Source organism: Micrasema longulum, unplaced genomic scaffold (assembly GCF_059751315.1).
Source record: "Micrasema longulum isolate JH-2025_06_02 unplaced genomic scaffold, ASM5975131v1 h1tg001170l, whole genome shotgun sequence".
Classification (NCBI taxonomy): Eukaryota; Metazoa; Arthropoda; class Insecta; order Trichoptera; family Brachycentridae; genus Micrasema; species Micrasema longulum.
In genome coordinates, this window is record NW_028278357.1 from 202,236 (window position 1) to 274,324 (window position 72,089).

At 30.6% G+C, this 72,089-nt stretch overlaps 1 protein-coding gene across 1 annotated transcript; it reads right to left on the reverse strand.

Moving 5' to 3' along the window:
* Positions 1-31,898: 31,898 nt before the first annotated feature.
* On the reverse strand, positions 31,899-53,996 carry elB (zinc finger protein elbow B). Its single transcript, XM_088233980.1, has 2 exons — positions 53,605-53,996; positions 31,899-34,074 (listed from the first exon to the last, which is right to left on the reverse strand). The coding sequence occupies exons 1-2, from the start codon at positions 53,671-53,673 to the stop codon at positions 32,767-32,769; spliced, it is 1,377 nt and encodes a 458-aa protein (XP_088090106.1). The 5' UTR covers positions 53,674-53,996; the 3' UTR covers positions 31,899-32,766.
* Positions 53,997-72,089: the final 18,093 nt, after the last annotated feature.

Sequence of the window (72,089 nt, forward strand, 5' to 3'; positions counted from 1 at the left end):
AGTTGTTTTATTTATTTTATTATAATGGATAACCACAAAGTTAGTGCTTCAAATATAAAATTATGATTTTGACTTTATTGCTACTCTCAGGTAAAATTCCTAAAAAAAAATCGAGTAGAGATGAGTCCGTCTCATAGGTCTTAGGTTTAATTCCTGGCTTTATTTCACTAAGTACATGTTAAACAATATTATAATCGTTCTTAAAATGCAAGTCATGTCTGCTTCAAGTGAGCAACGAAAAATATATCTCCTTAGTTAAGAGAAGTGAAATCCAGTAAACAAAAATCGATATAATCAGTCTCAGTACCTAATACGCAGTTCTCGAGACTCGATAAAGCAACTTCCACACATCGCGTCCTATTTGCATCGCGCCGCCAACGAATCGGCTCAAACTAACCACAAATGTTTACCGCTCGTCGAAGACATTTTAACGATAATGCGTATTTACGAGCGGCTCGAAAGGCCGGCTGATTTAATTGTCGAATAAAATTTAATTTACTATCGTCGATCGTTCGCCAACAGTCGGTAGCGAAAACTGGTCGACAAGCATCGATACTTCGATGTGGAGGAAGAGATGTGAGTTTGGGACGAACGTATTGGCTCGTTAGCTGCTTCAATAATAATTAGCACCGTGGGTTCTTATCGACACTAAAATAAAATATTCAAAGTTTTAATTCATAACCGACAAATTATACATAAATTGAATTTTTAATTTAAGTTTAGTTATGACGAAATGAAATTTTGCTTCGAAAAACGATCGGCAATCGTTTATTGCGAGTTTATTTTCAATTCATTAACTCCTTTGAAAAAAAAAAATTCTTCCATCGTGTAGTGGTTACACGCTTGACTCACGCATGGAGGGTTCTGTGTTCAATTACCGGTGAGAACACAAAAACTTAATGTATTTTTTCTCAGTCCTGGTTTTCTATGCAATAATTCGACACTGATCTTTTGGGCTGTTGTGTTGCAAAAAAAATCAACGCCTTGATTATTAATCTGTTCTGTCTCCGAGCGGATAAAGAACAAAGTCCTGTGTGTGAAAAAGAATCTGAGCCTGCACGAGTATTTTTGACTCGATGACAGCTCTCAGCTAAAATCTTGGATAAGAAAATCGAGTGGAGATAAATTCACCTCGTTGCGTATTGGTTGGCGTGTTCGTCTACCATGCTTGAGATCTTAGGTTCAATTCCTAAGAAAGTGGACGAAATTTGAGTTTTAAAAGTATTTGGTTGTTCCTGGACTGCCATCTGAAGTAAAGAACTGATCACCTTGACTTTTAAAAAATGATTTATGTTTTGTTTAATCATCATCATCATTTCCTTTCCGCACCTAATGGCGCAAAAAGGACTGCATTGGTACACCAATCGTAGGGTATCTTGATCATTGTTGTTACATGAAGGTAAGATGATCAGTCTTACGCTTCAAGTAAATATTTCACATCCATCATGTCGAGAATCAAATCAGAGACCTCTTGACCTCTCTACCTATAAATATGACTTATTTTCTCAACTAAAACGGTTTAGGTAGGTAGGAAGAAATTGCCTTTAGGCAATATGCCCGCTTTCATATGTATACTTTTAACATAATAATATGTATAAAAAGATAAAATGAATAAATCAATATTTTCTACTATGTTTGAGTATGTCTACCAGTTTCGGGATGTAAAGTTAATGCTTTAAACATACAATTAAGAATAGTCCAGAAACCGCATACGCACATCAAACAGAAGGCGACTAAACTACTCATAAATAAGTAAGTTTACGTTTCGACCCATTAGTTTTTTTAGACTTCGCTCAGTACGCAACTCCTGATTTGAATTCAACTATGCCGTGTTGTGTCATTTTAAAGAGTAAAAATACTGCTAAGATCTTAAAAAAACAGGGTGCGATCACATTTCATGTGTAATAAGCAAATGAATGTGTGTGTAACAAATGCAATACTTAATTATTTTTTTTCCCATCTGTCAGATTGTCAAAGAAACAAAATGAACATTTTGTAAGTGTTGCCAGGGTAGAATTTTTTTTTACCCTACTTTGCTCATATAATGAGAGAACTAATGGAAATTGGATCTCGAATTAAACAACTCTATCGTGGACATTTGACCGACATTATCTTTAAGTTCATTGATTCAATTACTCTTATTAAATGACCCTTTACTTATCTATTCTATTGTGTCAATCAATATTTCCGCGTGCACAATAACATTTTAGAGAAGTCAACAGATTGCTTTTCTTTTACTTAACATTTGTGTTATAATTATATTTTTTCCCATCGTGCAATATTACGCGGCGGCATCACGAAAGCGCGCGGTGAAAGTGAGGCATAGTGGAGGAATTATTAGACACAGTGCGATGTATTCAAATATGATTCTACGCTCCTTCTGGGCTATTATCAATTCTTTGGCTTTAAATATTAATTATAGCAATTCCTATATTTTACCATATAAATAAAGAAATATTTTTTTAACTTTAAAAGTCTGGTACACTTCACCTACAACCGTGAGAAATTTTTACAGAAATTTTATTAACATAACACATTCTTCAAATAATTGTAAATGTCAGTTTTAATAAAAAAGAGGAAGAATGATTAGACTAAAAAATTGATAATATTTATAAACAATTATTGAATTTCAATATTATGTATCTTTTTTGGGTGATACCGTGTATGTTGGATTTGATCCAACGTTTCGGCTACCATTGCAGGAGCCATCTTCAGGGAAAACTGTTTTCCCGCGCATAAAAAAAGCAAAAAAAAGTTAATAAACTCTTCTGTAAAGTTGCTATATGTCGCTAAGTAAAGTTTTTTTTCCGGCGCCGATATATGAATGCAGTCTAACTTTTACAGTAGTTTCGCTCGCGTGGTATTAGGGAGAAATTAGTTAATTAATTAGTTTTGTCGTTTAAAAATAAGAATTTTTCTGATGGAATTACGTGTTTTTTCGAGATGAAAAGCAGCCTGTATCGATTGCTGGTCGTCAACTGTATCTATGCAAAAAAACGACTATTCGTTATTCTTTAGCGGCGTAGCATCGTTATTCTGTATTGTAATTAATTCTTCCCGGGATGAAAAGTAGCTTCAAAAATGAGGCAGTTCTTTGATTATCCTTATGCAAAAAAAATCACGTCAATCAGTTGCTCCGTTACGTCGTGAAGGGAACACAATCAACGGGCAAACACACTTTCGAATTGATAATATTATGCATTTTTATGTTTATACATTTGTATAAACTATTTTAATTTTGAGTTACACTTCAACCGGTTTCGAGGTTACTACCTCATCGTCAAGAATGAAACTAACTTATATTGAATCATTTAAAATTTACTATAACTTGAATAATTAATAATTAATCAAAAACTTAAAATAATAAAGAATGAATTAAATTTAAGATTAACAAATTACAACAGGGATGGAGAATACCTTAAATAAGGGAATATGGAAGTCTAGGCATTTACAGGGCTTATGACCTGTCATTGGCTGGTTTAAGTGGCCACTTTACACACTGTGTGACATTCACCATTTTGCCTATGTTTAAACATCCATATTTCTTCAATTCTTCCATAATTGACAATTGACAGGTCATGAACCCTGTAAATTGTCAATTATGGAAGAATTAAACCCTTATTTAAGGTATTCTCCATCCCTGTTGTAATTTGTTAATCTTAATGACTCCCGAGGTGGTGAAATCCAGTCTTTTGCCAGCGAACATTTGGACAAATTTAAATATTGTAATTAAATTTAACTTCGAGTCCTATTTAAAAAATATTTCCGTAATGATTCATTTTATCTTCTTTCTTTATCTCTCTTTCATTCATTTTTTTGTCTCTTTCATAAAATATTTTTAAAATATAAATAGCAATGCGCTTACAAATTTATAAACATATAAGTGTTAAATGTCATACCACAAAGTGAAACATATTTTTGATAACAATAATATCATAATATTATATTAGTATGGAAGTTCATCTTCTTTTCTGATTCACATTTTTGATAAAAATGGTAGTTACGGCTCTTTTCGTATAATGAAAATATTGTGTAAATATATATAACAGTCATTTTTTACATTAAAAAAAAAAAATATTTGCGTTCTCATGATTTACCCAAATATTTAATTTTGATGGTTATTTTCTACGAGTTGTAAATAACTCACTATTAGAAAATGGGAATCAAGTTTGGGTGGAGTGGGATTCAAATCACAGACTTTTGATCTGTGAGTCCGAGACACTAGCAACAGGACTACAACTCGACTCATTAAATGGTAACATTTGGAAAAATATTAAAATGTAAAAATATCGTCATTTCGTTTCATGCGATTGTCTTGAGGAAATATCGGACAAGTATTATAAAACTCAATCGTTTTTATCAGTTCCCGATCATTGCCGTGTTGTTAACATTACTATTAAAAACACTAAAAAAGAGCGATATAAAAGCCATGTTTCTCATGCGGACATATATCTAGGTAGGTAATATACTGTCCTAGCATAATTTTGCTACACAATCTTTATGGTGCAAAGCACACGATACTCGGGAGATTATAAACGCTGATAAGTTACGCCCGCGCCGACCTGTGATGCTGGTGCGAGAAGTATTTTATTACGCATCTCATGGGAAGATTATTATCAAATTTATTATCAAAAACACTCGAGAATACAGTTCCAGGAGGCGGTAAGATGATGTTATAGATAGGGAAGGAGTTACTCATACCAGTGGCGGTACTTCCATGAAAACCCACGGGCCCTGCCCCACTTACTTGCCTAACAAACCTCAAATAAAAATGACGAATCTTGGACCAAAAGATGGAGTGTTTGTCTCATTGTTCAACCAGCTACAAAAACGTTTCATACATAGGTGATACGATAATATGTATTTCACCTTGCTTGTTTCTGGGGGTTCAAAGTCTTTCACATAATAAATGAAAAATCGTTTTGGATGGTTACTAATTATAAAGATGTAAATAAAGTCTATGGCACTCCATTTTAGTAAAATGATCTGTGGAAGAATGACACTGACAGAAAGGTTAGAAGTTGGGTTGTCAGATGAGTACAAAAAAAAAACGTTTATATATTGTAAGCAAAGAAATTTGTGAAATAATCGCTTTAAATGTTGTTTCTGTTATCTGGTAAGACTTGTTATTACATTTAAACGTACTAAATGTATTAGTGAAATAGGTTAAGCTAAATAAAGTTTAAAAAAAAATAAAAAATTCAGAGCAACTTAATTTAGTGTTTGTTTCGCAAAACCACATTATAAAGATACGTACGTTCAAAATAATTACAAGCAAGTAAAATGATTCACTTTTTAAAAATATAAACAAGAAACCGTTTTTTTATTTAATAACAAGATTGTAAGAAATTTACCATTAATTTTATTATCGATTATTATTTTATTAATGATAATCAAACAGATAATCTCAATTTTTTCACACGAATTTTTTGCAATTTCATCAGTAATTTGATTTATATTGAGAAGCGTTTACAAACAAAGCAACTGTAATTTTATTTATTGATATTTGAATTTTTAGACGAATGTAAATTTACGTCAACTAAAATTGATGAAAATCGGCAAATCTCTTACATTTTCGTAATAATTTAAGGCCAGAATTGGGCGAGAAGTAAAGTTAATACGAGTGAGTTATATAAGCACAATACAACCTCGCGTATTTAAAAAAGTAATTTTGCTTCTATGATTGCAACGATCAATACAATTACATCGCTTCTTAATAATTATTTACACATCCTTTAAAATGGGGCGGCTTTCCTCACGAGGCACGCCACTGGGTATGCATAATATAATATTATAGGGTGTGATGGTTGATGTGTTAAGAGAAGCTTGACGACCATGAGCTACTGTTCGGAAGGTATCTTTATTGATTTTGCTATAAATGATTATTTATTGCTGTCTCCATCGTACATAAATAATGGCTGTCAAATAAATCAATACGTTCATGGCCATATTAAAACTCGTTTACCTAGAGTCAGTTATACTAAATTTTTAATGCGTTATTTACAAGCGTCAGTTATAAAAACATTACTACCGGTAGATTTCTGGTACCTAACGTTAAATATTTATAAAACGCTTATCGTGCCTGCATAATAAAACACTCCCATTAAAATACGAATTAAAACTTTCTTGTTACCGCCATATTTGAGATAATCGCTTGAAATGTCTTAAATAGTGTTGTCGCTTTAAGATCGATTTTGAATTTGGTATAATTAATTACATTTTGGAAATGTATTTCGGGAGACGTTTACTTTTATCGCTTCAGATTAAGAATCATTATCAGATCTATTTACTCGATATTTGACTTTAAGCTCCTAGCCCCGAGGGATATTGGTAGTTCCATAGTCGTTCAGTGGCATATTATAAGTTGTAGATTTTCAATAGACAGATAGCGTGAAATATATCTATACCCGATTACATAATGACTCGAGACTCAGCCTGTAAATCTGTATTTAACTCAAGGTGCGAGTATTGAGCAACTTTTTATGGTATTTTATGATTCTAGCTTTGTTGTGATATGTTTATGGGATTCGTGTATCGGTGTACTGGAGTTATAGCAATACGTTGCCATCTACACCATAGAATCGGTCGGGTTTAAAAGGAAACTATTGCAAAAAGTCACATTGTAGTTTGGATTTATGTTATGGATTAGTTATTGTAATCTTTGGCAAGAAAAGTAATACAAAGTAAGGATAACAGTTTACTTTCAATACTCTTACAATGTTGGTTAAACCAAATCAAATCAATATTTTACTATTCCTTAAAAGTTTGCACGTTTTTCAAGCCTCATTTGTTCTTTGTCAAAAAAATTTAGAGAATTCCCGTTGACAAAAAAAATAAATTAATAAAAGCAATTGGTTTTCTCGGTAAATGAATAGTTGCTAGACTAATATTATTTCCTTTATTTGATTTATTTCGAATACAAACAGATGTACAGGTTAAATGAATATTAAAAAAAAAAACTTTTTAAAATGTATGCACAGTAGGGCCTGCCATCCAATTACAGGTAATTACTAAATAATACTGTAATAAAGCGACGACGGCTTAAAGTTTAAACTATATAAATAATAAATATACCATATTTTAAAATAAGATAAATATGGACAAAACAAGGAGACGGTGGAAAGCAAAAGAAGGAAATTGATAAGAAGTGGTAAAGGATGATTGAAGGAACGTAAGAGTGGAAAATCTTACTCCCTTAATAATTAATATCATACAAAGCCACAGCGAAGCGCGGCCGGATATAAAAAATTATTGTTGCTTTTATGAACCTGCGTGTACTTTTATTATTTTCTAGTAAAACGTAGAGTAAATACACGAATAAAAAAATTAAATAAGGTATTTTATCTAAAATTTATTATATAAAAATGTAGATAAACTAATATTAATGATATTTAGAGGATCCGTTAGAATAGTTTGACTACGAAGCCCCTGTTCTAAATAAAAAAATCCGTGTCATAATGTATGAACCACCGTCTACTGCTAAGTTTACCTGATAGAAATATCGGCTTGATCGGATTATTAGATGGACATAATTTACAACAACTTTACAGCCCCACAAATTATAGAGCACTAATCTTATTTTCCGTCGTTAGTTTTTATCCAAATTGCCCTAAGGTCGTAAACAAGGTTATATTATTATGTGTATGTCTGTGCGGATGGGACGCGTAGTAAAATGCTATTTGTATGCAGAATGGCAGGTAAGTAAATCGACATGCTATTAAAATACAAATAGGACAAAAAAAACACGTTTAATGGCCCTCAAATGTCGGGTTACTGGCGGTGTTTATGTTATCTTCCCAGCCCTAAAATAAAATGCTTAATATATAAAATTAAGCAGCTATTACTGTACCTTTTTCCTTTTCGATCCAGTAAGCACATCAAAAATATTGCGTGACTAACGTTTATTGGATGATAAAATATGTAATTGGATAACTAACACGGCGCCATTTTGGTGAGAACAAATCAAACGCACACCGAGTGCTGTTAACGACAAAAAATAGTGTACCGTGTTACACCAAATGCAGTGAATCTCGAGCATCTGCTACAGGAAGGTAAAGTGATCAGTATTTCGCTTCAGGTACCAGTCCAGGGACAGTAAAATACTTCAGTGAAAACCACCCTTGAAAACAAATATTTCATGTCAATATTTTGGAGAATTGAACTTATGATCTCAAGCGAGGTAAGCAAACGCATGTTTCTTCACTCGATTTCCTTTTTCAGAATTTTTACGTAAAAGCTGCCATCGAGTTAAAAACACTCGCCAAAGATTCTGGTTCCTTTTCAAACAACTAACTGTATTCTTCACCCGCCTGGACACAGACCGAATTCTCGTTAATGGCACCAAATAAAAATAAAAGAGATACATACGAGTTCATTTTATTTACTAACATATTAAAATTTTTAAAATGTTTTCTTAAAGTCGTAAATAATGTGCTGGAATAATGGAAATTGAGTCAGTGGGATTTGAACCTAGATTAGACCTTTGGTCCGTTAGTCCATAATGCCACCATGGGACCACAAAACAGTTTTATAAATAAATAAAATGATTTATTCATTGGCAATCTATAATTTTTTTGCTTTTAATGATTTAAAATTCGCACTGAAATTGAAATTGAATAAATTTGATTCATTTAACATCAAATATATCCTGTTGTCTTAACTATTTAAATACCTCTCCGGAAGAAGAATCCGTTTGTAGTCAAATACCAAAGAGTGATTTTTGGACGGAATAACAATCTGTTTTTAAAAAAATCTAAATAAGGTTGAATTATATGGGTTTGTAATTATCTATTGAAGGATTTATAACTGTCATCCTTGGCTATTAATAAATTATTGAAAGGAAAAATACAGATACAGATACCAAAATAATGTGACAACTCCTAAATTTCCCTCAAGTCATGGTCGAATAGTTTTGTTTACAAAGTTATAAAAAAATATAATTATCTCACCAATGAACAAAAAACTATTTAAAAAAATATATTATTAAATAAAGTAAATTTAAGGAAATTTTTGAGCCCGAGTAAAAACTGTATTCTATTTAAATTAGTATTACAGTAGTATTATTTTCTGATTTTCTGTTTATTTCGTTTTTTTTCTAATGTATATTTCAAAATCCTATAATTTGAAATTATTAAATAACTATAACAGTGCAATTCACTCTCCAAGCACAAAAAAAGTTTATTTTTAAAAAAGTTACAGTTATAAGATTAACTAAATATAAAAAAGGGCGATTCCATTATGGAGGAAGCAACACTTATACGCAGGTAAAGCTTTCTTAATAATAAAGCACAAACAATTTCAATAAAATTATTATTTTAATTTGTTTTTTTTTTTATTTGTATAAAATAATTAGAATGAATTATACAAATAGTCACAAGGGAGGATTAAAGTGCTATCGCGGGTGCAACAAAATCAACCCTACCTTTCCAGATCAAGATACAAAAACATAAAAGTCGGTTAACTATGAAATATTTATGTTATTATTACATATTTAAAAGATGATTAATAAATACTGTAAAATAATTTGAAATGTTAAAGAAATGTTAAACAGTTAGTTAGTTGTCCTTTTGAATTTATCGCGGGTGCAACATCAAAATATCGCTGTGCAACGCGTCTAACATTCAATGAAAAATCAAATAATGTTTCTTTCTAATAAGTGAACTTCTTCTTTCATTCAAGTTAATTATTATTTAATCATTACATAGATGTATATACTATTAAGCGTGTTGTCCAGATGCCCTTTGAAATATATGCATGTTTATGTAATAATATTTATTTTTTATTATTTTTATTATTAAATTATGTTCGTGCTTCCACTTTTCATTATGTTGCATCCTAACTCAATACCCTTGGCCTCGTAGAGTTTGGGATACGTTGTTATTGTATTTTTTTCTAAAAAGTGTGTATTTGAATAAATGAATAAAATAAGAAGCAGGACCCTTCTACTCTGGAAGGATCGTTATTTGAGTGAGACAACCGGCAGTGTAACTAAAATCTTTTTCCCTACCATTTTCTATGCGTAGGGTTTCAAAAAAATGCAAAATGCTGGCTACGAGCTCACCCAGATGCTTACGGGTCATGGTGGGTTCATGAGCTACCTGCATCGCTTCAAGCTCTCTGAGATCGACAGCTGCCCATGCGACGATGAAACTACTCAAGATGTCCCTCACCTGCTGATGCATTGCCCCCTTTTCAGCTTTCAAAGACAACAACTGGAGACGCAATGCAGAAGCTTGGGTGAAGATTTATACGACATCCCATCGGTAGTAAATAATAAAGAACTCACACGAGAGGTAGTATCATACATGATCGATGATAGTGCAGGCAATTGGTAAAATAAACCAAAGTAAGGAACAAAATGCCGAACACTCCTCTAGTGGAACGGAAGGCCTGTTGACTACTGCCAACAGGCCGGCATCTCTTGAAGAGTTTTAAGTGGTTTCCTCTCCAAGTGAGCAAATGCTGAGAAGTTCCTGATTAGCCCACATTAATATATCCCTCCTAATCCCAATAGTTTAGATAAATTAAAAAATATTTATATCCTGAAAAAAACACTTTTTGTAATTTAAACCTCGTATATTATAATAAGCAAGGTAAAAAATAAAGCAACGCCCATATTTAAAAAAAATAATGAATAAAAAATAAAAAAAATATGTCAATATTCCCAAAAAATTGTATTTTTATATTACTTTCATCATCTTCGACTATCGCGCTCCGAATTCTGCGATATTATCTAGGTCTGCTATGGCATTCATGTTTTTGTCGTCCAAGGAAATTGCATTCATTTTTTTTTATATTGTTCTGACTTACCCTCACATAGTGATATTGGGTAACCTTTTTTACCAAACTTTCAAAGCAGCGTCAAGAGCACGTCTGACCCAGCGTAAATATCTTTTGACTATACAGCGCCAGTTTTAAAAAATATTTGTGATGGCAACCTCGAGAGCTGGAGAGACATCAGAGAGAATCTTTTATAAAACGCAAGAAAAAATTGCGCGTTTCCGATGTTTAAAGCGACTCAAATAATGAATTTTCAGTACCGTATGATAAACCATCCACGCGACGCTTAAAATGAGTCAAATGATGATTCTTCAACAACATCTCTTGAACCGTAGAAATCGCCAAGATAATTATTTCCTAAAACTGGTGCTATCTAATCGATATTTGCGCTGGTTAATACGTGTTCGTACTATCGTGCAGCTGCTTTGCAACTGTTCTTTAAATTTATTAAAAATGCAAAATGTTAGTACAAAAAATATATCAAATAAAAATCACCGATCACGCAGTGTGCATTAATATCTAAGGCAAAAAATCATTAAAATACGATAAATGACACTATAATGACATTCTTTCAATAAAACTAACAAGTTACTCCAAATAACAATGAATTTAAGTTTTCGCTTGAATTCTTTTTACTTTTACAAATTTTCAAAACTTTCACACTTAAGTTCTGTGAGAAAACCAAACTTTTATATAAGAGTTGCGGGTGCAACAGGCAAACGATGGCTCCGCATGGTCAATAATGCGTAAAAACTAATGACAAATATTAACAAATTACAACAGGGATGGAGAATACCTTAAATAAGGGAATATGGAAGTCTAGGCATCTACAGGGCTTATGACCTGTCGTTGGCTGGTTTAAGTGGCCACTTTTCACACTGTGTAACATTCGCCATTTTGCCTATGTTTAAAAATCCATATTTCTTCATTTCTTCCATTTGTTGATTTTAGTGAAGCTAAAGAGCTGAAACCTTTATTGTTGTGAAGAGATTCATCTGACTGAATAATTTCACATACTAGGCAACGCCTGTTTTTAAACTTTTTCTTAGACCAGTTGGTTTTTATTACAATATTTGAGTTTTTACAAATGTCTGTAGACAAAAGACTTGAGGTTACTACCGAAAAAATAGATAAAACATTTTTCGATGAAAGTTTTCAACATGATAATTTCTCCAAATATTTCAGTATCTGATAAGAATGAAAGTAATGATGACTGTTAATCATCTTCATAAAAATGAAAAAATTTTTGCTCTATATGACTTGCCATTTTTCTATATAATTAAGATGAGGGGCTATGTATAGCGTGTGAGCTCGCCAATATATGACAGTAAAATTTTTATTGTCTTTGAATTTCCTAGAGTTTTAACCATCGAAAAAAAGAAGATTGCAAATAAAATCAACAGACAATGGAAATTTGATGTGTATTATTTTAATAGATTGTTTGTAACAGAAAAATACATAGAGAAATATGCATTTTTATTTTTTGTAATAAAAACAGTCTAGTAAATTCGAATAAATAAAAATACGCTTTATATTAACAATATTAATTAAAATGCAAAAATAACATTGAATACTTGAAAAATAAATATTACTGAGTGTTACAAACATAATTTAAAAAACGGATAGCGATTAAAAGTAAAAACTATCCTTAGTTTAATTCTTATAGCGATAAATACATAAACATTATAAAACAGGAGTTATACAAATACAAAAATAATATTGTAACTAGGTGGCTACCTACACGGTTAAATTTCGAAACACCACGCAATTTCTTATCTCGGCTACGCTATGTAAAATGAAAAAAAATATTTAAATTAATAATTTCATCACGTCATGAAGTCGCCCCTGGGTAGCGCCTGCTAACGTCAATCAACAAAAACATCCTCGTTTTAATTACAATATTTCGGCTACGCCATAAATCTCTTTTTTTAAATAATTTCTCACGTCACAAAGTCGCCCCTGGGTAGCGCCTGCTAACGTCAGTCAACAAAAACATCCTCGTTTTAATTACAATATTTCGGCTACGCCATGAATCTCTTTTTTTAAATAATTTCTCACGTCACAAAGTCGCCCCTGGGTAGCGCCTGCTAACGTCAATCAACAAAAACATCCTCGTTTTTGTAACAGCATTTCGGCTACGCCATGAATTTCTTATAAAAAATGTCAAAACGTCACAAAGCCACTCTCTGAGTGTCGCTACTGACATCATTTACAAAAACATAATTATTTGTGCTTTTTTCAGGTACGCAACATTTTTTTTTAAATACACCTACCTAACCGATAAAATACTATTAGTAATTAAACCAAGGTGTGCTTTAAAGTTCCGTATGGCCAAATAATATTATTAGAATATTATTGACATGTAGTTCAAGCATTGCTGCATTCACGTTGCTTTACTTCTGAGAGCTCAACTGTTATGTTTTTCTATGGTTATGTTAATGTCATCTGTCATGTATTGGCGAGCTCACAGGCTATACTTACGCCAAGATGAGTATTATTACTATTAATAAAAAAAAATACGGTATATTACTTTTTTTTACTTACTTACATCATATAAATATGATAAAACTTGTTAAAACAGTAAAAAAATAAGTTATTTATTTACTCATAGCCATTAATAATCAATTTGAATCAAAAACATTGCTTTAAATGCACCCAGTGAATTGTTTCCGATTTTCAAATGATCTTGCCCCTATGCGCGTCGGCGTCGGTGACTCTGTCAACCGCAGACCGAGAGGTCTGAAGAGATTTTTTCGCATCCCATAATTGGCTCATAAAGATATGGTTATTATATAAATCGGATTAGAAGAAAAACCAAAAAGAAAATTTGTTCGGAGACTTACCAAATTGAAGAGATGTAGTTTTCTATGAGAAGAAAGATGATAAATAAATCACTATGAACTAACACTATCGTTAAAAGCGTGGTAACGCATGGCACATAGTCAGTTTCGACATGTCGAAAAATACAAAATAAATTAGATGTATTTATAGTATAAACGCATAAACTAACTTTTAGAGATAAATGGAAAGACTGCGTAATAATTTAAAATATAGAAACACTGTTTAAAAAAATGCATCGGCATTCACGACAATGCGGATCGATTCAAAGCACCTCTACTTTGTGCAACCAAATTATTCCTACTGAAAAATGTTACAAGATTCGTAACAATGTTATTTTATTACACAGGTAGAAACTGTTTTTCGCAGCAATGCAGCAAGGAAAAACATTAAATAATATTGTCACATGGAATCACAATATAAAATATGGTGCCACAATGTTAATGTTTCGGGAATGCAATATGAAATTTTAGCTTGCTTAACATTGAACTGATATTGGGTAAGAGTTATATTATTTATAAAAATTATATTTTGTTTTGTAAAAAAATGCTTGCTTAAGGCACGACGGTTTTTCAAGTTTGATTTCTGTTACGATTTCCAAAGTTTTATTTTTTTATTTTTTTATTAATGAATTTCATAAAAAGTACATATTTTTGTAAAATTCTAAAAATATCTTATTTTACACATCTAGTAAATGTTATCACTGTATCTCTCCAAACAAAGAGACTCACTCTTGTGCTTGGAGAGTGACTTACACTGTTTTAGTTGTTTATTTATAAGAAGTGGCCTCCGTGGTGTAGTGGTCAAGACGCTTGACTCACGCACGAAAGGTTCCGGGTTCGATTCTCGGTGAGAAAACAAAAATTAAAATGTGATTTTTCTCAAGCCTGGGTGTTCTGTGATGTAATTCACCACTGTTATTGGGCCTCCTGGCCTGCTGTGGTGCAAAAATAAAATAAAATAAAAAATAAAATGAAATAATTTTAAATACGAGTACATGAGAAAGATAAATAAAAACAGGATATAAAAAGAAAAAACATAAAACAATAATAAATTCATACTAATTAAAATTTAATGTTGTTTTAACACGAGTTCAAAAAATTTCTTAAGGTTAAATTTATTTATTGATATATTATTTTTAATAGTTTTTAGTTCATTGGTAAGATTATTATAATTTTTTACACCTTTAAAGACAAAGCTATTTTGACCATGACTTGTACGAAATTTAGGAATTTTAATATTATGTTGGTATCTGAGTGACTTATTCATCTCAAATTCTTTTATTTTTTCTTCTTTATAAATTTGTAAATTAGAATTTACTAATTCATTTTTTTTTTGTTTATCGGTAAAGCAATTCAAAATGAAATTTCTACTCTATAGAATATTGTGTTAGCTTTTACGTTATCAATATTATTTTATTTGATTACAGGCCTTCAAAATGGAATGTCAAGTAGACCAAAGTGAGCATTTCCAACACCCTCTTCGAAGAAATAACGCGGCTAAAGCCGCTCGCGATATTTGCGCAGTGTCCGGTGAAGATGTTATGAATTATCGACTTATTTGTTATGAGTTTTTTTTGTTGTGTTTTCTTGTTTATTTGAATAAAAAAACAGACGCAAACAGAAAAAAAATCCCCTCCATAGAATCCTATTCCTAAATTGAAACTTGGTAGGAATCCTTATAAGTTTATTTCTTAAAAGTATAAGCAGTACATTACTCATATTTACTAAGGTTATTACGGAAATTTAAACATCATCATCATGATCATTCCTTTGCCGCACCTAGTGGTGCATAGGGCACTGCATGGTACACCAATCGCAGTGTATCTTGATAATTTTTGTTATATGAAGGTAAGATGATGAGTCTTACGCTTCAGGTACCAGTCCAGGGATTACGAAATATTCAAGAGTAAAATTTAATTTAAAAAATCTTGAATCGAGTTGTAGTCCCGTGGCTATTGTCATGGACTCATGGATCAAAGATCCGAGGTTCGCACCCCACTCTACCACAACTTAATTTCCATTTTCTAAAAGTGAATTATTTAAAACTCGTTTAAAGTGGCCACCAAAATTGAAATATTTGGATAAATCTAATGATTTAAAAAATAAAAATTAAATACCTTTTTAAATAAATATTTCATGTCAACTATTTCGAGAATCGAACCCGAGGTATCGTAGGCAAACGCGCTGACCACTACACAAGGACGTTTTAACGATTTAAAAAAAAGTGTATAATAAATTAGTATTCTTTTTCCACCTCGCATATATCACCTTCTGTCTGTTGGATTAAAAAAAATAATAAACGACCAAAACAAATGAAAAATAGGCCGCTTTGGAGAGCAGGCCATCCCATAAATAATGTCGGAACATTATAAATGTAAATTCCTGCTAACAGTAGCCAGTAGCTGGCTGACTGTCGGCTCACAATAAAAACGCCTTTAGTCAATAACGAATGGCGCACTTTATCATTCTCTCTGAATGTGGACCATGGGCCGAGTTCCCGGTTGCCGGTAACTATTGCTATTTTTACCTTATTTTATTAGCAAACATACCAATTAGCGCGTAAAATGCTATTGCTCTGCTAAATCACATTAGTTAATAGTATTTTGTATAACGTCAATAGGATGCTAACTCTGAATTGCTTGATAAGTTTGGACGATTCAGAATGTTTGTAAATACGTTTTATATTTTATCTTCGCAAATTTGACCACATAACCAAATATCGCAAGCAACTACACTGGCTCAGTATTAGACAGAAGAAACATTTACATTTTATCACTTCTTTACAATATTTTAAATAATCTGAGAGAGCTTTTCCAACTTCTATCACAACATGAACTATCTTCTAGTAACGCGAGATATAACTCTTTTAATTCCCTTTCACCGCTCTAATTTTCTTGCCTCCTCTTTTACAGTAGTAGCTGCTCGATTGTGGAATAACCCACCCGCAAAGATACGACCCTTCTTTATTTACATTTAAATCAAGATTTAAATGTCACTATCTAAATCAGTAGTCAGATGGCAGAAGGGACCATCTGTAATTTTCAAAAATGTTCAGGAGAGCTGAAAAACGTCTCAATTTCAAGATTTTAAACCACAAACTAAAAAAGTTTAATATTGCTTTTCAATAGTAAATTACCATTCTAAAAGACGCTGATTTTTTTTTTATTTCTGCGTGTATTTACTGAAATATTAATTAAAACTTTTGAAAACTAAAACATAGACAAAAATACAGATAGGCCCTTCTGCCATCTGACTACCGAAATATTTGAACATATTACTACATAGATAAAGAACATTTAAGAGAAGGTAATATAGATGTCTAGGCATCTACAGGGCTTATGACCTGTCATTGGCTGGTTTAAGTGGCCACTTTACACACTGTGTAACATTTACCATTCTGCCCATATTTGAACATCTAAATTCCTTCAATTCTTTCATCTGTTGATGTTTGTGAAGTTAAAGAGCTGAAACCTTTATTTATGCGGATGAGATTCATCTTATTTAATTATTTCACCGACATACTAGGCAATGCCTGAAAATATTATTTTTCCAATTTCTATACTTCTTCATGGACCAGTCTTCAATGTTACACAGTGTGTAAAGTGGCCACTTAAACCAGTCAATGACAGATCGTAAGCCCTGTAAATGCCTAGACTTCTATATTACCTTCTCTTAAATGTTCTTTATCTCTGTTGTAATATATTAATATTAACAGCTCCCCAGGAAGTTAAATCCATACCTTGTCTACAAAAATTTGGACAAACTCAAAATATTGTTACTAAATATTTGAGTTGTTCCTTTTTCCTTCTTCTTTACTTCCTATCTCCTTTCCTTTCTTCATAGTACAGTGTTAATTTTTGTTTTAAATTTTATGTAAAATTTTAAGATTCAGTATAATTCTTTAGAATATGTCCAGGTACTTGCAATTTTCTCAAACTGAACGGTTTGGGTAGGTGGAAAGATAATGTCTTGTATTTATTTTATATGTTAATAAAGTGTTTAAATAAATAGGGTTTTTGACATGTAAATAAACACGTTTCATGATAAAGCATCTAGCTTTCAAATAAATAAAAAAATCCTCATCATCATTCCCTTTCCGCACCAAATGGTGCATAGGGTACTGCATTGGTGCACTAATAACAACGTAAATTAATATTTTTTTTACATAAAAGTAAAATGATCAGTCACACACTTCAGGTGCCAGTCCAGGGGCTATGAAATATTCTAGTGTAAAACACCCTTTAAAATAAATTAATAAATAAGCTAGAAATAGAACCTGAGACTTCTTGCATGAAAAGCAAACACGCTGAGCATTTTACAACGAGGCAAAAAATTAAAATTGAGAATTATAGTAAATCACACTTTAAATTGATTTTTCATAGAAAGGTAGTTAAAAACTATCGCAATATCATTTTTTAAAATCATTGAAAAAAAAACTTTTTTCCCTGGATTCTCTACCTGTCTCCTTCCAAATTTATTACCTGATTCTACATTTCTTATGTAATATTGTGTATAACATTAGAATTTTGATTAATAAGTTTTTATATGCAGACTCTATATGTCCACTGAAAAACATCTGTAATAAAAAAATATAAACGCATTTGACTGGTCTGTTTTTTGTTTGGGCGGTAGATAGCTTAGATATTTTAGCCATAAACCCGCCAAATTACAAATATTTTTGGTGGTCAATAAGAACAATAAATAAATACAAACATAAATGTATTATTTTTACTGGGCTGTTTAAGGTTGACTGGATTATATTGCTTTCAACAATAAGCCCGTTAAAGTGTTAAAATGTATTTTTGTACTTTTTTATTAATATCCTATATGAATTAATATTAATAAACTAGATTTGGCGGCCTCCGTGGTGTAGTGGCCAAGACGCTTGACTCACGCACGAAAAGTTCCAGGTTCGATTCCTGGTGAGAAAACAAAAAAAAAAATGTGATTTTTCTCAAGCCTGGGTGTTCTGTAATGTAATTTACCACTGTAATTGGGCCTCCTGGCCTGTTGTGGTGCAAAACAAAAAATGTAATGTGAACAAAATTAATTAAAAAATCCTCCTCACTGGGAAGATCTGCTATGAGGAGAACTGTAGTGTTCAAAAATACTAATTACATATTTCACATGTCATTAAACTATTTTATTTATTTCTGTTATCCTAACTTTCTTTATCCAGATTATAAGAAAACGATAAATAAAATACGTATAAGATACATATGAGTATATAATATGAATAATAACTATAAAAAATAATTATATATAATATAAATATATAAACCTTCAAAGTAACTCTAGGTTTTCACTCATAAAACTATGCTAGCTTGTAAATAATTCATTTAAAAAAAAGGAATGGCCCACGCAGACATTTGATTGAAGAAATTTTCAACAATGTACATTTTTATTTTATTATTTAAAGTCTTGTATGAAAAATGTATACTACATACGTTTTTTAATAAATGTATTTTTTTTCAAGATATCTTACATCGTTATCTTGAAAAATTACCCATGTAAAAAAATGAATACCGTGATTTATGCATAAATTTATTTTCAGTTCACAAACATTGAAAGATATAATAATCTATGTGCAAATCATAAAATGAATAATATTTACTCTAAACCTCTTTCACTAATAATGATTAATTAAGTAAACTGATTAAATTGATTTCAGATTTATATTAAATAAAAAATTGCTATTTATTGCCATTGTTTAATTCATGTCACAATGATAATGTTAATTTTGTCATTTAAACTTGCCAGTTTTTAGTCGACAATAGCCATTTGATGATTCGTTGCAAAGCGGTGTCACAAGATGGCGGGAAATAACTTTGTATGGAAAGACCGGCACCCATCTTACCATCAATATTTAAAAAGAATGGACGACATTATTCGATAATATTAAAACATATCTGGAACTGGTAATTTTGACTTATTACCTTTTTTTGTGTGTTCAAAAATTTGCCCTGCTTACAACTTACAGGGGTACAAAGCCCTTTCTTAGTTAAGTAATTACGTGTAAGGTATTTATCAATTTACATGTAAAATTAATTATTCCATTTTTTATCGAGATACTTAACTCTAAGATCCTCTTAACTCTAAGATCTTAACTCTACTTAACTCTAAGATCCTCTAACTAATGGCAAATAGGGTTTTGAAGAATTTAATGTGTGTTTATCCAAATTTCCGGATCCAGGTTTTACTGAAAGTGGAGAGATTAAGATTAACATATAGCAATAGAAAAGGAGATCGTTTTAGAGAAGGGAATGAAGAAGTTGGGGAGTTTACAGGGCTTTTGATATGTTATTGGCTAGTTTGAGAGCCACTTTACACACAGTGTCACATTCACCGAGAATGGAAAAAGCCTACGTTTGAACATATATATTTTTTATTTCTTCCATCTGTTGATTTTTTATTGTTTTGGCATTTATTATTTTTCATTCAAGAAGGTAGACTTTGGAATGGGCTACCCCCTACCTCTTCTTATCAAAAATATACCTTCTGTAGCCACCTTCAAGAAACGCCTGAAATATTACTATATATCCTCAGAATCCTAAACTCCCTGTATTTTAATGTTTTTTTAAAATACAAATTTTAATCCATTTTCTATCGTTGGTACCACTTTCTCTCTCTTTCCATTATATTCCACATTTCACATTCCTCATACTTTGATATGTAAAACGTTATGTTTTTTTTTTAAAGTTTATAAGTCCAAGCTTTATCTTTTAATTTAAAAAAAATTGTTGTTTTCAATTAAATATATTTTTTTATGCATGTATTTTTGTTTTTTAGTATAAATTTTTGACCAATATGTTTTTTGGTTGGCTGGAAGATATTGATTTTAGCAAAAAATCCGCCAAAGTACTTATTCGTCGTACAAAAAGTTTTAAAATAAATAAATAAATAATAATTACAAAGTAATTTTAAAGTTTACAAAATCGATTAACATCGTTAAAACTGTTACCGTTTCATTGTTATATGGTTAAGTACAAATTTTATTAATTGTATGGGTAAGTAAGTACAAGGTACTTTTGTAAAAAGCAATAAATCCACTGTGCTAACTACCAATTATTAATCGTGCTTAATTACACGTTTAATACATCGCTATTCGTAACTTAACTACGTCATCGCCATAATAATAACTTCTACAACCTAAAAACAGCTTTATATTTCTAAACTAGTCCATTAGCATAATATTATGAGCCCAATGATGGTTTTATGAATATTTTAGCGGTATATAATAATAAGGCGTTAGCTAGCTTTGATGTAATTACGATCCTTTTAATGATATGAACATTTCAGCGATTTATCAAACTGGAAGAGAGAGCCGATCAAATAAGGGCCGATTTAAATAATAAATCAAAATGATCATTATCAAACGTAAACTTCAGAATCTAATCAAATTTTCATTAATTTAAACGTATACCGTGCAAAGCGTTCCCGTTTTCAGATTTACATATGACAATAGAGATGGGGAACGTTTTATTTATTTATTTTATACTTTTTCATAAACATCAAAGCGTACATAAAAAAAATATATTCCATCCCTGTTGTATTTTTTTAATCTAAATGACTTCCCAGGGGGTAAGATCCTGTATTTTGTCGACAAACATTTGGACAAACTCAAATATTCAAAACAATTTAGGTGGAACTTGTCAAAAAATGTCAGTCTTGTGTTTGGCAAGTGTACAAAATAATATTAAATAGATACAAAAAAGCGTAACAGATTAAAAATAATTAACAAATAAACAATGGGAAATTGAAAAATTACAACATTTGGGGAAAAAAAACAAAATAAATTAATATACACAGGCATATACATCAGAGGCGAGCGGTGAGTTTTTAAATTGGTAAGCTACGACAATTCTGATATAATGTCCACCGCGGTAGAATGACAAATAAAAAACAAGTCTATTTTATATTTGATAAATAATCCGTAATAAATGGCTCCAGTGGCTAATAGTTTCAGTAAAAATATTTTCTAATGTAGCACAAACATTTGATTTAAGAAATACAATTTAAAAAAACATAAATGCAAAAAAAATATAATCCCCCTAGGGACTCGAACCCCCACCTTCGTACTTAGAAAGCAATGAATGAAAGTTTTAGGTTAAAGACGTATTTGAATTAGTGTTTTCAAGACAGCAGAGTAATCTTGTGTAATCCAGTAGTAATAATTTTGGCCAATAGAGGCGCAACTGGTCGCTGTATAGAATAAAGGAATATGATATAAATTTACTCACCTAGGAAAAGTTTTTTCCTTATAATACTGTAAAATAAAACGTTACTTTCGGTGTCAAAAAAATATGGTAAGCTGCATGTAATCGATTATAAGGAGCATTCGCCCCTGATATACATATATATGCACATAATAATAATAATAATTTGGATTTTACCATTATAATAAGGATGATATTCCCATTTATCTTTTATCACTATGCCTTGGCGTAACTTTACAACAGGTTTATAAGTAAGGCTCATAGTTCTTCAGGTTCAGTTCTCACGCATTAATTCATCAAATAAAGTAATTTATTGTCTCCCTTATTGCTTTGATTTCTTATATTTATCTTGAATTACGGTTTACTTTGTTTTATTTATTTTTATATTGTTTAAATATTCATATATCTGTGGTTTAAATAATTATTTTGTTACATTATCGATTATTTGATTTACATTTAATATTCCTTATTTAAAATTATTATAACAATAATGTTTTATTACTACATTCTAATAATTTTTATGATATTACTATTTTGTCTTCTGGTATATGTTTTTAACTTCATATGTATGAGTTATATTTTATTTGTTTTGTAAGTTTTTAATACCCTATCATCGCTTTAATTTTCTTGCCTCCTCTTTTACAGTAGTAGCCGCTCGATTGTGAAATAATCTACCCACTAATGTTTGAGACGCCCCTTCTTTATTTACATTTAAGTCAAGATTGAAATGTCACTATCTAAATATTTAAATCGTTCCTTTATCCTTCTTCTTTCCTTCCCATTCCCTCTCCTCTCTTCATAGTATAGTGTTATTTTTTATTTTTTATGTATATGTTTATTTTTGTTAATCTTTGCTTTTAATTTTTGTATAAAATTGTAAGATTTAATATGTCCACGTATTTATAATTTTCTCGAACTGAACGGTTTGGGTAGGTAGGAAGAAATTGCCTTAAGGCAATATGCCCGCCCTTATATGTATATTTATTGTATATGTATATAAAGTGTCAAATAAATAAATAAGTAAATATTTAATGCCATTTATTTTACTTGAATTTTTTTTTTCAATATCGTATGTATATTATATTGTATGTATATTATATCATATGAAGTTATTGTTCAAAGTATTTAATGGTATTTCTTGTATTTGGATTGTTATTTTTAATTTTAAGATAGCATCAAATGTAAAGATTAAGTATTTTAATTGACTTAATTTTGAACCCAAGACTTCTTGTATAGTAGGCAAACGTGTTGACCATAATAATGATAACCACTTCACCGTTAGGACTTGAAATTAAAATATATGATATTGAAAACAGTATAAATATCAGTAATAATAACAGTATAAATAGCTAAATAACAGTATAAACAGTATAAACAGCTACTTTTTTTATCAAAATATCAAAACAAGCAAAAGACATGTGACAAAAGAAAAAACCCAATTTGCCAAATTTAATCAAAACGTCACAATCTGTCATAACCATCTTAAAATAAGATTATATGTTTTTATATAACTTTTTGTACATGATACAAATTGTACGTTGGCAAACCTATTGCCAAATGGAAATTTCTTCCAACCATCCAATAATGAAAAAGTATTAATATAATTGAAGTCTCAAATCGTACTAAATAGAAAAAAAAAATCTAAAGACAGGCAAAAATAGAAAATACAACATTTGTATATATATTGCACAATATTAATACTAGTACTCAATGAGGAAAAATAATAAAGGGGTAAGACAAGAAGGATAGATTTAGGAAGAGATAGGAGATGTTTCTTCAGACGAGATTTAAATAGAGATATTGTTGAAATATCTTTAAATATGCGAAATGATTCCACAGTCGAGCCGCATGGACACCGGATTGTGGATGGGTATTAAGAGAGTGCTTTGTAAATTAGAATGAAGAGGTATACCACGAATCAATAAGCGCTGAATTTGTTTACAGAGGTATATAGGAGCGTTAGGATAATGAAGTACAGCGAACAGAAGTGAGAGGAAGTTTTAGTCTTTCCGCTGTCTAATTATAAACTGTTTGCCGGAAACCAAAATTATAACCAATGCACGTATTAATTTGTTCAAATTATGTAGGTGTCCCAGCAGTTCCAGCATTAAGACTTAAACACCATTTGACAAGTCATAAAGCCTGATGACTTCCATATACTATTTTCAAAGAGGTTTAATATGTTAAAACAACTATCAAAACTCAAGTAAGTAAAGAATGGTTGTTAATTTCATACAATAAAAATTAATTGTTATAAAAATATATCCACATTTGAATGCATAATTTAACAAAATTTATGCAGTAAAAACAAGCTTTATTACTTCCTGTTATGTTCAATCTGATATAAGATATAAAAATATGTTGTACTATAATATTATGTACCAACATGTATAGTGGTAGTGCGTAAAAAATTATAAAAATTATGACTGTTAAATGTTTACTGCTATATTAAGATAAAAGAGTAAAGGGCCTATCTTAGCGCATCTGATTTTGACATGATAACAGTTGTTGTCAAAATTCAAAATTATGTCCCAGCTAAAATTAATACATCTAAAATTAATAATTTTAAGCTGGTATTTATTACATGGGTTCAGTCAATAGTACAAAATCCGTTTTATTGATCTAAAAGGGCCAATGGCGTTAATCGTAATATTAGAGGAGAGTAATTATTTCGCTATTTTGTGGGTTACAATGAACTCTTTGCCTTTTTTGATAACGAATATTATTGAAAAATATTACCACAAATATGTATGTGCATATAAAATAGTTAACTTTATATATTTTTCAATTGACATCGACCCTCTACAAAACATTGGCAAGAAAAATATAAAATCTGACATTGGCCTTTTTAGATCCAAACCACAGAAATATTGTAATACACGAATACACAAGTTGGGTGAAATCTGTGGTCAAATTTAGGAAAATTGGAACACGTCCTATTTTTTAACAAATAATTGAACTTATGAATAATTGAATCTATACACGCATAAAAAAACGTGCGTGCGCTTCTCTTTATCTTGTAATATTGTTTACTATCGACTGTAACGCATATTTGTTTCACTGCACTTTTGAACTTTACGTTTTTCCATCTTTTCTGGAAAAATTGATTGATTCAATGAGGTTCCATGTTATTTTAGAAACCTGATGCTGGTCGCGAAAAATAAATTGTTAGTAGTGTTTGGTCAACGGTGAAACTGCCCGTTATCTGTCATGGCGCCGAAAATATCTATGTATTGCGTATGATTACTTACAATTTTCGATTTCAGAAATTGACACAAGCTTTGCCTCAAGACTCCTTGTGCGAGAATTTGCAAGAATTGAGTGCAAGAAAAAGAGTGCAAGAATTTTCTGACCCATGTAATACGAGCTTTAGTCAAAAGTTAAAATTATTATTTATCTTCTCGGTCAATACTGATCGTCGTGGTCTTCGTGGATTCAGGCACTAGCTGTATGATACGCATCTTAAGGATCGTCGTTTGGTATTAGATATGGCAATCTAACATGACATTCTTAATGGACGTCTTGATAGTCCTGTTCTGGTTTCTGAGTTGGCCCTTAATGTACCTGGCTACCGCACCCGTCACACGAATCTATCTCTTTTCCATGTACCCACAGTTTGCACCAACTATGCACAGAACTCTCCTCTGATTTGCTTGGCGCGTAATCATAAGGTATTTTTTTATAACATAGACATATTTAGGTGCACTAAAACCACTTTTAAAACAAGAATTAAAAAACTATTTTATGAAAAAAATTATGTTTCTTTATGAAAATATATGTATTTCTACATTATAAATTTAAGATGTTTCTATTCACTTATATCAAACACACGCTCATTCTGTCCATAAACCGACCCTCACACGCATATACACTCACATACCTACCAAAACCACACTCCACTCACTTACACACGCATCCTCACACAAAAAACTCGCACACATGCACTTCTACGAATTAATATCTAACTGAACTGGATTTTTATAATTGTAGTTATGTGAAAAACTGATTTGGTTTTGTTTTATGTTTTTTATAATGTTGTGATTATTTTTTGTATTGCTGTTGTTTTTTTGAATAAACAAAATGAAATAAAAATAAAATTTTAAAAAAATAAAAATCCATTCCTTGCTCAAGTTGAGGGTAGCGTTTAATGAGGAATTTAATTCGTTTTATTTGGTCGATATATCTTGTAGCAGATCGTTGTCTTGCTCAGTCACCTTTAACTGTCCGTGTGACCCACAGGTCTCGTCACAACATCACAACGTTTGTTTTTGCAATTATTTAAGTCTAGTATATTTTGGTATTTTTTAACCGAAAAGCAGTAATCTATCGATCTGTCCTGCCAAATGGAGATACGAATTTTCCGTACAATGCGTTTTCCTTCAACATGTGCTTCTATGTAATTATTGTATTTATCTCCCGAGTAAAATGACGGAAGTATTCTAACTTATCTGGTTTTAATGATGCCTTGAAACACTGTGTAAAATTCAAAGTTCTTTATTGGACAGTTAAATTCGGCCATAATCCGTGTAAAAGTCTAGGCTTTTATGAAAAACTTTTTTTTCTCATCCAATTTTTTCTCTGGTTTTAATTTCTCAATTTTACATTACAGAATGTTTTTTCGGTTCTCGCTTATCTTTAAAAAAAAACTTTTTCTGTTTTTGTCAAATTATTACTAACAATGTTTCTACTAACCTGCGTTGTTTTCATAAATGCCCCTTGGGCGTATTGTAACATCAAATTAATACATTAAATCATGAATTAAAGTCGTAAATAATCACGTTAAAAAAAAAAACCTTGTGGTAAGCGGGGTTCGAACCTTTTTTTTATGTTTGTGTCGAGTGTATTTGAAAAAAAAAAACTCATAGATGTTTTGTTTAACACATTCCCTCTCTTAAAAAAAGTTCTCCATCTATATTAGAATATCTATAATAAAAAAAATAAAAAAAATGACACTTTGGTTGTGTTTTATTAGTTACAAATAAAAGTAATTATTGTACTACGATATTAAATATTACGCTGCGAACATTCAAAACAAAGAAAGTTACCAGGATGGAAGGTACTTATGGCAGTAAATCAAGCCTTAATACATGAGAAATTAAAATTAAACATTATTTATGGGCGTCATAAAACGAGAATTCCTCCACTTAATGATACAATTTTCACTTTGTATTATTTGCATATTTAAATAATTGGCTGTAAAAATCATAAAAATATAACCGTTGTTAGCCAATAAAAGTTAATCCAACCAAAAACAATTAAGAATTAATTTTGATTATGAAGCACAGTTTTCCCTCGTAACTATGTTTAATATCCACTCTAACGATCAGATAGACTCGTCGTCTTTTTGATACGATATACAAATTTGCATTTCGGTATCAAATATATGATTATCTATGAAGATCTTACTTACGTACATTGTATTTTATGACTGTTAAGTTGTTAACATGATTTTAAGAATATTTTATGTAAATAACTAGAGAGGTTAAAACGATTTGTGTTAAAACCAAAATCTATTTACAGAACATAGATGCATGGAGTTCGTGTGGTAAAATTATAGGTGTTTAGGTACTATGCTTAATGTACAGAAAATGGTAGCTTCTAAAAAGAACCGGGAGTGCGGCTCCAAGAATAGGAATCTCGAAAGAATCTTGGGTGTGTGGTGGTTTAGTTTTCAAATCTTCTCCCTGCGCCACTATTCCGGTTCATCCAGGGTCGGGCTCTTGTACACAGGCATCAAGTTTTTCTGTTCATTATTTGTCACAGTGGAAACGTCTGGTGCCGCCAAGTTCTTCTCGATATTAAGCCCCCATGTTGCTAGTGGTCTGCCTCTACCTCTTAGTTTAGTTGGGATGTTGAGTGTTCTTTCTGAATAGTCCTTATTTACACGCATGACGTGACATTACGATCGCATCCTGCTTTTTTTCAGCTTTGTTTTCAATGAGGCTGTTTTCAAAGAGCTGTTAATAGCTTAGGAAATCGGAGCTAAGTTGTTGTAAAACGAGGTGTTGGATTGTAATTTGAAAAGGTAATTTATTACATGTATATTTGTTTAAGTGTTCAAATTTTGATGTATTTTTTACGAGTCTGTTTTTTGTCGGGTGAAAGATATTACTTTCAGCAATAAGATCACTAAAGTGCATATATTTTAGTATTTTAAATTTAAATAAAAAAGAGATTAATTTCATAAATATTATCACGAAAAGACGTGTTAATTAATTTTTTTTTGTAGCTTTTTTGAAACTTTTTGGGAAACAATTAAAACACTTGTTGGTTTGATTTGTTTGGTAGGTTGTTTTGAGTTTCTGTCAGTTTCATTTTAAGAAGCTTGATATTGTCTTAACTTTTTGTTCAATGCTTATAAAAGTCCTAAGTATTTATAAAAGTTTTAAGCTCGTAGGTATGCCTTACAGCTTTTGAAAAGTTTCCGAATATTTTAATTGTAGATATCGATGGAAACATAATAAGTTATACCTTCGCGTTTTTTTAACTAATGTGCATTATAATACAATCATCTCAAAACAGGTTGAGCCATGTCAGATGGATACTTACCTAACCAGAAAGCACTCAAAATTCATGTTAAAATACTCTTAAGATTCCCTGGCAATAGGTATGCATATATGCAATAATTTAATAAATAAAATAAATTCATCGATCATATTTATTTACAGTTTTTACTAGTATTTGACAAGTTCATATTTGTTTTACTAACCACACACATTTCATATTCATAATTATTTTCTTATCAGAATCTTATTGAAAATGAAACACAATATTGATATTTTTTATGTAATTATGCAATTTTATGGCCCACTTTAATCTAAAAAAATATTGAAATTAGTCTTGTCTTGAGCTTAATAGTAGTACAGGTGAACTATGTACATATTCCTTTTGTAACTTTTGAAAACATACAAAAAAATTGAAAGATTATAGTTCATTCTAAAAGCAGCTTTCTGATCGATATTTTATATAAAACGATAACATTACACTATTATTTAAAAATCTTCAATGGCTAACTTTTTTGGAAATGCTGTTGGTTAATGCTTAACACTGTTCTTTAATACTTGAAGGAACTCTGCATTCCAGACGAGCGGAAAAACTGCTTTGTGGTAGGTGATGTTACCTCTTTCATGCAACCAGAGGTCCAAATTTGGCGATAGTAACAGCAGGACCATCGGCGTTGAACCCATTTTCCAGGAAAAAGGGTATTTTTACTTCTTTTTAAATTTAAAAATAAGCAAAAAAATTACGATGGTAACTATATTAATATTTTTTTCGTGCGACGCCGGATAAATATTACCCGAAAACGAGACGTTTCGCGCCCCTTGGGACAAACAACACGCATGACGTTTTGGCACCAAACTTTATACGCAATGATTATTAGAAGCGCAGTCAGCGAGCATAACGCGTGACGTCAAAATGACGTGATGCCAATTGCAAGCTGTTTTGTTTGTGTTCATTTTTAAAACCGTAAATTATAAATCAGTACTTGCTTTGAATACCTTGATACTTCCATTATTAAAATCGTTTAAATCCGCTCAAAATATAAATGATATTTTTAACGTTATTTCCGACTTGTGAAAATACACTATTGTGCAACGTAAGCATTATTTAGAAAGAAAAAAATATTTGTAAGATGGTTTGCTTATGACTTGTAAAGGGCATCTCTTTATATTATGTAATCTACGCAGTCATGTTGTACAAATGTTTGTATTTTAATACATGGTTTGTATTTTTATAAACCATTAATTTTAATGTTTTAAAATTATATTACTTTGTTTTTATGTACCACTTATATTTTTATAATTTGATAACCAACTAGTTTCGGTAAAGTAGCCACGCCCACTCTTTCCTCACTGTGAAAATTTTATAAATGTTATGTTAGTTTGTAATTAACCCTAAAGAAGACATAGTGTTGCCGAAACTAGTTTGTAATCAAATTATAAAAATTAAAGAGGTATATAAAAAACAAAGTGATTTTATTTTAATATATTAAATGATAATGTTCCACAAAGTAAGCGCTTTAAACATCAAAAATATAAAATTTTAGTCTATTAGTTAAAAATAATTCAAAGTTACCTAATTATTAATTAAGTTAATTAAAATGTACAGCGCCCATGAAGACGATTACATAAAAGATGTCAAAATTGATTATTTTTATTAAAATCTAATCTGAAATTAACTGGTTAAATAAAAACGTTGTCTTATAAATCGTTTCCATAAATCAGAAATAGTTTTTTTTAAATAATTTATACACAATATAATTAACATGTGATATTTTTACCAATGTTTATTTGGACTGGCATCGAAAGTGTACGTTTGATTACCTTATATAACAAACAATCGAGACGCAGTGCCCTATGCATCGTAGGGTGCAAAAAGGGTTATGTTGATGATTTATTTGGTAAAAGGATGGTGTTTGCTGTTTCTGTTTTTTCAAACAAATATCTAAATAATTATGTGAATATAATTATATTTTTTTAATGCGATAATTATTGATAAGGCGAGACTACATAATCTTATGGTAGCTACAAAAATCAATGAATATCTATAAAATTAACAGGTAAACAACAGCTTTAATGATGTTTAATGGCAAAAGGTAGTAAGTGAAATAAAATAAAAATATTGAAATAAAACTTTCCATTTATTTATATGACTTTGGACAACAAATAATAATAATATGTATAACCATAAATTATAAATATAACGAAGTGTGCTTATTTAGCTAGCCGACGACAAATTTATATAATTCAATTAATATTTCTATGTGAAATTATTAATTAATTTGGTAAGAACAATTATTTAACTCTCCTTAATATTTCATACAACAGTACTTGGCGAACGCTGATTGACCAAATTGAATGCAATTCTATAATATTCTTTTGTAGGTATGTACACAACAAAATCATGGTAAATTTTAAAGTAATAAATATCTTAAATTAAATAAAGTTAGATAACAGAAATGTATCGAAATAGGCACAACATATTGTAAGAGGGAATCACTCACATTGATTTAAATTATATTAAAGTATATGAGTAAAAATTCGTGGATTTGTTTGAGATCTTACTTGTTGACATAATTTGTATACAAATGAATCGGTCATTGTTAAAAGGCACTAATTAGAGGTTTTTAACACGAGTATCGTTAAATATTTCTAGACCAGCACTGGTTAGACTTTATGAAAATACGACGTCTTTATCAACTATGATAAAGACGTTCCTTAAATTAAATACAAGGATAATTTTTTACGAAAATTCATGTTCGACATTGGTAGATTTAAGTGAATGCAACAGGTATTTTGTCTTAGATCAGAAGTCTGTCAAACTTGATATAATTAATGTAGGTAAGCATTTTCTTTTTATTAAAATTAATTTTGTGTGTTCTTATGATTCACCCAAGTTTTGGAAATATTTTCAACGAGTTATAAATAACTTAATATTAGAAAATGGGAATCAAGTTGGGGTTGAGTGGATATCTGATCCGTGAGTCTGCAACATAAGCAACGGAACCACAACCCGATTCAAATGATTAATATATAATTTTAAATAATCTTATATCATAATGATATAATATCTTGTCGTGTTATAAAATATGTATTATATAATATATTGTGTTGTATACGTAATTCGTGCCATGTTATTATTTATTTATTTTTATACACTGTGTGTATAAAAACAAATAAATAATTTATTTGAAGATTTATTTGCTATTAAAAACAAAAGTCAAGTTAAAGTTAGTGCTATTTGACAATGATCGATTCAAATATGATTTTCGAAAGTTTTCCTTACGTTTCTTTAAATATTGTTTAACAGAACTGTGATTTATTTACTTGCAAAAATGGTATCAATTTAGTGAAATATGCATTTAAAAATACAATTAACAGCAATTTCCTAACCTTAATTTATAGCCATAACACTTTGCTGATATTAATGATTTTACAATTTTCAGTATTTTATCAGCGTTGAACTTTCTAAGAACAAAATATTTCGAATAATTTGATAAACATTTCTTGTAACAACCAAAATATGATATATATAAACAGGAGAAAAAACATTTTTCGTTTCATGAGGTTTTACAGAATTATTTTTTTAATGAAATTTCACCCTAAAATAGATTTCTTAAACAAATGTCTGGCGAAGTTAATACTTTTGATAGGCAAAGTTTGAAATCTTATAAATATTTTATGTACATATTTCACAAGTTGGATTGTTTAATAATTACATTAACAGATATGAGCGTGAGAGCGATATGTTTTAATACAAATGAACTTGTTTTTAATTATTTGGACTAGCAAATTTAATGTGAATAGTGGATGGAGAAAAACACGACTTTTAAACAAATCTACAATTTAACATATTTATTGCAATCTATTACATTTCATGGTAGTCTAAAATGCATAATATGAAACTATTATACACGGAGTGGCTTTTATGTTAAGATTATAGATAATAATGCACACTGAATTGTAAAATATTTTAATGTAACGATCAATCCACATACCGATACGTTTAAACGTTAGATCTTAATTTTGTATCACATTTCACATTCTTATATATACTTATGCATAGGTATATTCTAAGCGCGTCCTTCGATCCAACGACAGGTATAAGGCCGCTTCATACGACTATATTATTTACACGGTGACGCTCATCTCTGCACTAAGAATTTCATAACGGAAAGGTTCATACAATAATTTAAATATTGGCTCGACTATTTATGAAAGATTTTGTCTGTAAGCCGGCGCTATAACACAGTACCTAGTATTGAATCTATAGCTCGGTGAAAGCGCGCCACGTTACTAAAATCGAAAAGATGATTAATTTTATATGTACAGCGTTTCGTCGAGTTTATACCACAGTCACATATTTGGCTTGCGTTTCGCTTCTCAACGCTCGGCGCTCCCGCGGTCGGGGGGGCGGAGCGAGCTGGGTCCTCAGGGGTGCAGTCCGCGAGGGCCGAACAGCGGGTAGGGCGGGAAGTAGGCGGCCAGGTGCGGGGGCAGCGGGAAGGGAAGCTGGTGCTGCAGTAGCTGCGGCGGCTTGCTGTACGGGTGGAAGCGGGGCGCCAGCGGGCTGAGCGGCGGGGTCGGGTACGCGCGGGGCAGCAGCGGGTGCGACCCCGGGCTGCCCAGCCCCGCGAGGGAGCCGAGCCCCGAGCCGCCGTCGCCCAGCGCCGCGGCGTGCCCCCGCAGGTGCTGGAGCAGCTCTTCGGAGCCCGCGAACCGCTTGCCGCAGTAGGCCGAGTCCCCCGCCACCCAGCTGCACACGTAGGGCAGCTGGGACGCCGCGGCCAGCGCCGCCAGCTGCGCGTGCGCGTAGGCGGCGGCGGGGTGACCCGGTGGAGGAAACACGGGACCCTTCGCGTGGTCGCACTGCGCACACCCCGCGGGACACGCGCCCGGCTTGTAGCCCGATAGCAGGTGCGCACTCAAGGAGCAGCCCGTGCAGTACGGGTCCCGACAGGCCTCCGCCTGCCCGGCCTTCAGCCTTGCGTAACTGAGGTAAGGGTTGAGGGCTCCGGCCTTGAGAGCGGCGTGGTGCTGGGCAGCCAGCAGACCTCCCGCCATGAGCTCGGCCGGTAAGGAGTATCCCGGAGCGGGGAGTCCTCCCATGAAGGCTGAAGACGTTACTGGTATTCCATGCCCGGGCTTAAATGTACCCAGCGGTAAATCTTTGACCATAGGATCATTAGCGGAGCTCAGAACGCTCGGTGTATATCCTATTTTGGCGGTCGGACTATGGAGGGAACCATTAGAATTTGAGCTATCTCCGTTTTGCCTCGAGTTGATCGGAGAGTTCTGCGAAGGACTTATTCTGTCGACAGATTTATCTGATGGTGACTTTCTCTGGTGCGGTGGTGAAGTTCTCTGGGATGAAGAGCTATGGTTACTTGAGCATCTCGCTTGTGTCGGAGTATTTCCAGAGCTTCCTTTGGAGGAGACAGGTGTTCGTACTCTTTGTCCACTTGATATTAGATCTTCCGGGGACCTTGTTTTATCTCTGGACGTTAAACAAGACTCGTAAGGCTTAAAGCTAGCTTTAACTTGAATATCACTATTTGAGTTATTACTGATAGAAGAGGCTGGGGAAGTCTTGTCCCTCGAACTATCGGCTGAGTGTTTGTGGTTAGACTTGTGACTCGCTTTCTCGGCTGCCGAGATGAGCTTGGGATTGGGAGAGTCAGCTCCGATAGCGCTGCAAGTTTGGGCCAACAGTGCTAGGGGACTCTTCTTGGCATCCAACTGTAACAAGAGAAACATAAAATTAGTTTCAATGAAATTATGGCAATGTGTAAAGAGATTAAGTATAAATGTTTTGTTAATATAACATCATAAAATACGATGCACGCTTTCATTTGTTTGAACTATAAATTCTGAGAAGTATTTTTATGTTTTGTTTTACAGAAGTTACTTCAATAAGCGGTAGATAAAATTCATTAATAAAAAAATATATTAAACAAAACATATAACATAAGCATATTTTTGAACTCTACACATGTACAGCAATATACGTAACTTAACAGCTTTCAAACACACAATTTTTCTTTAAGATACGGATCCAATACTTAGTTATTGCCAGAATAAATATGTATTTAAAAATTCGGTTTATTTTTTAAATAGGACTTAATTCAATGTACGACAAACTTATGAAAAGGATTGAGAATCAAATTATTCTGAAATTCTATGAAGGCATGTAGCTTAAGGCAACAAAACTACATAGAAAATTTCATTACTGCAGGATATTTTATGGTTGTGACAGGAGAGAAACCATTTAATCTCAAAAGATTATTTATTTTATATTATCAAAAATAAAAGCCCTTGATTTTCTAAGAAACCGTAACAAACAAATTACGTTGAACAGCTTATATTAAAAATCAATTTGTTTTTTAAGATACGAGACAAACTACATTTTACAAAATAAATATTGGGGATCGTTGAAAATCGGTATGATTTACATGATTGTTGTTTGAAAGGTATAAATATTTTTTATGTGAGCCATGTTTTTTGAGTTATATATTATCATACAAATTAAATAATCAAACAAATCCAACAGATTAAAAAGAAAATATAGTTTATTTTTTTATATCATTGAAGATGGAATCACTCACAAAAGATCAAAGTCAGAATAAAGATGGCAAGAGACTGCTTTTTCAGGATGCGTGGCCTTCTTTGCAGATACTTAAATTTAGACCTCTGAATGCGCATTGTACGATGTTACGTCTTCTCAGCACTTTTCTACGGCGTTGAAAAGTGAACACTCACCCAAGCCACTTTAAAAAAAATACAAGCTTTTGAAATGTGGTGCTACAGGAGAATATTAAAAATCTCCTGGGTGGACAGAGTCCGAAACGATGACGCTCTCCGACGGATGAAAAAAGATAAAGATGTACTAAAGACGACAAACAAATAAAGAAAAATAGTACTTTGGGCATGTGATGAGAGGCGAAAATATAACTATTTACAAGTTATTCTAGAGGGAAAAATTGAAGAAAGACGCGGTGCAGGTAGAAAACGCATCTCTTGCCTAAATAACTTGCGTAACTGGTTCCATTTGAACACTCAGTTCTTGTTTGGGGCAGCTGCCAACAAAGTAAAAATTGCTCAAACCTCCACCGGGTAGAGGAAAGATAAGAAGAAGAAGATAATAAAATTTTTTTTTTTTTAAATAACCGTAAGTGTGTTTTTACTATCGTACTTTACCAACAAGTGTGTCTAAATGTTTCAAAACTTAATAACTCCTTAGGCGGTGAAATCTAGTCATTGTCTTCAAACATTTGGAGGAACAAAAAGTATTGTTGATAAAACCAACTGGTCCGAGAAGCCCGAAAATTGGAAAACAATTTCAGACGTTGACTCCGTGTAAATATTTCCAATACCCCGGTGAATTATATAAATAGTTAGAGGATAATGATTTTTAACTTAACTATGAGAAATTAAGAGAAAACAGTTTTTTTTTACATGGTTTAAGTGGATACTAACAATTTTCCGCTTGGTTAGTGAACTTTTAAAAAATAATTATAAAAATAAAAAAATATTAAAAAGAATTGATACGTATTTTTATTAAAAACTAGAGAATTTAATAACTTAGCAAAGTTTTTTGAAAATATATGAAATAGTTAATGAAAATGATTTTAATAAAAACGAATTACTTTGAAACGTCGCAAGTTCATGAGAACAATAACCAATCAATTTTAGCGTTATTACGTGTTGTGATAGATTTCTGGTTTCCGGGTAGCCATTATTTTCAACGTTCAGTGTATTTTGATAGCTAAGAGGTTCTTTTAAATGGCAGCTCAACTCACCGACGACAATTCGTGACGTCACAGGCGGAGTAATTTCAAAATTACAAAAAATCATACCGTTGACACACAATTTTTTTTTATGGCTTCATTTGAAAAATTAGGGACTAAGGACTATGCCTATATGAGATTTACTTTCTTTATATAAAGGTTTGCAGTTGTTTTATGCAATGCATATAAATTTAATGTTAACCTAATTACGAGAAAAATAATTGAACAAAAAAATAAATTCAATGCATGTACTCGTATATAACAAAACTGATGGTCCTAATTTGACAGAGGAAATTTGTAGCTAGTTATATTCAGAAATATCATTTGAATATATTACAATAAATGTAAACAAGTAAATTAATGAATAAAACATTCAGAAAACGTTTTTTTTTGCACTTGAATGGTTCATAGTCCCTAAACTGGAGCCTGAAGTATATGAATAAAAATATTACCTTCGTACGACAAAAATGATCAAACTACTCCGCGATTGAAGTACCAGCAGTGTCCTTTGCATCATTGGGTGCAGAAAAATAATTATGGTGGTAAAAATACACTTATGTTTTGTATGTTTTATATGTGCGTTCATGTGTGTGCGTGGATGGCTCGGAGTGTACATTCGGTATTTTTATTTATTTTAATTTATTACCTCCATGGAAAACGCAATAGTCAACAATTATCCTTTTCTCACTTAAAATTCTTATTTATTTTTTATTTTTTGTCACATTTAATGTTTATATCTTTTTAATTTATGAAAACTTAATTGGTCTTTTTATGTTAAAAAATTGTCGTTCTTAGTACTTATTTTGTATGACTGTATGTTTTCTAAATAAAATAAATAAATAAATTATCAAAAAACATTTTCACTTTATGCAACATTTCACAATTTTATGTAAAAAAAAATTACAAAACATTTTTCCTTTTGATTTACAGGTATAAGTTTCTCATGGATTTAAAAAAAAAAGATAAACCGATGATTTGTCATCCCTGACTCATGTGTCTTGAGATATTAATTAAAATTAAAATTATAAACCATGAGCTCAAAATTATTTGAGCTCATGGTTTATGATAAAATTTATCCAAAAATCCTTAAAAATATACAAAATTTTCAGCATGGTTTTCTGAAGAGGCGCTCTGTATTAACCAATATGGTAAATTTCACCGAATACGTCACTTCCAATATGGATGACAGAACGCAAGTTGATGTCATATACACAGATTATTCTAAAGCGTTTGATAAGGTGGATCACCGAATTCTTATGCGTAAATTAGAATATCTGGGAATTCACGGTGACTTATACAGATGGTTTATCTCTTACTTAGATAATAGACTTCAGTCAATTATGATTGAAGGATATCAATCTGATTTCATCTCCATTCCGTCTGGTGTACCACAGGGCTCACATCTTGGGCCACTTTTATTTAATGCCTATATTTATGATATTCAGTTATGTTTCAAAAATGCCCATTACCTTTGTTATGCTGACGATAAAAAAATTTACCTTAAAGTCAAGTGTAGAGATGATTGTGCAAAGTTACAACAAGATTTACATGCATTATCGAATTACTGTGTTGTAAACAAACTTTATATCAATGTGTCTAAATGTTACAAAATATCTTTCACTCGTAATAAAAATAAAATAAAATATGACTATATGATAAATGAAAATACAATTAGAGAAGTAAACGAAATACGTGACTTGGGAATTATTTTGGACTCAAACTTAAATTACAATAGTCATATAGAAACTATAATTAACAAGGCATACAAAATGACTGGATTTATCATGCGGCTGTGTAAATCTTTTAAAAATTTAGGTTCATTTATATTGCTTTACATAACATACGTACGCCCCCATCTTGAATATTGCACTGCTATCTGGTCTCCTGTTTATAAATTAAATATTAATAGAATCGAGAATGTTCAAAAAAAATTCCTGAAAAAACTAGAATACAAATTTCATTTGCATTTTCCAAATTATTTAGCTTCATTAAAATTTTATAACCTTGTTTCATTAGCACACAGAAGAGATATGTTTGATCAGATCCTGCTTTATAAAATTGTCAATAATAAATTCGATTCCCCGGAACTCATTAATCTACTTGCTTACCGTGTCCCCTCCAGGCCAACTAGACTCTCTGATATTTTCTATATTCGTAAATTTAAAACTAATCATCGGAAACATTCTACAATCCCTCGTATATGTGAAACATTTAACAAAAAATTTAATAGTCTTGATATATTTAACACTCCATACAATATGTACAGAAGAGAATTAATAGGCTTGATTCATGCTCTTCATTCATAATTCGTTTAATCATTAAATCAAATGCAATTTTCCACTCTCACTTTCCTTCAATCATCCTTTACCACTCCTTATCAATGTCCTTCTTTTCCTTTCCACTATCTCCTTGTTTTGTCCATATTTATCTTATTTTAATATAAAGTATATTTATTATTTATATAGTTTAAACTTCAAGCCGTCGTCGCTTTATTACAGTAGTATTTAGTGAATACATATAATTGGATGGCAGGCCCTACTATGTATACATTTTATATAAATTTTTTTTTTAAAAAATATTAATTTAACCTGTACATCTGTTTGTATTCGAAATAAATAAAATAAAAATAAAATAAAATTAACCCCCTACCCTCGCATTGCTAAAAGTCTGTGCATGACGGGATCCAATCACGCGCGGAAGACATTTTCATTATCCACACGTCTTCAGGGGTTGGCAGATGGATGGATACGTTTGAGATGGGATGGCGTGGGATCGTCAACATTGGGGCATGATAACTCACTGTCTGACAGATCGAAAACAGATATGGAAATTCAACGAGAATATTGTTTACTACTAGAGAAACAATCGTCCATACGAATCATTAGGAAAAAAATCCAAGGATTCGTGGATGAAAAATATTTTCGAAAAAAATTAAATCACTTTATTTTGATGATTGAATAATTCAAAATTACTCGATTTTGTTATAATTGTTAGAAAAACGTAGAGTTTCATAATTGTTTTTAATTTTCCTTCACCAAAATGCCAAATAAATATTTGAGTTTGTTTTTAAATATTCAGTAACATAGAAGTCTATGCATAAGGCATATGTCGCTGGTTGGTTTATATTATTATTTTACACATTGTTTAATATCCACTATTCTTATTTTTTGGTCTCGTGGTGTGATGTTTAGCGCATTTGCCTACCAAGCAAGTGGTCTGGGGTTCGATTCTCGACATGGTTGATTTGGAATATTTATTTAAAAGGGTGTTTTCACACTAGAATGTTTCATAGTCCCTGGACTAGTACCTGAAGCAAAGGACTGATCATCTTATCTTCATGTAACAAAAAATGATCGAGATACGCTGCGATTGATAAAGCAATGAAGTGCCCCATGCGCCATTAGGTGCGAAAGGGGAATGATGATGATTCGTATTAAAATATGCATATTTTTTAATTCTTCGCTTCTTCGAGGCGTCTGGGTGATGTCCACGTGCTCCACTTACGAGGAGATGAGGAAAAAAGAGAGAGAAAATATTAAATAGTAACCTTAGTAGTTTTGAAATAAATTTGAGAAGGTTTAATCCAGTTTATGCAAATATTTGTTTATACTAAAAACCTTGTTGGTTTAAAACTGTAAAAGTAAATATTGTATTTAGATCTAATTGAAATGCATTGTACGACAATTAACAAAATTACTTACAAAAATTTTGTGACAAAGATAAAAAAAAAAAAAAGTAAAATTCATGTGAAAATAATATAAAAACCTGTTAACATCATAATAAATGTTCTAAGGAGAATATTTTGAAGTAACAACTTATTTTAAACCTTTAAGTTTGTAAGTGAAAATTCTTGATGGACGTTCATTGTGATTTATTATATAAATAAAAGACGAGTGATACTTTAATCCACAAATTTGTAATATCCAGTGACAAGTTTCATCGCTTTTGTGACATCTTCGAGACTGGTATCTATATTAAGGAGTTCAATGTATTTATACAAAACAGAATCAAGGATAAATAATTTAAAATCATATGAAAGTAAATCTTATATTATGAAAATAACAACTTATATTAAAAGTGTCAATACAATTTAATATGTACCTTTGTGTCACTAATGAGTGGCTAATTTACTATAATACTTTAAGTTATAATTTACATGATACTGCCTAAGATTGCCTATATCTTTAACTATTGCTGACCGGTTTCGGACTCAATCTGTTGCTTTGTATGGCATTGTCTATTGGCAAAGGATAGGTTGTTTTAAAAATGGGCGGCGTGGCATTAGTATATTATTGGCGATTTCAAAATAATTTCAGCGTAAATAATTAAAAACGTTGATTTATATACATATACGTAATTATGTACATGCAAAGCTTAACTTCGATCATTTTGAGACACTCACACATGTTTACGTACTACGTAATATCATTATTTTAATAAAAATAATTCTCTTTGTTTTTTTATCACTGTTCGATTTTTTTAATTTATATTTTTTATACATAATGTAGGTTATTGTACTTAATCTACATGGGAGTTTTGGACTATTTTAGTTGGCTGAAAATAACTTTTATTTGAATCTGATTTCTGTTTTAATAGGAGTAAATAATAATAAATATTTAACATTTTTGTAAAAAAGTGAATAAAGTGTTATCTAAAATACTTAAATGATAATATTTTGTTGTGCGATTAGGCTTAAATATAAAAATAATAATAATAGTTGTTTTAGGAACTAGTTATTTTATATTAATAAAACATGAAATACATTTTCATATTATGTGCATACATGAATTAATTTTATTGTTTCAATTTTTCAATAGTTCATTTATTTTTATTCGTTATGCATTTTTGTTTCTATTTTATATTATTTTGTATACTTGCCAAACACAAGAGTCTGACTCTTTTTTTGCAAGTTCAACTCAAAGTGTTTTATATTTTATTTCTTTACGTATTGTTTTCTTGCCAAATAAAGGTTTTTAAATAAAAAATAAAATAAAATTAAACTATATTATAAGCCACCATTACTGAATGCAATAATTCGCATCATGTGGTCCTAAAAACACACAAGAAGCTTTTTGTTATGATGAAATCGTTTATGTCAACACTTTATAATATAAATTATTAATAAATAATTAATGTGTCATAGCAAATAGCTATCCGTTTTGTTGGCTTACAAAATAACAGCATTACCTACCCACATTTCATCCATAGAACATGTTCAATGTACTTACATTGACGTAATGTTAACTTGCTACTTAGCAACAGATGGCAGTAGTGTATTTTAACTAAGATATTTTTACATGAATCGCATAAGCTTTTCAATGTAGGTAAGAGTCATTTTGAATTGGATTGCAATAATTTATGCAGTATTGTACGTCTATTAAAACTAAACTTTTACGTTGCACAAAAAATTGTGCACTTAAATATAATGTTCTTAGTACATAAACAAAATAAAGTAATAAAACTTTAAGCAATGACGTGTTAAATTATAATTACTACTTTCGTGTATTATTACAAGTTAATAGTGCCATAACACAAGGTTTTGCATTTATTCTTTTATTTAACAAGTTTGCTCGAATGAAAATGGTGCTAAATCAGAATAAATACTTAAAAATATTATCGTGTAAAATCTTTTATTGAATCAATATTGCGTACCAGCATCAAAACCGAAATTTTCAGCATGATAGTTAAATGCGTCTTCCAACATACCATAAGCCAGACATATTTATGTTTTATTCAAGTCAAGGTACCTACCTTTTTAAAATTTAAACCAATATTAAAGACCAAATTTAAATATAACTATGTTACACACATGTGAATGTGAATAAACCCCTTATGATTTGTTCTCAATGTCTGTAAGGTTTTGCCACGACCAATATATGTGTACATTTTAGCGCCTTGTGTGCAAAAACTATGAAAATTCCAGAATGTCTAAAACTATGACTAAATAGCCTGTTTTATTGACTATTAGAAGTTAGGGTCGCAAGGTGAGAAGGGGTTGAGAGATGAAGTCACAGCGCTGTGGGCATGGCGTTCTCTCAGTTTAGTTATATTGTATGGATGTGTGCGCGTGAATTTATTTGAGGTTAAATAAGAAATATGGATTACAATTGAAATTATTTAATGAGTGGATACACACGAGTTACATTCTTAAAATTTTTGTACAGGAGGAATTTACAATAGCGAACATTTTGCGAGGAGCTGGTGGACGGGCGACACGAAATGCCAAGATGAAATGTAAATGTTCTTCCGATGCATGACGTTTAATAACTTTTCCGAGCTGACGTTGCGTCGGATTACGCGTTGCGGGCCAAAGCGGTGTTCAGCTCTGCCATCCTCACGGCTTGTTGGTGATGCCCTTTACAGTATCTCCGTAACGGGTTTGATTAAATGATCGAGATGCTTAGACGTGAGTTAGACGTTGGTGATAAGAAATATTAAATAAACACTGGAAAGCAGAAAATATTGAGATATTGTGAAAATGCCGCATCCTCAAAAGTGAATGAAGGCTGTGAAATCTGACTCTGAAGAAAAAGCGTACATATGACTTACAAATGCAGATTGTTGTCGGCTACGTCGATTGCACATAAAAGGTATTGAGAAAAGAATCTCCCAAAAACGAGAGTAACGAATGTAATTTCGCATTCACAAAACGAAGATCCAACAGTAGTATTGAGAATCATCCTGTATATTTTTTGCACATAAAAACAATACGAGTCTTAGTTAAAATTATGTAAGAAATACAATATTTCAATTTTAGGAATTCAAGCTAACCTTAATTCTATGACATTCATAGCTGTTTAATTTAAAATGACAAGAACATAAATTATACGAACGTCGAAAAGTCGGTAAACTTTTCAGGAAAATCGTTGTCAGGATTTCGGGTTTACGTACCTCTGCTTTTAAAAACACAGCACGGAAATTTTACCTCGAAAATATTCCCTCCATACATATGTCGCCATAAACTCGTTTGACATTTCGCTCCATCCCACCCGTTAGAGTATTATGATGTAATCTCTTTCGGAGACAGGATGAAAAATAAGTCAGACAGTTGGAAAATTTGAACACAATGTGACATAGATGGGTGTGACAGATCCGCGGAGACTTTGAGAATACCAGGGAAGGATAAATGATGTCCGTGAAGACTCCTTATCTTACACGACAGAGAACATGATGCTTGCCTAAGTGCTTTAAAGGATTTTCGTGTACTTCAGCCAAATTGCGCTAATAAACTTACAGTACGTAACAAATACGACGTATTAAAATATTAAACAAACAATGTGGAAGTTCAGCGCTACAAGAACTTGGGTACACAAATGTTTTCTTACGCATGTTAGAGCGTTAAATTTTGTTTGTTGTTTGTACTGCGAACTTTCTTGAAAATGTATGGAAAAAATAATAAAAACGATTTACTTTGAATGACGACACTAGTTATTTTAAATCAACTAGAGATAGAGTATTGCGATAGATTTTCGGTTAACGAGAAGCTAATTCGCCGATCAGTAGAACTCGCCGAAGAGAACCTCTGACGTCACACGCAGAGTAATTTTAAAATTACAAAAATTTAAAAAATCACAGCGCTGATAATACGATACATACATCTTTTTTTAAAATTTGGCTTGTTTGATAGTATATTATTAACAAACAATAAGAATTTTAAAAAACCACTGAATTTTCTCATTACTAAATAAAACAAAATCAATAGCTAGAAACAAAATTTGAACCTATTTCTCATAATTTCCTTCCAATGAAATGGCGTTAAAAGTGAAAATTGTTAAGGAGAGAACTTTTCTAAACTTCAAGTATGCGAGATTAGAAACATATATTATTCCATACACTGCGGTACCCGTGAAGGTGTAAAGTCGCTGAGGAATTAGAATTAAGTTAATAACATTTTTTAATCATGAGATTAATATGATTGTTGAAAAGGCAATAATGTCTGGCTCAGTTGAAGGTAGGAGAAGCCGGGTAGAATCCCATATAGATGGACTGACCATATAAAAGTTTGATCGGGTTGTGGTCCTGTGGCTAGTGTCTTGGACTCACGGACCAAAGGTCTGTGGTTCGAATGCCACTCTACCCCAACTAGATTCCATTTTCTAATAGTAAGTTATTTACAACTCGTTGAAAATGGCCCTCAAAATGAAATATTTGGGTAAATTATAAGAACGCAAATATATGTTAAAAAAAAAAAAAAGGTGGCTACGAGGCCAAGATTTGATGAGTCAGTTCGTTGGGCTGAGGACAGACTGGAGTGGAACAGACTAATCAGTAGTGTTCATGGTGATCACGATCCTCAGCATTGAGGAACCGACTTGGAAGAAGAAGAATATAATTGTGATATGAAGTTTTTGAATAAAATATGATATATTATATCAGTTAAAATACAAATATTTAAACACGTAATTTTATTACAATTTTGATGCGTGTGTGATCAAATCACAATCGAATATTCGTTAGTTATTACTGCTATCAGTTTATTTAATATTCAAAAGAGTATAAGGGATAAAACTAACTGAACTTTTTATTAATGTCCGCAAATAAGTAATATTGACAACAACATAACATGTATCATATATATGATTATTTATATTAAATGTTTATGTAGTGGTTAAATAAGATGGTTTGATTAGTTCCAATTGATGTTTTGATAAAGTAATTATTGCCTATCTTGTTTTTAAAATAATGGTAATGACAATACCATAAAAAATATTTGAACAATAGAATTGATTTGAAATATTGATTACCTAAACAATATGTGGTATTATTGTCATCAAATTAGTTTGATTAAATTCTAGTAAATTTATGAAAATAAAAAAATATTTTCAAAATAACACAATTATTGTGATTATTTTTTAAATATTTAAGTGATTTACGAATAAATTAACACTATTAATTTATTCGCAAAATTAATACTGTTAACAAATAAAAATACTATTTAATCATTTTCGAACGACTCATTGTTTTGGATAGGAAATAAAGTAAATGCACTGTCAAAATATTCGCTAATTTGATGTTCTTAAATAAGTTAAAATATCTCGTGTTTATACAATGTCTATCAAAATTTTTAATTAAATCAACCATGTAGTATTTATGTATGTATGTGACTATCGCAAGTATAACATCTTAACAGAAAAAAATAAATAGATCTATTAACGCTAATATAACTTTAGAGTAGGATTTTTCGGTATGGTTATTTTAAATATAACTTGATTTAAAATTCTCTGTAATAAAATATGATCCGTTTTATGAAATTTCATATTAAAACGTAAATAGGCTTAAAAATGCATATGAGTTAAAGGAATTTGTTAAATTGTATTAAAAATCCACCTTATATATTGAGTTTTTCTACTGACATTTCTTGGTGGAACTGCATTTTAATTATAATAATAATAATACTTTATAGTTTTATTCCACTTTTATTTATAATTTTTTAATAATTTTTTTACCAGTGACCGGGTTTCGTCGTGACCAACATCGTCAGACTGGTGGGAGACTAAACTAGTTTCTTTGTTGTTTACAAGTGCAAGCAGGGGTTGTAAATCATGATTTTATATAATAATGCAAATAAAAGAATTCAAATTAAAATCATTTAAGTATAAGGTAATAACAATTATAAGATTATAAGTTTTATTTAAATGTATATACTAAAAACTAGTGTAAAATAAATAATTTTATGAAGTTTTATAGTGAAATATCATTATGAAATACCAATATACTAAAAACTGGTGTAAAATCAGTCACTGGTAAAAAAATTGTAAAAAAAATATAAATAAAAGTGGAATAAAACTATAAAGTATTTTTATTAAAAATCCACAATAATCTTTTAAACAGTTTAAACTATTTTTGTGTTATTTTTAAATAACTATTAACACTCAATTACTCAATTGCATTGTGACAAGCTGTTAAAGGTTCTAGATTATAAATACTGACAGTATGTGATAGGGTGCTAAGAGATAAGTGTGATGAGAAATATCAGTTTTAGGGAATATTGGATATAAAACATGTTTTCTTACACGCGGCAAAAATTTTAGCTTTTAATTGTACCGCGAAGTTTCTCGAATACGTACCGAAAAATAAATAAAAATGATTTATAACAATAAACTCATTTTATTTTAATCAACCAATTATTGAGTGTTGTGATAGATTTCCAGTTTACGGGAAGCCAATTCAGCAATCAGAACTCACCATAGAGAACTTCTTACGTCATAAGCGGAGTAATTTCAATATAATATATAAAAAAATGTTGGCCTAGCTTGATAGTCTATTGAGAAATAAAAAAAATACTTTAAACTTTCTCATTGGTATTAAATACGAAACTCACAGTATTTTAGACAAATAAAAAACAATTAATGCTTCACACATTACGCGAAATTTCTACTTGTTGCATTAGATAAGTATCTTAAATTACAGGAGAAAGCCATGTACAAATAATTTTAATTTTATTTAACATTTCTAAGATCTGGTTATCATTTATTTATATTTAATTTCTCAAGTAGACCTCGTATTAAACTTTTAGCTAAATCAATTGAATTATTATACACGATAAATATTAATATACTATGCTTATGTTCTTCCCTACTTATAGCCCACACGCGTATTATGTTACGGTCATCATCATCAGCTCTTATCCTCACGTGATGGTGCAGAGCCCACTGCGTTTGTTGAGCAGACGCAAAGCTCGATCGTCCGTTACAGGAAGGTACGGTGAACAGTTTAACGCTTCGTCCAGTCCAGGAAGAGTGAAATATTGCAGTGTAAAACCACGATAAACAATATTTCATGTCAATCCTCCTAGGAATCGAACCCAGGACCTCAGACATGGTAGTCAAACACGCCAATCCCCATACAACGAAATGGACTTTTTCCTAATGGTTTTTCAGAATTTTAACTCGACAAAACACTTCGAAAACATTCTTCAGCAGATTATGCTTTTTATTTTAAACTCAGAACTGTATTTTTTTCCGCCCGGATACAGAAAACACTTAAAAATATTTCATAGTACTCGTACGAGTATAACAACAGACTGAAGTCGTTACTTAATTTTTAAAATTTTATTTATTTATTTATTTATTTAGTTCTATGTAACATAGTGTAATATATATTTACAAAACAATATTTACATCTATACTTATTCTAACATTATTTATCACTATTATACACTTAATATCCTAATTTATAATATTAACCGTTTCATATGTACATTTTCATTCATTATATTTACTATTTACTATTTACACTATACACTACCTAATAAAGATAATAATATTAAAATAAAATGATCGAAACATAAATTGAAACGATTAATTGATGAACTAAAACAACAGTTAAATTTTGAAATCGCCTGTAAAATTGGATAGAATTAAGTTATCACCTTCAGTGGGAATTAATTACAATTAAATACCGAGGGAATTTTCACACGAGGTTTAAATATACTGTTTGTGGAGCATTAACAATCCGTTTTAATTATGTACGGGTAATTTCTTTATATCTAACACGCCTCAATTACATGACAAGTTGCAAAAAACCCAACTAAACAAATTAGTTGATAAAATAGTATTCACAAAGATGAAAGGATTAATTATTGCATTGAAATTTATTAATTAATTTAGTTATTCTATCAAAAGCTTTTCTCTTTTGATAAATACATTCATCTCAATAAACATTTGAACTAAAACAATACGCGTGTGGTTGTAGTTTCAGAGTTTTCAAAATTACTTTATAATAAATCAAAGAACCTATTTTACATACGGAATTTCTAAGAATGTAACTGTATTATGTTTTCTCTTCATAAAAATAAGCATTAAATACTTTTAATAATTTGAAACAAAAAATAACTGTTGATTATTTAATCATTCAGTTTATGAAATGTGTGTGTTAGTGCCTATATTTAACAAATTAAAAATAATAAACTTCCAATTATATGACAACAATAAAGAAAACACGATTTTTTATAAACATTGGAGTGGATTATATTGGTACATTCTTGTAAAAATACATAGATAATAAGCGAAGAAAAAGGCTGTGTTAGTTTACCCCGAAGTATTTATAATCTTTGTATGATTAATTCTTCCATATATGTGATGTCACTAAACTCCTCATTTTTTCATGCATTTTTTTTTATTAATAAGCTTTGCGCTGCGCGTGTTTGTACGTCTTAAAATCTTCAATATAATGTGTAAAAAAGGTTGGGAGCATAAATGTTTTATTCATCGAGTTGCATTCGACGAGAATGCAAATACTAAAAAATTGTGAAGATTTAATTTTTTTGCATTCATTTTTTGTGGACCTCAGATACTTTCCTCAAATTAATTATGATTTCTACCCATCCATTTATTTTTACTGGATTTTTAGTAATAATAAAACAATATTCAATACATATTTGAACATTGCAATCCCAAATAAAATGCACCCCTGTTGTTAGGAGAGCAGAGTTTGACATTGGCAAAAACAATTCTGTATTGAAAATATTATTTTTGTGTTTAGGAATTCAACCATAATAAAGTACCTAGGCTACTTAAATTCCATATTTGAATATTTATAATTGATCACACTTACAAAAGAATTATATATGGCTGGTGATATTGCACTTCACGAAATGATGAAACGAAAAGATTGAAATGTTGAACTGAATGTCAAATGTCACTTAGTATATAGTTTATCGAAAATTCGAATATCAAAAAAACGTTTGGTGAACCAGCTAATAAAATAGCAGGCAAGCCAATGTTTGGGCCGGACAACGTCTGTCAGATGCTGAAGAAAAAAAAAGATAAGTGAAAAGATAAGTATTTTGAAGAAAAAAAACTTTGTAAACTAAAACATTTAAAAACGTAAGTGAATCTTTCGCTATGAATATATTTTAAGAATGATTCAAATATCACCGTAAGAGAGACAAAATTTGATTAATACGTTACCAGGCATCAAAAACGAAAGATAAATCACTCCTAATTCTAGTCCCGGTAAAAGCATTTAGTTATTTTATTTAGCTAATTTTTAATTCTTTGATAATTAAAAAAAATATAAAATGATATCTCGAGAGGTCTTATTAAAAACACGGAGTCACATACAGTGTTTTTTTGTGCAGATTTTCAAATCAAAATATTTTTGTTTGAGAATATCATTTCAAAATATAATAACTGTTAATTTCAAATAAAAGAACATGATACAATTTTATTTCATTAACGAATTCATTAATTAGCCAATTTCTTTCGCTTAAGACAAACATATTAAAACTGGTTAGTAGGTACCTAAATTTTAAAAGTTTTTTGCCTACTTTTGCTAGTTTAATATGAATTTGAATCCAAATTTTTTAGACTTACCAATCTAAAAGTATCCATCTGAAGCTAAAGTACTTATTGATGAATACATTTGAAGTTTGAAGTAAAATCGTTACCTAAAATTTATTGTTTTGTATTTTAAAATAATATTTTAAATACAATTTAAACGATGAGTTTTTTGATGATTTATAGTATAATAAGTGATGAAAAATGTGATAGCATGCCGATAAAGTCGTCGATTCAAACTACGCTACAGCTTCACGCGAAAACGATAAATCAAGTTAAACTGAGACATAAAGTAATGATCATTAAATTATATTTTACCCAACGCGCTCATTAATTATTTGTTCACAAGACTTTAATTACACACGATAAGTTCTGAAAGTTGCGAAGAATGGCAGAATATGGCTGAAGCAAAAGTTACATTTGAATCAATAACTTGGTAAAGATTTAAGTAGTAAGTAATTTATGGTGTCAAATATTTTTACTAGTTTTCCCCATTGTTCTCTTGTACTGCCTAAATCTTGATCATTATTTGCTAAAAATACACGTAGGTATAAAGATTAAATATGTATAACACAATGAGAGTAAAGACGTGGCATTTTGGAAAAACCTTAAAATTCACTTGCTTTTTAAAATCAATTGAATGAATCCTTACCACGTAATGACAAAGGAAATAGTTTTTTTAAGTATGATTATACGCTTATTTTAGTATGATTATACGCTTAAACATTTGAAAATTGTACGTTTAATTTGCAAAAGGTGCAAATATGATAAATTTTTTCATCAGATTTTTTATTGATCTTAGTTAAAGCCAACCAATTATAATCAGGTCAACAAAGTTAACCTGTAGGGAAAGGTATTAAAAATAGAATGCAACATTTAAACTTTACAAATTATGTCCTCCATACATTTGCTTACATGAACTCACGTCGGTTTTTAATATACATTTTTACATTTTTGACATTATAATTCAATTTAAAAAAAATACGGTAAATAAAATCCCACCAAGCTACTTTCTGGGGTTATTTAAACCTTTTAGATATTGGGTTGTTACCTAGTTATTTTATTACATAAAAACACAATCAGTCTTCAGAGTTACTCCAAAGTAACAAGTAGGAATTAAAAAATCCAATATTATATATTGAAGATGTATTTTAAATTGACCTAAATTTAAATTTACTGTCTTATATTTCACTTAAAGATTCTTCTCATCGTTTCTTTGAATCCCTTAAAATAAATATGTGTTTATGTTTTTCCTTTTTTAAAAAAAAAAAATGTTATTACTATTTTATTTTATTTTTACATCTGAGTATGTTTTTCATTCTTTATTTCCATTCTTAATTCTTAATTACTCTTACAAGTTTTCTTCATTTTTAATATTATTTCCATTTGTAAATACTCACTACAAACTACAAACCTTAAAATATTTTTTTTTTTCACTTAAATTTAAATTTTTAAACAACTTTCATTTATGTTTTCTTTTTCCTTCTCTTTTTTATACTTTCATAATTAACATTAGATTTAATTGCTTTTTAATATGGAAACTTCACTGGTCCATTAGAATTAAGTCCAATTGTGTAAAATATTAAACTTTGTAACTGTACTGTATGTTTCCTGAATAAAAGAAAATAAAAAATAAAAAAATATGTATTAAAATTGTATGACAAATAATTACGATAAATTTTGATCGATAATGGAAAACGAAATCTTATGCACCGTCGCTCAAGGTGGTAGCCAAAATAAAATACTCTACGGTAAACTTACGGTCTTAAAGTGATTACAACATTTTTTCCTTGTCAAGATTTGTTATATAATTATAATATTTATTACAGCAACGTGTTTGCAAATAACAAAATAATAATCTCTGAATTTGATATTCTAGATCGTTCGCGCTTTTACAGAGCTTTAATGTAACTAAAATGTTTAACAGACATGCTATTAAATCAACAGCTTTTGGTTTTCTTATCAAAATAAAAATGGAAAATAAAAACTTTGGAGAAAAACCTAACGTGCCAGTACTGGTGCTTACTTAGAAAACTATTACATCGGTTATTTTTCGCGTGTCAAGCTTTTATGGCTCAATTCCAGTGGCGGACACGTTCGTGAAAACTGTCTGATGGGATGTAATAAATTGTACAAGTATTAAGGCGATTGCAGATTTCTTCAAATATTGCATGTTGCCTGCTAAATTAAAGTGTGAGAAAACGTTTTTTGGTAGAACTTTACGAAAATCGCGGTGCATTTTCGATTAAAAAAAAAAATTTGAAAACATATTTCCGACTAGAAATGTCTTCACAGTATTTAATTTATTTGTGTATTTACTGTACAAATATACATTTTCACAACTTATGCGAAGACGGTCAAATAACTATCTTCTAATCTAAAACAAACACTGACAAAATCTGTACATAACACGACATACCATCATACAATTTATTGACGTTAAGAACTTGTTTAAAAAATATTTTTAAGGGTTACGTGTGATATACTCAAATGTCTTAAGAACCGTAATTTAGCGTTGGAAAGTTCCTTTTTATATGATATTTTAATTCTACGGTAGTCAGGTATGGCAATATTAAACTAAGTGTATCATTCCTACAATTTTATAAAATTCCCTCAATGGAGAAAATGCTTGAGATTAATTTGGAAACAAAGATTTAAATTAGTAACTGCTGGTTTAAATATAATTAATTAATAAATAATAAATGCGGGTGAGTACGATTTGTCATAAAAAAAACGTGTGTGACAATTAATCCGAGTTAGGATGTTGAATATATAATTATTAAAAGATTCGAGATATTTATTAAATAAATACATATTTTTTTAATTCACCATTAACAATTAGAAAAAAAAAGTTTCAAAAACCCACAATTCTCATCGTGACTGAAAGATTCATATTTATAAAATTAAAAATCAAAAATCATATTCAAAGATAACTTAACGTTGTGTTTTTTTTAACTGTCCATGTTTTACAAGAAAAAAAAAATGCACTATAGTGGTACATTTACTACTTACGGTCAATACAAACAAGTAGTGAAAAAATAACCAGATGTAAAAAATAGGTAACATAAATAGTAGGTAAGAAAAAATATTATAAGTACAGAATCGAAATTGTAACAAAAACAAATGCTGTGTGATGTATTTGCAATGTTTTAACTGAAGTTCCAACTTGCAACGAACCAGAATCAATTCATCGCCCACGTAATTAAAAAAAATACCTACGAATTAATTTTCAGTTAAAAGTAAAGAATTACGTATGGAATAAAAATATTTTAAAAATGACACAAAAATAGCGCATATATTGCCGACATTAACTTGATTTAAAATATATGTAAATCTTATTGATTTTTGTATAATATATACCTACCCATGAAAATAGATAGGTAGATTTTGGACACAAAACGGTGGACATAACAATAAGTAAAACTACAAAATACTTAGAATAAAATGTAAAATAACCTTTTTTACTAAGTATTGATACTAAATGACCCTTTAGGCAGAGTTTCCGTGATTAATTACTAATTTGTAAAATGTAAAAAATACTTTTTTTAAGGTTTATACTATAGACAACACACCAACACGATTTCCTTTAAACCAAGAGTTTTCTTGTTCTCTCCATTTTATCTGCCTACACGTACGGAAAAATGGCATGATGTTCGTAGTAAAGTATTTGATAAAATCAAAACTACCATCAAAGTGCTATTTTTTGTTAATAAAAAAAAATATTTTCCTTTTTGTGATTTTTCCAAACATTTTTATTTTGAGGACCATTTAAACGAATTATAAATAACTTATTATTCGAAAATGGGAACCAAGTTGTGGTAGTGTTGGGTTTAAATCTCGGACCTGTATTCCATTGATAGTCAATAATTCACCGACGGATTTCAATTTGAATTATAATTACGTGACTAACCCGTATTCGTACATACTACTAAGTCATTTTTTAAATGAATATAAGAGGGAATATGGATATTGTATTGTTTCGAAGGATGCAACTACATAATATAATAACTAGCTGAAAACCTTCATAAATTGTAACAGGTATAAGAATACATTTTTTCTGATAAAATAATAACACATTTCAAAAATGTAATGTGAGCTAATTGATTAAAGGAATAATATAATAAATTATAAAAGGAAAAAGGGATGTTTTCAAAGTATTAGAATTTTTGTAGACAATATTGCCGATTTGTTATTTTCCTTACCGTTGTCGGAAGCGGAGTTAAGTATTCCGGACGCAGATATTGGTTACTAGAAGTCAACATGGTATTCATGATGAAAAATCCTTTGGTATCACTAAAATCGAAAAAAAATCACACAATTTTTTGGAAAAAACTTTTCATTTTGTCTTACACAACACAGTAATCTTGCGAAAAATCAACATAATTTATTTTGCAGGTAACAGTGACACATTGATACACGTTTATTGCACTTTCGCCTACACACATTTAATTGTTGCTCAGCGACACACTTCAAATCCATAAATCAACGCTAATCAGTTCATAAAAAAAACACTAATGTAATATTTTCACGTAATTGTTTTCGTCAAACGAAGAGCGTGAACACAACCAACACGAGCAGAGGCTCTACGGCGACTGACGGCAGACCTCAAAGCAGACCGCTCGCTGTGACGTCACGAGTTGTTATCCCCACTTCGGAATCTCGTCCAGACAGAAACAAAAAACAGCGCGAGTAAAACGAACGCGAGTAAAAAAGTAATTTAAAAACTTTGTAAAAGAAAAGTGCATATGTAATTGGTGGTTTTATCTTTTTTGCTTTAGCCGCTAGCTAAACTGTCTTTCAGGTAGGTGTTTAGTGGGGGCTTTTCACACCTATCCCCACCACATCGTGTTTTTGCATTTCAGACTTCGTAAGACTGTCGTGTCTGATCCCCGCCACCTTTTGACACCCCGTTTGTCGGTCGGACCTTCCGTATGTGTGTGTGTTAACACGAGGATTTGTATATCGCTTTTGAGCGTGTGTATTTGTATGTGTTTTTCCTAGTAATGGCTTTATGCAGAGCGAGAAAAAGGAATACGTTTTCCATTTCAACTTTAAACTTCGTAATATCGGAGAAAAAAATAATACAAAAATTCACAATACATATCTATATGCAAGTATCTATTACCTTTAGTTGGCGATTAAATGAGGTTATTATTATTTAAATCATAATATAAAAACCCGATTAGCCTCTTTTTTCGATATTTTTTTGATAAAAGTAATAATGTGTCAAAATTATAACATACTGATGTGTTTACTGCTTTTGATTGAAATCTATTGGCCAATTTAAGATTGCAATTTCATAATTAATATTCATACATATTTTTAGAGTTTTATCAACTGAATATTAATAAATCATTTATAAAGATAAAATCGAGATATTTTACTATTTTAAAGGATAAGTTTACATATTTACTGATTTTGCACGAAGATAAATAAGTTAATATTGGGACAAATTAATTTTAACCAAATTTAAAAAATGTACTTGTTCGCTAAAAATACATTATTTTGATTTTATTATAAGTTGGTACTAAAGCAAATCATGAAAATGAAAGAAAAAATAATTTAATACATTTTATGATAACTGTCTATAGCATATAAACAATTGTTTAAATAATTGTATTTACTATTTACTTTCAGATATGCGGTTAATAACTAACTTATTTGATATATCAACTTATTTCATTTATTCGTTTCAAAAGACAAACTTGTTTTTTTATCAAAATATTTCAACTTTTGCACTATTTTGTATTGTAGTAGAATGGGATTTAAACCTTGGACCTTCGATTCGTGTGTACAATACTCCTACGGGACTTAGCTTAAATGCTAAACTCAACAAAACTTACCAATTTAAACAAAAGTATATGTTTATACTCAACTAATAAATGAATGTAAATTTTAATACTTTTACCAATATATTAAATAACATTTGTACATATTTAAATTTATTTCAACAGAAAGGGAAAACGTTTTTGAGAAGGGACTATGGAAGTCTAGACATTTACAGGGCTTATGACCTGTTATTGGCTGGTTTAAGTGGCCACTTGACACACTGTGTAACATTCACCATTATGCCCATGGTTGAACATCCACATTTCCTCAACTCTTCCATCTGCTGACCCTGTAAATGCCTAGACTTCCATATTCCCTTCTCAAAAACGTTTTCCCTCTCTGTTGAAATAAATTTAAATATGAACAACTCCCTAGGGAGAAAATCCAGCCAGTCTGCAAGCATTTGGACATACTCAAACATTTTTGAACATTTGTACACTTAAAAAAAAAAAGCATTTAAATAGGTGTCATTGGTTGGTGATATTATCACTTTTTAAACTGTAGTACATTCACCACTGAGCCTTTTCTTTTACTTTGCTCTACATCCCGACTCAAAACAGGATTTTCGATAAAAAAAATTGTAATAAACAGTTTATTAGTAAAAAAATATTTTAAGGTCTATTGGCTAGCATGTTTGCCTTCCATGCAAAGGTTCAATTCCAGCTACGATTAAAATAAGTTGAATATTGTTATTGTGCAAAATTGTATATCATTTGTTAGGTTTCGTTAGAGAGTGGCTTATTTCGTACTTTCTTAAACGTAAATCACTAAATTTAATATTTGTGTGTACTTGACGAACTTTTGCAGGTGCTGAGTTTGTATCGCTATATTGTCGAGTAAGCTCAAAATGTATTTTATATTTCTATGTGTGAAAACAACAAGAACTCTAACTTTCTAACTTATTCGGAATTTATTTTTCCCTTTATCTTTTTTGCTCAGGTGATGAAGTATTTAAATATAAAAAATATAATAAAAGTCCTGGAATGATGACCCAGAACAGGCAAAAGAATTATCGGCAAGCCTCAGAAAAGGACATAAGACGGGTTGCAGGAAGTGGTTGGATGTGATCGTCTCAGGATAAGGAGATGTGGAGATTTAAAAGGGGAGGCCTATGTTCACCATTGAACAAGAGAAGGTTGATGGTGGTGATAATGATGATCCAAAATGAAACACTCCTAATAACCTAGAACAGAGAAAATAATAAAAAAATGGCCTAATAATGCACAAATAAAAAGCAGGGAAGATTAGAAAAGAGCACAAAAAATCATTCCTTAGACTAAAAAACAATATTTATTCAAAGAAGTAGCATCAAATAGTTACAAATGCCAAATAAACCATGAAACGTGTCAATAGAGCAACAATTATCAAAATTTGAATCAAAGCGAAATCATGACTGATTTTTTTAAGTTGCATTTTTTCATTACTATACCAAATCATCAAAAAAAATAAAAAAAAGATTTTAAAACCTCATTCTTAAACTACAGTTTATATCAAGTGTTTTTTGCAACCAAAAAAATAATAGTTTTATCTGATATTAAACGTTTTTTTTGTTTCCCGCTAGCCAACCAGCGTTAAGTCATCTTCCCCTTCAAAAAAAATCATAACTAAAATACATATATATTTTATTTCATGTTTTAATTCAATTCACTCTTTGAATACTTGTTTATAACTAATCTATAAGAGTTAATCTAATAACCTATTTATTGGTTTAAATAAATAAATAAATGTAAGTACAAATCAAAAACTAATACCTTTTTTGAAAATCCTCTTTATGATATTAGAGATTGAAGGTTAAGAAAACGAGTGCGGAAAAGAATGACTGAAAAAAAGTTACGGTCTAAAGAAAGGGAAAAAATGCTTGTTTATTAACTACATATTCTTATAAATCAAAATTATACCTCAGCTATTCCAGACAATCTTCATTATTACTTTTTTTTAATGCCTTTTCACAGTTTTTATTTATGCATCCAGAAAACGAGAAAGACATGGCATGATCAAGTCGATCACATACATAAAGATGGACATGTCAAGAGTATGAATAATCGGCGTGCGTGCATGAGAAAATGTATGAATGTAGAGGAAGCGAGGTCTGTATGCAAAGACAGAGTGATATGATCTTCTATCATCTCTGCCTACACCTACGGGGAAACTGCGTGATGGTTTGTTTTTCATTGTTTTTTAAAAAAATATTTTTATATTTCTTAAGATTTTGCGGTGGCGTTTCTGCCAAATGTTTGTTTGTCTGTTTTTTTATAATTCGAAATATTTTTATAATTTTTTACATGATACAGTTTAAGTCAATTCATTGGAGCAACTTAAAATGTAAGAAAATAAAAAAAACCCTCCCTAAAATAAATTGGTATTTCAGTAATTCATAAAAAAGATCGAAGATAGACCGAAATTAAAAAAAAAAAAAATAATAATATTATATACCGACCAGACGTGAATGTCTTGTTTTTTTTATTTTGCACTTCTCAAATTACACATTTGCATAACTTACTGATTGAAAAGATTTATAAAGGTATTTAAAATGAGCATAAATCAATTAAATATTATTCTACGTATTAGTAATACATATGTTGATTTATATGCTATTATTTTACGATAAGTCAATTGTGGTCTCAGTTGAAAATATGCAAGAACTTCGAGCCGTCAATTTGCGATTCAAGATAATTATAAATCGCTGTTTCGTTAATATTATTCCAGAACATTATTAATATCACCTTAACACGCAAAGGCTACAGAACCGGGGAATATCAACACTAGTATGGCCTTTATAGAGGAAAAAACATGATTTATATCGGTTCTGAAACTTATAAATTACGTGGATTTCTAAGTCGGTCGGCCCAAGGGTTTTCAAAATACATAAAATGACGTTTGATTTGGTCAACCGGTAAAAAAAATGTAAACATTGACAAATCAATTTTACGGGGACAAATAAATGTAAGCAAAATCCAGAGCTTAGAAATTTTCCGTTTGTCTAAAATACTTTGGTAACAGAGAGGGAAAACATTTTTGATAAGAAAATACGGAAGTCCAGGCATTTACAAGGTTCTTGATCTGTCATTGGTTGGTTTAAGTGGCCCCTTTACACACTGTGTAACATTCACCATTCTGCCCATGTTTGAACATCCACATTTTTTCAACTCGTCCATCTGTTGACTTTTGTGAAAAAAAGAGCTGAAACCTTTGTCATGCGGGTGAGATTCATCCGGCTGAACCAATTCACCTACTAGATTTTAATAATCCTCTAGGGAGGAAATTCAGCCAGTCTGCAAACATTTGTATATACTCAAAACATTATGGAAAACAAAAATAAATAATCAATATAGATAGATATCATAATTTTTTTTATAGGAAACAAAAAGTGAAGTTCAGGTGATTACGAGGTTTATAAAAAGTTTTGAGATGTTGTAAGTTAAAAAAATTATTACATGTGGGAAAGGTCTATACAGATATAAATTTATAATGTTAATCAATTTTCTCAGTACCTTATCGTCCAAGAAACTTACATTACACCTACCTTACATTCAGTCTTTGACTGACAGTTGAACTATATTACGTAAAAGATTCATATCATCAATATATTATTAGCTGTAATTGGTGACACACGTTATGACAAAGTTTATTTAAATCATCTTAATGATTGCAGTATGCACATGTTTGTGCATTTCAGAAACTCTTTGTTGCAGTGGGGTGCACATTTTTACGCATTTTGGTAACCATCCAAAAAACACGTCTTAGACTTCTAATTTCTTGTGTCATGTTTGCTTTGCTGAGGAGCGGATAGGTGTCACTATAATACAAAAACACAATAGATTATTTTTGTTTCAAAACATGCCTAAAAGTTATCATAAGAAATATCCTCGCAAACATTGAGTTTAGACAAACTATAGGTCTTCTCATATTTTAGACTTCTGTATTTACTTATCAAAAAGTGGTTTGTGTTTGTTCTATAAACATCACAATTTTTCAGATTCTAATTAAACGAAATATTACATAAACTCTGGGCTGGCACCTGAAATTTAAATCTTATCTTGAACAAAGAAATAACTGAAAACACTCTGCCAACTATACTAAATTATGATATATATTCTTAAGCGAATGGGTGGTTTTGTATAAAAATACATAGAATTAAGTATAGCCCAGAAGGAGCGTAAAATCATATTGTAATACGTCGGACTTTGTCCAATAATTCCCCCTCTTAGACACACTTTTGCCGCGCGCATACTTGAAGTCACCGAGTAATATTGCCAGATTGCGAAGAATATAACCATAACACAAATGTAAGGTACAAAAAAACTATTTGTTAATTTTTCTAAAATTTTATAGTATACTCGGAAGCATTGATTGACACAATAGATAAGATAAGTAAAGGGTCATTTAATAAGAGTAATTGAATTAATGAACTTTGAACTTAAAATATAAAACAAATTTTATTTGAAATAAAATGAATATTTTTATATCATGTCAAATAATATTTTATGTTTTAAAGATAATGTCGGCCAAATGTCCACCATGGCGTTGTTTAATCTGAGGTTCAATTTTTATTATTTCTCTTATTATATGAGCAAAGTAGGGTATAAAATTTTACTACCTTGGCAACACTAACGAAATTTCCATTTTGTTTCTTCGACAATCTGACAGATGGAAAAAAAATTCAATTTTTAAGTAATTCATTTGCGACAAATACATTCATTTGATAATTACACATAAAATGCGATTGCATCCCATTTCTTTAAGATCCTAGCAGTATTTCTACATTTTAAAAGGACACAACACGGCATGGTTAAATTCGAATCAAGAGTTGCGCACTGAGCGACATCTACAAAGAAACTAATGGGTCAAAACGTAAACCTACTCATTTATGAGTAGTTGAGTCGCCTTTTGTTTAATGTGCGTATGCGATTTCTGGACTGTTCTTAATTCTATGGTAAAAATAATAGAAAACCCGCTGATTGAATCGATTGGCAACCCTACTTCGACTGTTTTCGTTATAATTTTACTATTCGAAGAGTAAATTATATACGAGATAATAGACGAGAATAGTCAGTGAGAAATCTTAACAGACCCACTTGCTGTCAGTTCCAGCTAAACAGAGATATATTAACCGTTGTTTAATTAAGCAGTATTAGCAATAACTAATGGAAACTTGGTTAATCTTAACGATAAGTAAAGTAGAATATTTCGTTAATTACCGGTAGAAAGCAAAAATTAATTTATAAAATAAGCAGCTAGATATAATAATGATAACCACTTATGTATTTATTGTTTGTTGAAAATATTAAAAATTTTCTGATTATGGAGTGCATGGGTCGGCAACCTTTTGTTGTAAGAGGACCAACTATTTTACCGGGCCGAACAATATTTGTGTACAAATATTTTGGTTTTAAAAATAAAAGTCTCATTTTATGTTTTTTTTGTCATTTTTGTCATCGCATCTGATTTGCAAGTTTTTTTATAAATTTGCGTTTTTTGAAGTAGAGATGCATAGTTTTGCGTTTAATGTGAATCTGATAATCGAGAATGGCGTTTGTTTGTTCGGTAATTTAGAATTGAAAAAGTTTTCTAACAAATATATGTACTAGCAACCATACTAATTATTTGCTTAGCACACTGTTTTAACTCTTCGTCATTTTCAAAAGGCATACACCCATAAAAATCCACCAAGTATACATTATTGATATCTACAGATAAGAGGTTTTCTAAACTCCTAGTTTTACATGACATCTTTTTGGAAGTTAAACTCAGTTTAAAGTTGAAAAAATGCATTATTCATTATACTGTTACGCTAAGTAAAATTCACCCTAGGTTTTTTTTACTGATTTTTGCAATCTAGAAAATGATCAAGTTTTCTTTCATTGATAGGTATGCAACTCCGTTAGGTATGATATCGTTCGTCACGTGTATTGCGGCGATAACCTTGCGGGCCACATAAAAACGCCTCACAGGCCGCTGGTTGCCCACCGCTGATGTTGTGTATTATTCACATGCTTGGTTAATTGAAATAATTTTTACCGATAAAAAAATACATCATACTCTACAAAATATAATAAACCAATTAGTTTAAAAGTTTAGAATAAATAATAAATAAATGAATGTAAAATAATCGATCTGCAAACTAAGAGTTCCTTTTTAACGGGTTATTATTTTGAATTTATTTCTTATTTTAATGACGGTTATTTACTATAAATACATTAACAAGATAGTTCAATAGTAAGATAATTGACATTAAATTAAACAACAAAATATGATTACCCTACAAAATATAATAATTAGAATTATTTGATAAACAATAATACTGTTTCTTATAATAACTAATTGATTATCGTGAAAAATCTTTTCACCTGAAGTATATATAATATAAACATTATATGTGTCTCGGACTCACGGACCAAAGGTCTATGGTTCGAATCCCACTTTACCCCAACTTGATTCCTATTTTCTAATAGTTAGTTATTTACAACTCGTTGAAAATGGCCCTCAAAATTGAATATTTGGGTAAATCATAAGAACGTAAATATTTATTTTTATTAAAAAAATAGCATAGTTTGAAAGAGTTGTGATTCTAAATACACCTGTTTTTTAGATATTGAAGACAACGACTGAAAATTAATAAAAAATTAACGTGATTTCATTGAATAATGTGAAATTTTCAATTTTGTTGAAGGTAAATGTTGCAACATACAACAACCTTCATTACATTATGTACTAAAAACTATTTGTATCTATCATAAGAACCCGAATTTTTGTTCACTTTGTTTCTTTTTTTACTAAATCCTATTAGTGTTTCCTTACAAATGAAAATAAAAATAAAAAAAATATTTACAAATATAATAATTTATGATAATAAGACAGACTTGAACAACTTACACCAATCCGTTTTAGTGAATAAAATAAATATTTCGCGTGTCTAGGGATGTCTAGGGATTTGTTTTTATTTCTCAAAAAAGTTCTCCATTTCTGTTTGAATATCTATGAATGAAATATTTTCGCTGAAAATATGCTCTTTACTCTTCATTTAACAATAAATTTAATGTAATGGACCTTTTCAATTCAATATTATTTATAAAAACATGTACGAGTCACCCGGAAATCAATTCTTAGTGTCGCATCGTATTAAAAACAATTAAAAAATTGAATCTTACATTTCCTGCATGGTAACAATTAATTTTGAAAACATTCAATTGGCTATTAACAGACTACTAATACGAGCAGTTGTAAAATTGCTGAGAAACACGGAATTGGTACACGACCTCGAAATCTCATCAGGAGGTAAAATGAACACTACAAAATACCTAAGTATCACACCCTCAGATCGATATGTAGTTACAACGTGTAGTTCAGACAGTTAGGACAGCCTTAGTAAGTTATAACATTTAGTTCGGACAAGTTCAGTCAGCCACAGTAAGTTCTAACATGTACTTAGTCCAGTTCATTGCTCAGTGATTCTACATAAAACGTCTACGCAGTTATTCTGTTTAAGCGACATGCAATAAACACGCATTAAAGTTTATCATCCTTTTTCTGTCAACCTCCAATTAGGGGGGTGCTCCCATGCTATCCTTTAAATATGTTAAAATTTCGATAGATATATTACACGAGCAACATTTTTGATTATTATTTTCTAACTATTAATATTAATAAATGCATACATATTATAGAATACATTTTTTTTTTATTCCTGGTGAACCGTGAGTGATTTTTTATATGATTGTGCCTGTATAATATAATTATGGTAGTTAAATTCTTATATTTAATTATATATGCATTTTCATTAAGTAATTGAAATGCTTTTTTGTTATTGTTATATTAGTATAGAACTACTTATACTTTAAAACATCTCCATCTTAAAACATACAAAGCCATGTAAGATCAACACTTTCCAAACCAGAGGACGTTCCGTATTCATTTTCTAATTCATTATAATTATTTAGATTCCCTGGTATTAAATATGTTTACTTACTTATGCAATAAACAAATAAATATGTGACACCCCTAATTGAGCGTTGTCATGCAGAAAACAACCAGTCATAGAAAAGTGAAACTGAGATAATAGCACTTTTGTGAAAAGAGTAAACAATCAAATCTACACAACAGTTGGAATGTTTTTGACTTTGGCAAATGATAAACAATAAATACATTAGTTTTTTCATATTACAAACAAGAATCTTATTATATATTTGACCAGTTTAAATGATTTTTAAAGTACCGTCAGATGTTTCTAGTGTTGTGCGTTTTTTCTGCAAATTAAACAATGCAACTTTTGTGATTAAAACTATTTTTTTAGAAGGTAACTACTACAGTTTTTTATACCAAAGCGAGCTGGTTGTTTTTTAGCAGAACATAGAATTTAACTTATTACACCCGATAATACCAATATTTTTTTTTCAAAATTTTTGACTGGCTGCTTTTTGCATCTCGTTCAATTCATCTCCTTATTTGTTGTTATTTTGCACGTATTGATTAGTTTTTAATCACCGTGTTGGTTTAAATAAATAAATACATCAATATAATTAATTAACTAAATAACTAGTGCCGCTCCGGTTCTGCCATTGTTCCATCCTATCTCACGAATCCCAAACATTGAACAATCAGGTTCCCCAATCGGCGGCAACTTTTCAGTTCTTTTATGAAACGGTTTCACATTTAATTATAATAATTACGTCGTTTTAGGTGTCCGATCTTCGAGTTACCATTAATAACTAATTTTAATTAAGTTTGCGCGGAAATCTCATGGCATTATCTTTGTTTGAACGATTTTTGCTTAGAAGAGGAAATAATTTGGGTATTCAGCATTTTTTTACATAATGTAAGTACGGTGTAAAATGCTTTAAATACCATTGAACTACTTTTGTACTTCGTAATAGAAGTGAAACGTTCATCGATGTTCAGCTTCAAAGTTTTTTTTTACCAAATATAAATAAATAATGACCACAAAATGTAAATAAGAATTGATAAGTCCACCTGGTCCATGAAGAAGTATAAAAATTGAAAAAATATCATTTTCAGGCGTTGCCTAGTATGTACGTGAAATAATTCAATTAGATGAATCTCACCCGCATAAATAAAGGTTTCAGCTCTTTAACTTCACAAACATTAACAGATGAAAGAATTGAAGGAATGTAGATGTTTAAATATAGGCAGAATGGTGAATGTTACACTGTGTGTAAAGTGGCCACTTAAACCAGCCATTGACATGTCATAAGCCCTGTAGATGCCTAGACTTCTATATTACCTTCTCTTAAATGTTCTTCATCTCTGTTGTAATATGTTAATATAAACAGCTCCCCAGGGAGTTGATATCAGTCATTGATTACAAAAATTTGGACATACTCAAAATATTGTTGATAAAGCGAAGAATTATCTATAAAATTAATTACAATTGTACTTATTTTTTTGTCATTTTTGCCCGCGCTATCAAACAAAGATTGTCTCGAGTATTATACCCGAAAGAATAAAAAAAAAATAGAATGCTCTGAAATATTTCAAATCAATTCTTAAAAATCCATTTTTAATAACAATGTAGTAAAAGTTTGTATTAGTTCTTAGTTAATTAGTTAGTTGAATCTTGACGGCTCTATTTTGTTTGCCTAAAACACATTCTCTAATAAGGAAATATTACATACTACGATTACCGATAAAATTGTACAAAATGGATTTAAGATTGGATTTAAAATTGTATTTTCAAAATTAATATGGATATTGTAGAGAAATGTTTTCATTCATAAATGTAAAAAAAATAATTCAATAAAAATATGTTAAGTAGAACGCTAAGTGTTGGTCTTGGTTGTTGTGATGTCAAGATTTATAAAAATTATTCTGAACAAATTTCAATGGCAGAAACAAATAAACATGAATCGTGACGTATTAGGGGCGTGGCCAATGTGATGGCTGTTTTTGCGGGAATTCAAAATTACAAGTTAAAAAGTATTTTGTATGCCAGTAATAATTAGCGAAATTTTGTTTTTTTATTGCACAGTATTTCATAGACCTTTATTACTTTAAAAATGTAAAAAAAGGTGATGTTTCCCAATTTATTGGACACGTTGCGCGCGGTAATGAGTATAGCATGGAGCGGTTAATTGTGATCGGTGGCGTGGAGGGAAAAGAAGAAGAGATAAATCCCCTACACGGTGGACCGATTGCACCGAGGCGCAGTCATGGGAGAATTGGAGAAGGATTGTCGCGGCGGCCACGAGGGGTCACGAGTCACGATCCTCAGTCATGACGATAACGACCATGAAGAAGAATGAGTTCTTTAGATGTTATTATATAAGTAAAAAAAGCATTAAAAAAATTAATATTTTAAATAATTATGCCGTTCAGAGGAATATATCACTTACTACGAATACCGATAAAAGTATATGAAATGGATTAACAATAATTAATTGAATTTTCAAAATCAATATGGATATTGTGGAGAAATGTTTTTATACATAAATGTAAAAAAGGAACTCAATTAAAATACGTTGCCAGAAAAACGCAACGTGTATGACCTTGGTTCTTGTTACGTCAAGATTCGTGATAATGTTTTAAACAAATTTCGATGGCCAGAAACAAATGAACTTGAGTCATGACGTATTAGAGGCGTGGCCAATGGAATGACCGTTTATGCGAGAATTCTCAATGTCTCACGTAATATTTACTTTATGTATTAAAAAAAAGGGGAATAGGGTAAAGTTATCTCTCTGTAGAATGAAAAGTAAAAATAACACAAAATTTCTGAAATGTCTTCAGAGAGGCTTATCTAGTTATTTTTGTTTATGTCGAATCCTCGCGATTCAGCCCTAATACTCGGTGTACCAAAAATGAACATGTTTTGGCGCATGTGTGTACCTATCTATATAAGTATGTATTCGCCATTGGACCCCTGCACCCGGAGGCTGTAAAATCGAAATTGATTGCGTTGATAAGTTACCACCTTTCCTTTTAGGGGCATTAATGACGTCATAATATCCTGTTTGAAAATTCAATTAAGTCCATAGCCAGGGGCATGTATATTTATGAGAACGATCAGTGAACAGTTTGATCACGCTATTTTTTGCATTTAAAAGTTATGCTTAAATGGTATACGCAATTAATTATGTAGCAAATAATTATTTTTCATTACATTAAATTAATACAATTATATCTAAGTATCGAAATTTGTTGCGACAGAAAGAAAAAACATTTTTGAAAAGCTAATTTAGAAGTCTAGGCATCTACAGGTCTAATGACCTGTCATTGGTTGGTTTGAGTGGCTACTTTACACACTGTGTAACATTCTCCATTCTGCTTATGTTTACACATTCACATTTCCTCAATTCTTCCATTTTTATGCCTAAACTTTTAAATTCCTTTCACAAAAATGTTTTTCCTCTCTGTTGCAACAAGCTTCGATATAAATAACTCTCTAAAGAGGAAATCCAGCCAGTCTGCTAACATTTGGCCATACTCAAAACATTATTAAATATCTAACTATGTTATATTATTTGTACAGAAAATACAGGGAAATGGGCAAGTTTCTAAAAACACTTTGACAAGAAAAGTGACATTTATAATTCAAATAACAAATCATAACATTGTTTGAATGATTAATATTAAAAATAATTTTATATTTTATAGTATAATATATATTTTATACTACCTTATGATTAGTTACTTAACTAACTCAAAGAAACTTCTTATTAATGTTTGAATTGCATTTACATAACAAGATAAATAAATAATACATAAATGGTTCAATAGTAGAAAATCTTGGTGCTCATTGCAATTTTTAAATGAATTGCTTGTCAAGAAACGTTAACAAGCACGGATCGTTCTAAGGCCCCGATTACAAAGGGAAGTTAACAAAGTTATCTTCGACTGTCTATAAAGAAAAATCGATATTATTTGTGTACGAAAATGAGTATATTTGCATGACCATTTAAAGTATCTTCATCGGTTACTTATAATTGAACATGTTTAAAAGAAAAAAATGTATGCATTTTCTGCTTTTCATTCAGAAAACTATATTATTTTACTTTTTAGATACAATTGAAAAAAATGTTAACCTCCCATTGTAATCGGGGCCCAAGTTGTCGTAATACATTATATAAGCTATGTCTTTATTTGTGTAGAAATGTACGCATTATGTTGTTAATAAATATCTATCTATCTTGATCTTCACCTCATAATAGTCATTTTATTTAGAAGTTTTATGAATTGTTATTCTTTGTAAACTTTTATACAGTAGCATAGCCCCAACAACGCTAGGCTGGTGGACTTATGGTTTGTGTACAATGACCTGCATAGTTTCTTAGTTAACTGGACACTTTATTAGTTTTCTTCCCCTATATTAGTTTCATTTACTGTTCCGTACACAATTTACCCCGTCATTATATATAAAAAAGAGTTGCCCCACACGGCAAAAGCACCGCGATGTTTTTAAAAAACATCACAGGAGACAATTACAAAGTGCATGACGTATCATGTTTACGTGACATTCTCATAAACATAAATCTATTTGATGTTAAAATCTTGCTTACACTTAAAACGCACGGAGTTCGCGGTCCATTAAAAACCCTTTTAAAAGTAAGTCTGCCGCTTTCAATTGAGTCTTTGAAAGGAAACCCAGTATATCTTTCGTCACATCTCCGCGAAGTCTCTCATCAAAAGGCCACTAATCTCTAAGGAAGATTCTGTGCATTGAGATGTTGCATTCAATTTGGGTAAGCCGTACGCTTGGGGCTTAGGCATAGATTATTCGGGCTAGTGATTTCTCTGCCGCCAGCTCTATTCAGTTTGGTTCTGAGGCGTGTTACTATCGTTAAATGAGATTGCAATAATGCCACTGTCTGTCTGGCTCGCTCGAATTCGAAAACGGATGAAGTAAAGCGACAAGAAAATAACGAAGTATACTTCAAATAGAATTTTTAAAAATCCAGTATGAAAACCATCAAAAAATGAAACTCAATATAGAGAAAAATATTTACTTATGAGGTATCTTTTTTTAAGTAGACTTGAAATTAAGAAAATGGTAAAATTTCCCAAAAATTATGTGTGAATGCATAATTGTATCCAGTGTTTATCATTTTATAAAATGAAAATAATTTAGCGACTATGCTTAAAGATTTACAAGGAAAAATATTTAAAAAATGGTATTTTGTAATGTAAAAAAATAGCTCCATACATCGTGTACCGTGTGAAAGGCATTATATTTTCAAAGGGTATATTTGAAAAGAAATATAACAATCTAGGTTTTTAAAATCATAATTATTCTTGTACTATAATTACAACCAAGGCTATAGTGAAATAGTCATTTGTCATGTATTAAGGTTGTATGAAGATCAAATCAACAATTATAGCAACACCATAAATAAAGACTGAGTTATCAATACGACAACATTCTTTATGAGATTATTTTTTGCATGGAATATATTTTATTAGTTTTTCTCATTTAAAATGAGATAAATACACTTTGTTACAGTAAACACACTCTGCATCATCTTCATCGGTCATTGGATGATAATCATTATTTGTGTTCACGAGAATAATAGTGTCGTCTTTGCTTCCACTACAACAAATTTTACCCAGCTTTTTTAAAAATCAATTTGTTCCCACAATTTATTTTCTTCTCATTTTTTACATATCTTCCGGAAAAGTCTACTGTACGCGTGAAACTGTTGCGCTGCTTTCATATATATTTTTATTTATTTATTCATTATTGTTGAACAGCTTCCATGGCTTTTTTCATTTCCGAATTATTTTGTTTCTTGCGGATAAATTCTTTGTCATACATTTTATACTATCAAACTGAAGTTTAACACTAGGAACCGAAATTGTGAAAAAGGTGTTATTTATTTCATACAATTTATTACTAAATATTGTACTATATATTTTTTATTTCAAGCTCTGACTTTATGGTTATAAATTTATTATAATTAACTTAAAACAGGACAGTTTTGTTTTTGGCAATTTATTTTCATACTACATGGCAAATAGGCTAAACTTATTACCTCCATACGTTTAGATTTAATATTCAGTAGACACTCTTAAAATATGATAAAATGAGATAATATTTATAAGTAAATTATTCCTTGATAAGGAAGTTTGTGTAGTTTCAAAACAGGTCAGTAATCAAAAAAGGTAAAAAACATAATGTTTTTAAATTTTGCAATAAAAATTACTGCCATTAAATGTAATGACGTTAAAATGATAAATTAATATACCTACAAGTAAAAACATTTTAAAACTAAAAGTGTATATCTCTTTTTGAAATGGACAGCAAAGAAAATATCAAATTATTATACGCAATCAATGTTAATATTTATATGTTTAAATGATTCCGGAGTACGTTGATTTGGTTATTAAAAAAAACTTTTTATTAATATCGATTTTAAACTTTTTTTTTATTTTTACCTAAGAGTAGTCATTGAGTAGAAACGCTTGTCCAGGATTCTTGTTCTATTTCACACCGTAATGTAAATCACAACCTTAAGATTTTTATTCTTACGCAGTTACTTTGACAAGTGAACACTCAGAAGTTGAGCATTTTGAGCTTTAATAAAGGTTAAGGATTCGCATTTATATTATGAGTATTAGTATTTCGCTAAAGTAAATAAAGGTATTGACACATACGTACATTGCTAAGAAAAAAAACTATAAATAAATATTATTTTGAATTTGTCTAAATTTTTGTAGACAAGAACTGGATTCAACTCCCTAGGGAGCTGTTTATGTTAACATATTACAACAGAGATGAAGAACATTTAAGAGAAGGTAATATAGAAGTCCAGGCATCTACAGGGCTTATGACCTGTCAATGGATGGTTTAAGTGGCCACTTTACACACTGTGTAACATTCACCATTCTGCCTATATTTGAACATCAATATTTCTTCAATTCTTTCATCTGTTGATGTTTGTTAGTTAAGTTAGTTAGTTAGTTAGTTAATATAAACAGCTCCCCAGGGAGTTGAATCCAGTCCTTGTCTACAAAAATTTGTACAAACTCAAAATATTGTTGATAAATTACCTGGTCCATGAAGAAGTATAGAAATTGATCGTCCTCGTCACCTCTGTTAAGCTGTTCAGCATGTTTTTCCTTTCGGTATCTAAAATCGGCCGATGACATAGGATATGTTCAGCCGTCTGACGGGGCTCCCCGCAAGTATATTAGGAAGGTACCAGTTAGTATTTACTTTATTTTTTTCTAAATACATTCAGTAAACATAAGATACCTTGTTCATTACTTACACTAACAATTTTAAGCCGGCCAAACATTAAAAGCCACTTTTATTATTTGCGACAGATATTTTTGAGCCATCTTTATTCCTGATAATAAACAAATGCAAAGGTGCAAAGCTTACTATTCACTAACATTTTATTATCTTGAATAGATAGGAGTCGGTCTAAGGCTGGTCTAAATATTTAAATCATAAAATCTTGTAAGCCCAAAGCGGATTTGTCTCGTCAGAGCTTAACTAAGCTTACACGTGTTGTTTTCTTAAAAACCTTTAAGTCTACCTACCCTCCGTTTTATTACACATTTATTATTAAATGTAGAATAATAAATTCTTTAAATTAAGAAATTGTATTTTTTCAATTATTAGCATGTTCCTTATGTTATTTACATGCAAGGTACAGTATTTGATTGTTACTCAAAAGAAAACAATGTTTTTCCAAAATAAATTAAGAAAAAAATACATTTTTGAAAAATTCGAAATTTTATTTTATTTAATTTTTTGTACCCACGCCAGACAAATAGGTTGCCTTTTTTTAATATTGTATTTATTTCGTTTCGTTTTTTCTTCTGTACATAACTAGATGTTCAAATTTTATTTGTACAACTATCTGAATACAAACAATATAAATACTTATGTAAAAAAATGCACCAGTGTGTAAATAACAAAATAAATAATAAACGCATAAAAAATTACAAAAAGTATCATTAGAAATTATTCAATCAAAGTTGGTGAACAATCTTCAATAAAAGTTAGTTAGGTATAGGAAAAATGGTGAATGTTACACAGTGTGTAAAGTGGCTTTTTTAACCTGCCAATGACAAGTCATAAGTATTCTTTATCCCTCTTGTAATTTGTTAGTTAGGTTAAATAAAAAAATAATCGAAAAAACTCGTTCGGTAAAAGAACTCAACATCATTGAGGTAAATAATTAGAGTAAGCGAAAGCGTTCGAAATATGGTCCCTCAACCTGCGGCCAATTGACACATGTTTGATAGAATGGGCTTTAGTCTGTTGCCAGCATTCCTCGACTACTTTTGAACTTTTGTGTCTCCTCGCAATTACTATAATGCCTACATGTACGCTAAGACACTGCACAAATCGTTCTGGAAAATATAGAAAAAACTATGGTATAACCTTTCACCGGTTAATTATGTTTTCATCTTAATATTTGTTTTTAAAAGCTATTTTAATGTTATAAAAACGCCATTCCCTATCCTTTGGGGACTATCGTATAGTGAAACGATAAACAAAGTTGACGCGTATGCGGAAGGGAGCGATATACTGAATAGAACTTACAGTAGACCGATGTAAGTAGTCCGCGCTTTTAACTATATTACTTGTTTTGTTTGTCAAAGTTGACGTGATATGACGTGACGAGACTTTTTAGCTCGGATTTGTATGGAGTGTCATCTTTATATATTATTTCTCAATGTTCAACATAAAAATTTTGATTAAAGGTTTTATATCTGACTTTGTCCCAAAACTGTTTTTAATGCGTTAGGTATAATTAAATACATTCTCTTCAATCCCACACTTCAATCATTTATAAACTGTGTGTACTCAAACCATTTCCAATTTCTTCGAAGTCTGACACATAATTCATCCTCCAATGCAGATATCTTTACCGACATTTTACATTTGTTTGCATGA

Bases quoted from the DNA above. Each gene is read 5' to 3' on its own strand.
- elB (XM_088233980.1), bottom strand. From the start codon at position 53,673: ATGAATACCATGTTGACTTCTAGTAACCAATATCTGCGTCCGGAATAC. The intron at 34,075-53,604 runs GTAAGGAAAATA...CTCTTGTTACAG, and splicing joins TAACTCCGCTTCCGACAACG to TTGGATGCCAAGAAGAGTCC.